This window comes from Micromys minutus (assembly GCF_963924665.1).
Source record: "Micromys minutus genome assembly, chromosome: 4".
NCBI lineage: Eukaryota > Metazoa > Chordata > Mammalia > Rodentia > Muridae > Micromys > Micromys minutus.
This window is the reverse complement of record NC_137973.1, coordinates 63,100,523-63,172,611: the sequence shown is the minus strand read 5'-3', so window position 1 is coordinate 63,172,611 and position 72,089 is coordinate 63,100,523. Positions and strand designations below refer to the sequence as shown.

The following is a 72,089-nucleotide window of genomic DNA, read 5'->3' as shown; positions in this document are numbered from 1 at the left end:
TTATTTTTAAAAAAGAGGGATACATGTACAGATTTTAAAAGGCATTTTGGCATAACACTATATGAATATATTTTTGCCACAAGGCTATATTCTTAGCTCTCGGATTATGATTTAAGGTCCAGGTGTACCACACTCTGAGAGGGTGCGATACATTTATTGTTTTTAAATATGGAAGGCTTCACGAATGTGCATGTCATCCTTGCGCAGGGGCCATGCTAATCTTCTCTGTATCGTTCTGATTTTAGTATGTGTGCTGCCGAAGCGAGCACTATGGAGCCATTTTATCTATTTAGGTGCCCTCCTCTCAGAAGACTTACTCTAGTTTTTGTCAAGTTGACATAAAACGAGTCAGGACAGGCAGGTATTCTACCACTGTGCTATACGCCTGGTTCCTATAAATGAATGTTTACATTGAGGTCCCATCCCTAAAGTATCTCCTTCTATTTGCAAATATAGAAGATGAGGGAATCTTGGTCAGGGAGATGGCTCAACAAGTGAAGTGCTGTTGCACAAGCACGGGTGGGAGCTGGAGGAAGATGCACACCTAGCCTTGTGCCAGGGAGGCAGAGACAGGCTGATCCTGGGGCTCACAGGCCAGCCAGCGCTGTTGCATGTGCACTCACACACAAACGTGTGTACATGGTCCCAGGCATGTGGATACGGATTTCAGCCTGCATGAAGAAAACCCAAAAAGCCTTGACAGGAAAGAAGTGCTCTCCCATAAGATGGGAGAAAGGATTGCGTTTTGTTTTGTTTTGTTTTTGAGACAGAGTTTCTCTGTGTATCCCGTCTGTCCTAAAACTTGCTCTGTAGATCAGGCTGGCCTTGAACTCACAGGGATCTGCCTTCCTCTGCCTTCTGACTGTTGGATCAAAGGTGTGGGTCTGGCTTGGATTGTGTTTTTTGTTGTTTTTTTAACCTATTCATCTACTTATTTATTTAACATCCTCTGCTCCAGTTTTTAGAGGACCCACAGGAAGATCAAGCTGCACATCTGCTACAAATGTGTAGGGTGCCTAGGTCCAGCCTCTGCATGGTTGTCTGGATTGTGTGGTTGTCTGGATTGCGTGGTTGTCTGGATTACGTGGTTGTCTGGATTGAGTGGTTGTCTGGATTGCGTGGTTGTCTGGATTACGTGGTTGTCTGGATTGAGTGGTTGTCTGGATTGCGTGGTTGTCTGGATTGAGTGGTTGTCTGGATTGCGTGGTTGTCTGGATTGTGTGGTTGTCTGGATTGCGTGGTTGTCTGGATTACGTGGTTGTCTGGATTGAGTGGTTGTCTGGATTGCGTGGTTGTCTGGATTACGTGGTTGTCTGGATTGAGTGGTTGTCTGGATTGCGTGGTTGTCTGTCTGGATTGTGTGGTTGTCTGTCTGGATTGTGTGGTTGTCTGGATTACGTGGTTGTCTGGATTGAGTGGTTGTCTGGATTGCGTGGTTGTCTGGATTGTGTGGTTGTCTGGATTGTGTGGTTGTCTGGATTGCGTGGTTGTCTGGATTGCGTGGTTGTCTGGATTGCATGGTTGATTTTTTTTAAGGTTTATTTATTCATTTCATGTACATTAGTACACTGTAGCTATCTTCAGACACACCAGAATAGGGCATCAGATCCTATTACAGATGGTTGTGAGCCACCATGTGGTTGCTGGGAATTGAACTCAGCACCTCTGCAAGGGCAGTCAGTGCTCTTAAGCACTATGACATCTCTCCAGTTCAGATTGTATGTTTTAATGTAATATTATTTAAAGATTTCTTTTCCTTTTTATTGAAAAGAGATTATTTTCTCACATACTAGATTATTGGAATTCACAAAATTTTAAGTGGCATTTCCAGTTGCTCATTCTGCTTTGTGTCTGTAGTTCAAGATCTGTCTGCTTCCCGCCCCAGCCACATGCCTGACCATCATGGTGTTTAACTCTGGACCTAAGCCGGCCATTGTGGTTTATATAGCAATAGAGCAAGAACTAATACAGATGTGTAATGTAGTTCTTTAAAAATAGATTACTAAGTTAATCTTTGTGTTTGGCCTGCCAGAGGTAAAATCAGAATATATGAAAAATTCTATCACCTTCAAATTAAGCCAGAACTACTTGTTTCTTTAGCAAACATTTCTAAATTTCAAATTAGTAACCTCATAGGAATTTCTACAAACCAATTTCTAAAAACTTTTAAAATTGTGAGAAAATGGGGGGCATGTGCCATGCATGGCGCACGTGTAGGTCAGAGGCTAGAGGGAATTGGTTCTCCCCTGCTGTCATGTTGGCCCCGGTACTGAGCTCAGGAGATCATTTGGGCAGCAAGCAGTCTGTACTGTTTAATTGCTTTCTTGTTTTGTTTTTTTTGTTTGAATGCATCAAACCTTATGATAGTGAATGTCTGTAGGGTCTTCTGAGTCTGTGTGTGTACATACTCAGGGCTCTTTTCTGTGTTATTCAGCCTGAGCATGTATGGGGAGGGCAGCTTGAGGAAGGTGGAAGTTCTCAGCAGATTGTCTGGGTAGATACTGCAAGAGGAAAGAGTGAAGTGTGGGCAGTTTGCATTGGCTGCGCATTGATTTAGAGTCATTAAGGGTCTAGAAGCTGGAAAGGAGGAAAATAAAACCGCAAGTGTCGGTTGAGTGCCACTGTAAGTCTCAATAAAATCCAATTCCTACTATACAGGTGAAAAGGCTCGACACACTAGATGCTACTAGCCTGTTACTAGAAATAACATGCTATGTAAAAACATTCTGAAAGAATCCTCATGGAGTAATTTTTATAGTTGAGAAAACTGAGTGAGGTTTGTCCAGACTAACCCAGTGAATAGTAAGGGCGCATCACAGAGGGGACAGTCTGGGGGCCTCAGTGATGCAGGTGTGTTCAGTCATTTGGGAGTAAGGGTAGCAGTACAGCATTTTTCAGTTTTGTTCTGATCCTGCACATCCCTCCTTGGTGTTAGATCTCAGGTGCTATTGCAGAAGGGAGGCTTCAGATCTGAGTACCACATTCAGTTCCTTAAGGGGGCTTTGGGGCCTGCTACACCTTTAGTGAGAGTAGCTTGAACTTTGGTGTCATCTGTGGGCACAGCTGAAGTCTGCAGTTGCTTTCTGGATCCATCCAACAGAGGCACTTTGCAGTTCCAGGCATGATATTCCTGGCTTTCCCAGTGCCTCTAGTGTGACGAGGGGCTTTGGAATTTAAACTAGTTTCTATAAAAATGGCGAAGAGTCGTCGCTCCGATTTCATGGACTTTGGGGGGTTGATGGTGGTTATTTTAAGGTTGTTTTTTATAAGGAATTTAGAAATGGTCATAATTTAACAGGGAGGAATTAGCCAGGTTGGTTTCTCCAGCCTTAATCTTGTTTGGTTACTAAGCTAAAGTCATGTCTTTACATTGGTATTGAACCTATTTGTTACAAAATGTTTAAAAGTACAAGGTTTAGACCCAGTGCTTCTATTGATGTCTTTGTAAACTTCTGAGTTGATTAAACATAGGAATTAGAGGCCAAATAACAAATTCATGGCTCCTTGTTAACAGTTACAGTGTTTTAAAAATATTCTTATCAGAAATAGCTAAGAACAGTTAACAGACAACAGTCTAGGTTACCTTTTATAGTTAGATGGTTTTTCAAAAATGTCAGAAATCCATAAATTATGACATTTAATGTTATTTATCTTTTGTTGAGACCTATCTGCTCCTTACTGTTCCCCTTTGGTGAGATTAATGAAGATATTGAATATCTCTACTTCCAGGTGAGGTATACTTTGTGGCTAGGCAGCCACTGGGCAGAAACTGCCTAATTCACCTCTAGACAAATACTGTCAGAAAGGGGCACATTATGCAGAATAGTCGACTGATAATCTTTGCTGAGTCAAAATTATCAGCCCTTTAAGATTTCTGCATTTTAAAAGTCTGTCAGTGATCCTCGGCCAGAAGGCTGAGGACTTGCTCTCACATGTTGCTAATAGGGGACTGCTAGTGGAGACTTGTCTCTATAACCTCTCAGTTCTGGAAGCCATGTTAGGCTTCTTATGTTTATAAATATTTGGCCATTCTCAGATTTCTGACAGAGTTCAAGACTAATTTAACTATATAAGGTAATCTTATTTAATATTTATTGCAACAAAAAGATTTAATTTTTGTTATAATTTTGCGAGCCCAGAGATTTATTCTGACTGTTAACTTTAGCTTTATAGTCTTCATTTTTCTGCCCTCATGTCTAACTGTATGTTAGTTTGCATACTGCTTTGTGATGTTTTGAGAGGGAAGAGAACAGGAAGCCTGGTTATGTATTAGCATGAGCCAAGGGTGGTGATGAGGATTGTCATCAGATCCGTAGTAGGCAGCAACTTTTGAATGGTTGCTCCTGATCACCTTTGTGTGTTTATGAATTCTGTTTCTACAGGGGCTACCTGATGGGCTAGTACCTTTTGAGAAGGAATCAGTGAATCCCGGATTTGCTCCTGTTAATAAAGTTTTCAAGGCTGAACCACTCCCTGTGCAATGTGGAAAAGAATGAAGCGTAAACATTGCATTGAGTGACACCCTAGCACGCACAGCAAAGCTTGGACTGGAAGCCACGGCATCAGAGACAAGTTCATTACAGTATTTTTCTGATGACCTGTCCCAGTGTACCAGCTATGTTAAATGGCATTTCTTCTTAGTTTTTTATTTCTTAAAGAAAATATACTCCTCCTAAAACTTTGGTATTGAACAAAGTGATTATTTTTTACAAACCCGTCATCAGTTTTTGGACATGGTATTTCTGACTTTCAGAAATTAATGCAAATCGAGAAGTATATGGTGAGAACTGAGACGTCTGGACGACTGGCCAGTCTCTGCGGTGGTGCTTTGCCTTTAGACGGAGTGTATGGTGCTCTGCCGTTTCAGACGCATATGGGAGACTTGTTTCCTGGACAACGTGATGTATGAAAGGAGCAGAAATAAATGATTTTTCTAATTAACATTTTGGAGAGTATACTTTTTATTGTTTTGTTTCTGAGACAGGATCTCACTAACCCTGTCTGGCCTAGAATTTGCTATGCAGATCACCAGGCTGGCCCTGAATTCTCAAGAGATCTACCTGCCTCTGCTTCCTGAGTGCTGGGATCAACGGTGTGTACCATCAGACCAGCCTAACTGAATTAAGGTTTTGGTCTGTAAGTTTCTTCTTGTGTTGTTCCTCAGGCACAACTAAAATCTCCAGCTATATTGTTAGGTGTCAGGTCTACAAGTACCCTCTATTCCCCATCAAATGGGCAGACTCAACCTAGACTGTTAGGAGGGTTTCTGCAGTTAGATAAAAGCTAGCAATCCTGTGAAATTTGTTTCCATCTGCCAAAAGAAGCCACTTCCCTTCGCTCTTACTACCATGTGCCTCCATTGACATACCTGGTGCTGCATATCCAAGCCATGTCGTCTCCAGGCTCCCTCCGTCCCTGTTCATAAGTGCTGTTCCACAGTCCTGTGCCCCGCCCCCTTCTCACTCTTCTCTATCTCTGTCTCTGTTGTCTTCACTACTTTCCCCCACTCTATGGCTGCCCTATCCCTGACCGTGTCCAGTTTGTTTTCTTTTTCTCTCTGCTCTGGATTCCTCCAGATGCCTCTGGATGTTTCTCTTCTTCACAATCAAAACTTTAACCATACCATGGAATGGTCACGCCAGCAATTCCTTTACTGTGTCCCCTCGAATAGAGTGTTAGGGCGCTTTCTGAGAAAATGGTTCCACAGTTTCGTAATCCAAGCACAATGCATGCTGTCATCGGACCGGTAGATGACAGTTCCTTTCTCACTGGCCGTCAGTAACACGTTCTGGACACATCTACACTAGTCTGGTATAGTTTACCTGGCCAGGTATTTTAGTTCTCTGATAGGCCATGTCCTTAACTTTTTTTTACAGTTCAATTCATTCTAATCCTAGACTTTATAAGCTTACAATAAGATTCTCCCTCCTATGTTAATCAACAAATTGAGTCTCCTATGTCTTCCAGTTCTAAGGGAGATCGTTGGCAACTCATTAATGAAGATTCATTTACTCAGAGGGCTTTGAGCACAGGATGAAGAAGATGAACAGGATGAAGAAGGCTCTGTCCTTCATTAGTAGATCAGGTTGTTTATAAGCTGTGAGGTACTCAAATGCAAAGGGCCAGTGTGGACCAATGATGTGCAGAGGAGAAGGGGTGGCTCTGCTTTAAGCTCTGAAAAGGGAAGAGGATGCAAAGATAACAGGGTTCAAGGCCTGATTCAGTATGAATACAGTTTCTGTTTGTTTGACTATCAGAACATCTTTTAAAACCTTATCTTAGGTGGACAAACGCAGCTGTAATACAGCAAGGTCCCCCTTTTCTCTATCCCATGGAGTAGTAACTGTTCCTTCCATGTACCACTAGGTGGTACTACACTAACAGTGTGTTCTGTTTCGAAAACCCTTGGAAACTATAGAAGCATTTTTGGGTAATCATTTCTTTACCCAGTCCAGCGAAGTATTAATTTAATTAACATTTAAATCAATATTTGAAGCATATAATTATATGAAATATTTTGTTGGTAAAATGTGCCATGTTTATGTGAGAAAAAAAATGACCAATACTAGGCATTGAATATTTTAGGGCGGCATGAGTCATTACGGTGCATAGGACAACTGCTAAGAATCACTAGGCAGGTGAGTGTGGAGTAAGTTTGCCTGCTGCGGTGGAGACAAACTCATCTTTGATTATTGGCTTTTCTGGGAGAGGATGCTGAAAAGTATCAAGTGCTTTTGTGGTGTGTAAGTCCTCAGAGAGGAAAAGGAAGGGAGTGGAATTATACAGGATAACCTGGCAGGTGATGTCAAAACTTCATTGGCTAGCAGAGCAAAACTTGCCTGTCAGGACAGTATGGCAGAAGTGGCTAGTCACTGCTGTTGTGACATCATGTGTTGACCACCTCAAGATGGGCACAATTTGACTGGGAAGTTGGGGTGAGCCAATAAAGGATCTGAGGTTATCATCTTGCTACACTGTACACTGAGTTCTTCCTTCAAGGGAGAGCTGAACAGCACTCACAGGTTTATGAATGGTTCGTCAGATTTCACTTCTGTTGATTGGGAAGATTCTCTGACAAAAGCCCTTAGAGGAGAAAGGATTTATTTCTGTTCACGGCTTGGTAGTGCACTGTGGTGTGAAAATCATGCCAGTGGAACTTGAAGCAGCTCACATCACAGCAACAACACAGAGAGTGGTGAGCGATTGCTGCTGTGGCCACTCAGCCAGCTTTCCTCTTACATAGTTCAGGACCCACCCCACAGAGCTGTGCCACACAACGGAAGCTCCTCCAGCCCTGGTTACCTAATCAAGATAGTCTCACCTAGACGCACCCAGGCGATGTGAGATCTCACCAAAGCCACAACTGAGGTCAACGATTTCAGATTGATAAGGAGGATAGCATATTTGTAGGCATTATAAACGAGCCAGGTGTGGCATGTGCTTGTTATTTCAGTGGCCGTGACATGGAGGCAGAAGGACTGAAGCAAGTTCAAGACCAGGCTGGCCTACATAGCAAGACCTTGTCTCAATGAGGAAAACAAAAAGCAAAAAGGAACATTGTGTTGCGATCGCTGTTAATGTTTATTTGAGTTATAAAATGTGAAGTAACTCAGGTGTTCTATTAACTGCTCATGACTGAAGAGCAAGGTTGGAAGAATTTTGGATCGGAATGGAGCAGAAGATCAGTCTGCACATAGAAATAAGAACTATATATTTACGGAGTCAAAACAAGCGAGTGCCAGATAATGAGTGATAGCTCCTGCCCAGGTAGCGCTTTAGTCCAGAGAATGCACAGGTTGATGTCAAGGTGATTGGACAGTAGAGAGTGGGGCGGGGACAAAGTTTTGGTAAGGCAGGAGAAAAGGAGGAAAGGATTCTGAGATAAAGGTACCCCACAGTGCCATGTGGCCCTACTGGTGCCAGCACTAGCTTGGGATAAAACATTACCATTTTATTTACCACAACACTGGAGCAAAGCAAAGCCTGCTCTGTAATGCTCCATGGCACCTAACTTAAAGTTTGTGGGTGCTGGGAATTGAACCTGGGTCCTCTGGAAGAGCAGTCAATGCTCTTAACTGTCATCTTTCCAGCCTCAAAGTTCAGAGTATTAAAAGAAGGAACATCAGGGGGCAGATGTACATGTTTCAGCTTATCACTTTCCCTTGGTGGGATAAAGGTTGTTATAAATATTTTGTAAGAGATGGAATTGTACAGAATGATTTGACTTATCTAGGCGGACAAATTATATCATACCACTTGGATCAGAGTATTTTGGTGTGTTCTTTGATGTGGCAACTTAGTTGAGTTCAAAAGAGGGTGTAGTGGTGGGACACACAAAGCCTGCCACAGAATTGGGATGTGTGTGTGCAAGGCTTGGCAACAACCCACCAAGGGAAAGTGAGTGAAAACAACATGCTGGACCACCTGGGTCAAAAACAGCCAGGGCAGATAAAGCAGACCGCCTGGGTCAAAGGAAGCCAGGTCTGTGAGTATTTGGAAGCTGTGTGGAGCTGCTGAGATAAAGGTACCCCACAGTGCCATGTGGCCCTACTGGTGCCAGCACTAGCTTGGGATAAAACATTACCATTTTATTTACCACAACACTGGAGCAAAGCAAAGCCTGCTCTGTAATGCTCCATGGCACCTAACTTAAAGTTTGTGGGTGCTGGGAATTGAACCTGGGTCCTCTGGAAGAGCAGTCAATGCTCTTAACTGTCATCTTTCCAGCCTCAAAGTTCAGAGTATTAAAACACTTGCCAAATACTACTTGTTTTTCTTATATACTTAGACTCTTCATTCTAATACTATGAATTCTTAGTGGACTTGTACTTCAGCTTTTCAAATGACCATGTGTGCAACCTTCAGCAAAATCCTCAGGTTCTCTGAGCCTCAGTTTCTCATAAGACTGAAGCAATGCCTACTTCTTGGGTGCTCTAAGAATTAGATAAAGTGGTGTACAGCTTCCTGATATTACAACTCACAACTAGCAAAAATTACAGCCACTAAGCAGCAACAAGAATAATTTTCTAGTTTGGGGTCATTCCAACATGAGGAACTGTATCAAAGGGTCATAGCACTAGGAAGGTTGGGAACCACTGCATCAGATGCTCTTTAACTATGGCTTCTGAACTTTCTTGGAGTCAGGCTCCCCGAATTGTTGTCCTTTTATTTAGTATATGGATGTATTGTCTCCTCTGGGGATGGAGAGATGGGCATACACAGTGATGCGTGACAAATGCAATTGACCATGGAATGGCTTCTCTTATTTTCACACCCACTTATCTATGCTTTTGAGATGGATGCAAGGTGGAAAGAGTTTCTAAGCAGTGTGACACCTCTTGACTGAAGGTCAAGGAGCAGCCTGGTGTAATGGTTGGCTCTTCCAAGTCTGTCTTCGGAGCCCTCTGAGAAGGATGAAGTTGCAGCAAATGCCAGTAAGTGCTTGTGTTGGCCACTGGTCCACCTCAGAATGTGGTCTGAAAGCAGAGGGGGAGAGCCAGTCTAAATGGTTCTCAGAATAGGACCACATCAGTGCACTGGGGATGCTGTTGTCCACTTTTATTTTAACTGGGACGATCACTGTTTCCAAATCACTGTAACGGTAGCTCTTACCCACTTATTTTCTACAAAGCAATGGTCCTGCTCACCACCAAGAAATGGTCATTATTTCCCTAGCTAGTGACATGTCCTTACCCTGTGACTGTTTTGATCAGAAGATGGCACAAGTGTCACTGGGCCAGTCCTGGATAGTTTAGCGGGCCTGGCAGCTTCTGCTTCCTGCCTCTTAGAAGGCCTGGGATGTGCCCTCTAAAAACCCAGCTTCAAGATCATAAGAATCCCAAACCACATGAGAAGCTGTTTGTAGCTGTTCCTGTCAACAGCAGCTGAACTTGGAGCTGACTGCTGTATCAGCTGCTGGTCTGGGCACTGGACCCAGCCGCCCTCTGACTGTGAGAATATCCGAGGGAGGGCTGCCCAGTGGAGCCCAGCTGGCTCTTGGTACTTGGGAGCTAGGGCTAAGCTTGTTTTCTACGACTGCTAGGTTTGGGCGTGGCTTTTATGTACCGAGAGATAACAGATGGAAACTCTGCTGAGGGATCAAGGAAAGGAGCAGGATCTTGAGATAGAGAGGAAAAGCGACTGGGAAGGGTCTCCAGAAGACCAGCAGGGACCTGGAAAAAATGTTTGGGAACTCAAGGCCCAAAGACAGGAAAATGACCTAGGAGGCTAGAACCAGGGGCCCTTGTGTAAGGGTGAATGTTTTGTTGAGGCTGTCTGCCTTTGCCAGTGTAGAGAACAGTTCAGAATGAACTCACAGACCCAGTAGAGGAGCCTCTCTGACAGAATGCATGTTGGAACTGGAGGAGAAAGATGAGTTAAAGAAGGGCTTGCCCAATTCCCAAATGAGGAAATGGAGAAAGCATTCTTTTCAGGAGAATAAATTCATGCTATTAAAAAAAAATGTTTATTATGTATACAGCATCCTGCCTGCATGTATGCCTGCAGCCCAGAAGAGGGCGCCAGATCCCATTACAGATGGTTGTGAGCCACCATGTGGTTGCTGGGAATTGAACGCAGTACCCTTGGAAGAGCAGCCAGTGCTTTTAACCTCAGAGCCTTCTCTCCAGCCCCTTGTGCCACTTTTTAAAGTTAGAGTATCAGAGAAGATTTCCTTATTCTCTTAAAAAAGACTTTCTTGTTAACGTTTGTTGTAACCGTTGGTTTGCTGCGATTTCTGTGTCTAGCTCAAGATGGCTTAGCAAGTGCTGGTCTCAGCCTTTTTCAGCTTCTAAAGAACCTTGCTATATGTTGTTTCACGTTGTGTCACCATTCTGCTACAGTAAGAGAGACATGGTTGGGGCTGGAGAGATTGCTCAGTGGTTAAGAGCACTGAGTGCTCTTCCAGAGGTCCTGAGTTCACAACCATCTGTAATGGGATCTGATGCCCTCTGCTGGTTAGTCTGAAGACAGCGACAGTGTACTCATATATAATAAATAAATACATCTTGAGAGAGGGGGGGGGGGAGGGATGGTTCTCCCAATGCTGAGAACGGCCACACCATCTTCCTTTGTCTCCAGTTGCAGGGTACCTGGCTTGATACTCTCAGTAGGTTCTCTCCCCTCTGTGTGACGTATCACTACTCACTGTAAGGAAGGAGCCCGTTGAGTCAGAGGCACAAACATTAGGCGCCGTGAAAACACCACAGGATCCTTCCTGTCACTCCTTGTCCACATCACCATTTGCTTTGAGGGGATAGCTAGCAATCTGAAACCTGAAAGAATCTTCAATAGGCAGATACTTTCTTTCATCTTACAAAGTTGCCAAGTCACTATCTGAATTACGGTCAATATTTTCTGTGCTACCAGGCCGGTGTGTAACTTTCGATTAGTACAAGGTAACAGAAGTGGGACCGCAGGTGCTGGGGACTTCTTATTATATATGTACACATATATGCATATATAATACAATATATGTACAGTAAATATATATGGTATCTTCTGCCTCCTGTCTTTTGATAGACTTTCTACATTCTTTGGGCTGGGAATATGTAAGTATTGTAATGTGTCTGTTCACTTGTAAAATCAGTGTATTGGCTTGGCCAGTCTCACATGTCCCAATGCAGTTTGCTAGTCCTTTCCTACTCTTCGGATGCATCTGTTTTTCTAGCCGTCTGCAGGCTGTGACTCAGTTCCGTTGGACCAGCAGATGGCGCTCTTGACATCCTAATAATACCAGTGGGCACATTAATGGCTTGTCAAAAGAGGTGGTGGTTACTGATTGCTCATTGTTCGTGTTAGACTTTGGTCTGGGCATGAACCTTCAGCGGGTTCATATTTATGTAATTATGTTCTCAAGCCCACGTTAAATGATTGATTTTGTGTGTGGGGAGGATTTCAGCAACACTATTAACAGAAATGTCTCCCTGTGGGGAACAACACTGACAGAGATGGAGATATGTCCCAGGGCTAATTAGTAGCCCTTGCCTTCCAAGACATCTCAAGAGGAGGAACTCATTTTTCTGATCTGTAGAACTTAGGGACTGGAAAATACATCTTATTAAGGCTATAATGGTCATAAACAGGACACAGGAGCCGTGGAAATCCAATACATTGTAAAATCACATGTGAAGTTATAATTCTTACAGATTTTATCTTGAATGAATACTAATCACCCACTCCAGAGGTACATTACATAATACTTCCAAACAGGGATTTAGTAATCATCAAACTCCATTTTCTCTGCTTTCCTCAATGTCCCCTGTGGCTCTCCAGTAGTTATGATTATTCTTTATGTTCAGTGACATTTAATTACAAGGTGTGAGCTATATTTCTGTTTAGGATTTCCAGTAAATGTCCCAAGAGCTCTGATGACACTTCCAGGACCATTTCACAATGTTTCATCAGTGAAACGAAAGGCAAGCCAAACCCTTAGGGTCCCTCAAAGTGAGGGCAAGACTGACCATGAGTCCCTTTTTAAAAAAGATTTATTTGTTTTTATTTCTATGAATACACTGTAGATATCTTCAGACAGACCAGAAGAGGGCATCAGATCCCATTACTGATGGTTGTGAGCAGTCGGCGCTTTTAGCCACCAAACCATCTCTCCAGCCCCAGTATATACACATAAAATAAATAAATAAATCTTTAAAATTTTTTTATTCTTGTAGATAGAAAAAAAAAATCAGCACCATACAGGAAGCGGTGGTGCACACCTTTTTAATCCCAGTACTTGGGAGGCAGAAGCAGGCAGGCCAGGACCACAGAGATTCAGGACAGCTAGGGCTACACAAAGAAACCCTGTCTTAAAAAACCTAGACAGGCAGACAGACAGACAGACATCAGTACTGAAGCCAGCATGGCTGCACACACCTTTAATCCCAGCCCTTGGGAGGCAAAGCCAAGTGGATCTCTGAGTTCAAGGCTAACTTGGGCTACACTGCAAGTTCCAGGGCAGCCATGACTATATAAAGAGACCCTATTACAACACAAACAAGCAAACAAACAAAAAAAAACCCACCAATAAATAAAAATAAGAATCAGTACTGAAAGATTCCCAGCCCTTTGAAGCCACATGAAAGCCACCACCATGATGGGTAAGAGCAGAGACACTGGATTCAGACTGTGGCTGGCTACTTGGTACCACGAAGCCTGTCTGAGCCTCATTTCCTCATCTGTGAAGTGGGCTAAGAGCACTGTTCAGAATGGTTCTGAGGGACTGATTGAATTGATACACGAGAAGCGCCTGCAGCAACAGCCAGTGTACACCTTATGCTCTCAGTGAACCTGAGCTGTCCTATTGCCAGAACTGCCTTGGACACTGAAGTGACTTGTTATGTCAACAAGCTAAAGTGATCAGAGAGTGGGGGGAACCTCAATTAAAGATGCCTCCTGGTTCTGGAGAGATGCTCAGTGGTTAAGAGCACTGACTGCTCACAACCATCTGTAATGGGATCTGATGCCCTCTGCTGGTGTGTGTGAAGATATCTACAGTGTACTCATAGACATTAAATAAATAAATAATTCCTTAAAAATAATTCTGTTTTTCACTTAAAATTTTACAACATTTCTCTATATCTTAATGCATGATTGGGCATTTAAGTAGAAGACCTAATGCTGACAAAGTGTGTGCCCATCCGTCCTCACTACAAGTTATGGTTAAAATGGCCTTTAGTTCATTGAGATTTAATGTTCTCATACAGTTTTCTTCTGAAAGCATGTTTGTTTGACTCTACCTACATTGTATATAGATGGTGACATTTACACGTGGATTACTTTGCATAATGTGGCATCTCTTGATTTTAAATAAACTGAGGCACAAATAAAATGGTATGTTCATGAAGGTGGCTCATGTCTTCAGCCGTGAAGTCACTGTGAACTTAAACCGGACCCTCTTTTAAACAGTGAGAGCCTAGCAGGTGTGATCAGCCACTTGAGATGACAAGTTGAGACTCTCAGGAGACGTTTGGGCACAGCCAGCTCCAATCCAGGTGGCCTGGGTGTGAACTCAGGAGGTGTGTTTACAGCGGATGGTCCACAGAGGACCAGAACCTAGATGGGATGGGTCTGCTTGGAATGTAAGGAAAAAAAGTTTCTCCCAAGACAAAGTTCCCACCCTGGCAGGACAGGTAACTGGAAGATCTACTTGGCAAGATGATGTCAAGAATGGACAAATGTACCTCAAACTCTTAGATACTCATAGGATCATTTAATTCCCAGCCTTTGAGCGCCACTCACCAATGGTATTTCATTTGACTAGTTATGACTGTGTACCTCAGGTTAAAAACCCTTTCTGATAAAATCCACAGGACACAAGTCCAGGTCCTCGAGGTGGTCCCAAAAGGAACCTATGTGGCCCTTCTTAAAAGCCCCTCTGCCCCCTTTAGTATTGACCTCACCTCCTAGTCTACTGGTTTGCTTCATTCAGCTGCTCGCCTCTGGTCATGACATTCATAATCTAGGGCCATTGCTTTCATTTTACCTGAATGGCTCACTCCTTTTCCTCTTCCAAGTATATGTTCAAAATCACAGTTTTACAATGAAGCCTTCCTTTCTCTCCCACTGAAAAATCAAGCCTCCTCAGTTTCTCTCCACAGCACTTGACGCTCTTTAATATGCTATATAACTGACTTATTTATTGCGTTTATCCTAGACATAAACTATATGAAGTCAGGTGCAGCCCAGTGTGTAGGACACGATACCTGCTCAATGTTTCTTCAGTTCCTGGCTGCATACAACTCTGCAGGAAAATACACTCAAGAATGGGTTAATGGCTCAGTAGCCCGAGCTAGTTGGAATCATTTCAACTTTTTCTGTTTGATGGATTTTTTTTATTCAGATTAGCCCCACCTCATTTAAGACTGTCAGTTGAACCTGGGACCCCCACGTGCCGGGGGAGTGGTACTTTGCCAACTTGTTCAGACATACTTGAACTGACTCTGGGTACCAGCATCTTCAGTTTGACTCACACATGCCATCCCTCTGACTTCCTGTAGTTACTCCCATGGGTTTTCACTGTTTGCTTTATTTAGGTGAGTGCAATTGGCAGAGGGGTCATGACTGTGGAGGCGCCATGGAAAATCAAGCTCACGGCACACACGTTGCTAGGAAGGAGCTTCTCTCTTCATCCAAAAATCCTGTATCATGTAAGGTTTTATTTGACAGTAAACAAGTTGCCAACTAATTGATCGTCATTTATGTCACTTGAGTTCCATGAACTTTTAGTGAATTGATAGTCACAGTGATTTTTTTTTTGACACCACTTGTGTTTTGTTCTATTTTGTAACCTGGGTCACTTCTAAAACGAACAGTGCCAGGCTCTGGAACGTCACCGTGTTTGTCAGTTAATAAGCCGGGTCTGTTACTGTTTCATGGATATTGGCAGAAAACTTGAGACTTCTGGGTCAAAGACAAAGGACTTTGTTACAGCGGAGGAGGGAACAGCATGCTTCTTGGAAACAACACTCTCCTAACCCCACAGGGGAGCCATAGATGCTGTGCACATAGGTGGGTGGTTTCCAGATGCAGAAGAGTGAATCTAGTGATGTGCTGTTTTATAGTGTGTGGAGGGGTACAGATGCCTTTGTCTATGAGGGGCACATCTCTCATTCCATCAGTGTGGTGGGCTGCAAGCACAGCCCCAGGAAACGGCCTTGGGGAAGAACAGTCATGGCTTCTCACCTGGCAAGAAAGTGCAGGGTTACTCAGAGCCACAGCTTTTGTCTTTCCCTATTGTATTCAGATACTTAGCGTTGGCTCTGGTTCACTCTTAGAAGCCAGCCCAGACCGGCTCAAGTCCCTGCTGTGTCCCTTTCAGTGTGGGAATGGAAACAAATCTTTTCCATTCCCTTCTGTCTTCTCTTTACAGTGAGTGGTGCCACCCATCCCATTGATTGGCATAGGATGAAGGAGTAACTGCAGTGGGTATAGAGGTTGTCCAGAGTCTTAATGTGCCCATCACTGCTGACTTGCTCTGTTTACTGGGCAGTTTACTTGAGTGCTCATGTTGTTTCTGTCCACAGAATGAGGGATACTTTGTAGGGCATGTGTCAGATGCTCAGGGGACTAAGTTTATCTCTTCCAAAGGATTCTGTTAATTGTGACATACTCTTTCAAATGCATGCGATGGGGGCAGAAAAGATATAAGTCCTTCCTTTTGTGGAGATTATATTTGGAAAGGGGAGATGTATCCCAAATTGGTACATAGTGGGATGTAGAAGAGCATTATGAAGAAAAAGAATTGTGCTAAGGATATGGAGATCAGATGTTCATATGGGTAAAGCTTTTGTCAAACACTGTGTATTATTGTGGTTTGTCTGAGTCCAAGTTGTGGCCATCAGTGGCTTAACTTAGAAGGAGCTTCTGCACGGGAAAGCTTAGTATGAATGGTTGGTTCTATATTTCATAGGAAATGAAGACACATCCATGTCAAGTTGTTAATTGATGTCACACCTAAGTGGATCACTTTGAAATCCTACAAAGGACTCTTCAAGATGATTATTTTAAACCCATGTAAGAAGAGGTACCGAAAAGAGGGGAGCTTTGAGTACCTGTCCCTAACACTTATTCTCCATGTGACGTTTCCCAGGGATGCTGTTCTTCATGGAAAGATTCAAAGAGACCAAAGAGCTTGAAGCTGTGAAGTAAATGAACCATTTGGGCTTCCATTGACAAGCTTCTTGCCTGAGAGAAGTGATTACAGCCAAGTCTCAGCATCTGGGGCTTCATGCTCTGAATTCTGTAGCTCAGCTGCTTTGTTCTGAATCCATCCACAGAGGCTAAGCCTAGGGCATCTCTACAGGGGCTCACAGGCAGCTTTTATCAAGACTATCAGAAACAGAACACAGTCAGCTGTGAAAAACGATTCTCTCTCTCTCTCTCTCTCTCTCTCTCTCTCTCTCTCTCTCTCTTTGTGTGTGTGTGTGTGTATGTGTGTGTGCGTGTGTGTGTGTGTGTGTGTGTGCATGCATGTGGTGGCAAGACTGGCAGAGATAATGTTCATAAAAGCCACAGGTACTAGAAGGACTGACAGACAATAGGGGTGATAGCAGAGATGACCAGATAACCAGTCTTCCATGACCATCCTGAGCAATTGCACAGGGCTGATGAGTTGGCTGCTAAGAACACGTCCTCCTCTGTCCTTGGTAGAGTAATCCAGGCAACTTGACCATGAAGGCTGAAAGCCCAATCATCCAGTCTGGATGATGCTGTTCTATACCTGACTGAGCTTGCCCTCTACAGGTTAACGACAAGAACAGAAGGGAGAAGGAGTCATGTTCTTTGTTCTGGGTCAGGACAGACACTTGAACCTGGTTCAGAGAGGACTAACCTGAAGGACTGTAGTAAACCTCCAGTGCTGAGAGGTTACTACAATTGAGCATTCCAGCAGACTTAGGTTTGGGATTTGATTCACAGCCCTGGAAGCTGCTCTGGAGCCGCTATAAAGGAAAAGGCTGCCCCCAAGATTTAGACAAGAGAGAGCGTCCAGCCCAGGCTCCTGGCACTGGCTTCTCCTGGCTGCATAGACCCTTTGTAATTGAGCTCACAGGGGAGGAGGGAACAGGATTGAGCTGTGCTGCTAGCCCTAGTTTGGAGAAAAGTACGGCTGGCTTGTGTTACATAGGGAATAAACTGTAGAAATTGATGTATTTGCTTGATGTGTCTTCAAATTAGGTCCTGTTGAAAGACAGTGACCTAAGTCAGCAGGCACACTTGGGAAGGGCAGGGTGACCTAAGTCAGCAGGCATACTTGGGAAGGGCAGGGTGACCTAAGTCAGCAGGCATACTTGGGAAGGGCAGGGTGACCTAAGTCAGCAGGCACACTTGGGAAGGGTAGGGTGACCCTAAGTCAGCAGGCACACTTGGGAAGGGCAGGGTGACCTAAGTTAGCAGGCACACTTGGGAAGGGCGGCCACCTTCCCAGGCCTTTGGCTTCTTCAGCAGTTAGAGGCTCAAGTGTAGCCTCTGAAGTCCCAGTGACAACAGTCTTGGGGTCAAACAGGAAAACCTGACAAGTGCCCTGGTTACTTCATCCCAGCCAGGGACTACCACAGGGGAGAGTTCCTCAAGATAGATCAAATGCCACGAGTATAGAACGTTATATAAAGTTTATTAAAATATCAAGTTTTCACCTGAGCTTTGGAACATTGTTCAGGTTCAAGGTCCACGAGCAGCTCTTGCTTTGAGTTTGTTGGTGACGAAGGCCCTGGAAGCAGGGGCAGCTATGCAGAAGTTTTGAGAATTTCAGAAAGAAGTTTGTTATTCTTTTTTTTTAATGCATTGAGCTCTAGTAAAGTTTCTTTTATGAGTCTGGGTGCCCTTGCAGTTGGAGCATAGATGTTCAGAACTGAGAGTTCATCTTGGTAGATTTTTGCTTTGATGAGTATGAAGTGTCCTTCCTTATCTTTTTTGATAACTTTTGGCTGAAAGTCCATTTTGTTCAATATTAGAATGGCTATTCCAGATTTTTTCTTGGGACCATTTGTTGGGAAAATTTTTTTCCAGCCTTTTACTCTGAGGTAGTTTCTGTCTGTCTTTGTCACTGAGCTGCATTTCCTGTATACAGCACAATGTTGGGTCCTGTTTATGTATCCAGTCTGATAGTCTATGTCTTCTTATTGGGAAACTGAGTCCATAGATGTTAGGAGATATTAAGGAATACTGGTTGTTGTTTCCTGTTATTCTTGTTAGAGGTGGAATTATGTTTGTGTGGCTGTCTTCTTTTGGGTTTTCTTGCTTTTGCTAGGGTGTAGTTTCCCTCCGTTTCTTCCTGTCCATTTCCTCACTCCCTGCTCGGCGTTCTCTTTACTGCGTGTCCATCACTGGGCTTGCAATATTGTACTGAGTCAATCTGCAATCTGTCTACCCTTCTAGATTTGATGTCTTCAGATACAAAGCCCGGGCCATGTACTGTATGTGCACCCATCACACTGTGCTTGGACCCAAGGAGTTTTCTAAATGTTCAATGAGTGTTGAATGCTATACAACTTAAATGTTTATGTTCATGCTGACCCTAAGAGACAAACTATGAGAACAGAGATTCACAAAACAGCCAGTTTCTTTAAGAATTTCCTGAATGACCAGTTGTTGACCATACTGGATTTAGGGGCAAAATCCAATCAAACTGGCCATCTAGTAATGTTGTTGAGTATCAAAAAAGGGACAAAAATCATATTTGTGGCTGTCAGTTAGTTAACAGTGAAATTGGCTCACAACTGGTGGAGAGCCAGGCTTCCCTGAGTACATCCTCATCTTCTGCAGGATAAGAGATTGTCAGCACATGATGCTGAAAAGCTGGACAGAGGGACATTTCAAGGGGTGATTCAGCAACATTGTAAACCTGTGAGCTGTGGAGGTGCCCTAACCCCAGCAAAGACAGACTTCAATACCAACGTGTATATTTCTATGGTTTTATTAACATAACAATTTAATGTGATCATTTCATGTATTCACTCACATTGAGCAGATATGCATACTGGCATTTATTGTCATAGGCCTGGAGAGATAGCTCAGCTGATAATGTGCTTATGTTGCAAACACAGGGACGTGGAGTTCAACCTTCAGAGACCAGGGATAAATGCCAGGTGTGGTTTACACTTGTCCCAGTGCTGGGGAGACAGACAGAAGGTCCCCAAGGCTCCCTGGTCAGTCAGACTAGCCTAATTGCTGATATCTAGGCCAATGGGAGATTCTGTTTCAAAGGAAGTAGATGACATTCTTGAGGATGATACCTGGTTTCCTCTGGGTCCTCCACATACATGTACACACATGTATATGCAGACATGTGCACCTGCACACACATAGACACACAGAAAAATTTGCTGTTTTCATGAAACTTCCATTCTAGTGTAGAGACAAACAACAAAAGAATTAAGGTTGAGCAGATATGTAAGTGTTATGGAGTAAAGAAGAAAAGGAAGACCTGACTTGAGGGTAGGCGTGTGATGATGTCCACCACAGCTTTACTGAGAAGGGACCTCCTGTGATAGGGAGTGAATAAGAAAGGGAGTTTGTCTTGGCAGTCTTTGGGACTCAAGTCCGAGGAGGTACGAAGTTTCTGGAATCAGTGTGGCTTGGTGAGCGCAAGCCAAGGAGCAGGGAGGAACCAGCATGGCTGGGGACGGTGGTAACAGAAGAGCGAACCCAGGACCTGTCGCAGTGGCCTGGCAGGATATAGCAATGACTGGGTTTTGCTTCAGATGTGAGGGGAGCCCTTGGAATGTTTTGAGCAGAACATCTTGACTTGCACTCCAACAGCACTGATATGACCGTTGTGGTGAGAAAGTTGTGGTGAGAGCGAATACCCCATAAGAATGGTGTCAGGAGGCTAGCTGCAGTAATAGAGGTGAATGCCGATAGGAGCCGAGACAAGGCTGGGGATTTGGGAGGCAAAACAGTGATCTATTGCAGAGAAGGATCAGTAGAAGAGGCTGAGATTAAATAGTAGAACCTCTGGGGGAAATCTAGGCGATTGGGATGTTCTGGGAGCCTAGGGAAGAAAGTATCTAGGGAGGAGCAAACCAGCCACTGTGTCACCTCCCTGCCAGGTGGCATATCGTACGGACTAAGACGTTATGAAGGTTATCAGAGTTGCAATCAAGACTGACCTTAAGAAGGGCAGTTCCAGAGAACAGTGGAGGCTTGGGTGTGGGATGCTCGAGTGATGGGACTGGAGGAGAGACTGGACCAGGGCTTTCAAAATGATGATGTCAAGGACTTCTGCAAAAGGGATGCAGAGCAGTGAGTGTCAGTTTGAGGGACAGGTGGGGTTTGAAGGATTGTTTCCAGGTGGAAAAACAAGCAGCACCCATGTTTGAGGGGATGATTGGATGGCACAGGTGACAATAGGCTGTGCTAGTGTCTTAAGGCAGGTGACAGAAAGCATAAGTGGCTCATCTGTCCACAGGGGGAGGAACAGACAGAGCTCACGGTGGTGAGAGGTCACGGAAGTCCCCTTGATCGCTTACATCTTCTCAGCAAAGCAGGAAGCAAAAAAGGAGGCAGGAAGAGCTGAAATTACAGACGGAAGGAGACAACATCCCAGAGCCTTTTCCTACTAATAGCAAGAATCTTTCACTTTATAGAGTTTAAGGATGGAACAAGAGGAAATGTAGGTAGAAATGGAATAACAGTTGTTGAGGATATTTTAGTTGGCACCCAACTACCAGAATGAGGGTAGGAGTCTGTCTAAGGTCTCTCTGAAATTTTCTGGAAGCTTTTGTCTAGAAGGCATCTTTCAAAATAAATGTAGAATCCTTGTTGTGGTAAATAAAATAACTCTTTATACGTAAATAAATAGAACTAGTTGCATTTACCTATTCTAATTTATGAGTCTTTCAGAATTCCATTCATCAAAGTTAACAAAATGCTCATCAAAATGGTGAAGGCAAAGGAAACTACATTAAAAATTTTTGACCTTAAAAAAAAATCGAAATTAAGAATTCTTATGTAATGGACTAAGGGAAGTGTCTGCTATTTTATAAGCACTGAATGTCCTCAGTAATCACGCAATAACGGTATTCATATAACCCTCAGCACTCCAGGAACTGCCGGGAAATTGCCTCATTAACCTTTCTATTACCCTTGTGGGGTCCACAAGAATTTGATGAGATTTCCATTCTCTACAGTAGGCAAATGGAGACAGGGAGATTTGAAGAAAATTGTAACTCAAATAACCCAAATATAAATAAATCTTGTGTTGAATCCTCTGAGAGTATGAGAATGCATTCAAGTCTATTAATCACCTCAGGATGAACCCACCATTTTGAACCTGTATCATAGACCTCAAGACAAGAAAGTCATGTTAGAAGAGAGGGTGAGAGGAGGGAAAGGAAAATAAAATCTAGTGAGCCCTTAGTGTCGTGGCTTTTAAAATTGCTGGAGCGTAGGTACTGGAGAAGCCAGGACTCCGTTCTTGTGGTGATGGCAAAAGTCTGGATAACAGTGTGCAGATTAGGAAGCGAAGTTGGAATTCTTCCAGAGCTAAAATAAAAGGAGTGAAAATCAAGCAAGGGGAGGATCTTACGTGAGGTACACAGGAAAGGAAGGAACTCAGATAGGCTGACTCTGGGAAAGCATGAACTGAAATCATGTGGTCTCGAATTGGAGCGGGTTTGTTTTGGGCAGAGGAGGTTTGGAGAGCAATGATAGCCTTCTACAAACCCACTCATAGTTCATCACACAAATGAGCACCCATTAAAAGCAGCAGCTAGCATTTACTGAGAACTTACTGTCTTCCCGGCACTCTCAGCTCTTTACATGTGGTCATTCTGTCTTGCTGCCTATGAGGTAAGAAAGGTGACTCTTCGGTGCCAATTACTGAATGAAGGCATGGATGAAGGTGGCCTGCTCAAAGTTGGTCTATGCAGCTCAGTTATTTAGATAGTAACAGGAAGGCACACAATGGATGCACAATCTCTGTTGAATCAGTGAATGAACAAACCAATAACTAAGCAGCTAGACATGGTATACTGCAGAGGCAACACCTAGGCAACGTCCAAAGAACTCATTATGGTTTGAGTTGGAAACATTCACCCCTAGGTTCATGTGTTTGAGTTTGTGTTCCCCTGATGGCGGCATGGTTTTGGTTTTGGGCAGTTGTGGGATCTTAGTGACTGTGGCTTGGCTAACAGAAGTCAGTTTGACGGTGACACTGGTTTCTGGTTCTGGCTGATGCTCTCTACTTTCTAATCTACCAAGATGTGGGGAGCTGTCTGTGCATACTTCCGAATCTAGAGATGGAGCTGCCTCAGTTCTCATGACTTCTGGGACATGAATGGATGGGATCCTCTGAAACCAGAATCCATAATAAACTCTTCCTTCTTTAAGTTGTGTGGTCAAGTATTTGGTTACAGTGGTGAGAAAGCTGTTGACTCAGTGCTCCAGGACCTGATGATGCTCTACCTTCTCTTTCTTCTGGGCTCCCCTTAGCCACATCAACATTGCTTTTCCCTATGACGTGGACTCTTAAGAAATATTCTCCAATCAAAAAACATCTTCAAGTTTGTCCCTCAACCCACCAGCTCTCAACCTTTTTATTCTCTCTTTACCTAAAGAATGAAAACTTTATTTTATTCATAAATCCTATGAAACTTTATTACAATAGAAGATCAGTAGTAGCACGACTCACTAAAAGAAACTAGCCCAACACATATATATATATATGATAGATAGATAGATAGATCTTATTTTTCACAGTAAAGCCACCAGTGTATATGTATATGCTCAGTCCAGGGAGTGGCACTATTAGAAGGTGTGGCCCTGTTTGAATAGGTGTGACCTTGTAGGAGTAGGTGTGGCCTTGTTGGAGTAGGTGTGTCACTGTGGGTGTGGCCTTTAAGACCCTCATCCTTGATACCTGGAAGCCAGTATATGCTAGTAGCTTTCAGATAAAGATGTAGAGCTCTCAGCTCCTCCTGCACCATGCCTGTCTGGATGCTGCCATGCTCCTGCCTTGATGATAATAGGTTGAATCTCTGAACTTGTAAGCCAGACCCAATTAAATGTTGTTTTTATAAGAGTTGCCTTGGTCATGGTGTCTGTTCACAGCAGTACACCCTCACTAAGACACCACTATAAGTGTATTAAGGGTACTTATATACACTACCACCACCACCAAGAATAATAGCAGTAGCTCAGAATAAATGCAATATCAAATATCATGAATAAAAAAGAAAGTTCCTTAAAATACAGATATACTCAATAATGAGAAATCTCTTTATTTATTATGGGTTAATAAAGAGTAAGAATGTGTTTATACCCACAGGTTTGAAAAAATATATGTAATAAGGCTCACCTTCTACTAGAAATTTATTTTAAAAAACTATAATAAAATGTGAAAATTCTGTAACATACATACCAAAATGCCAACACACACACACACACACACACACACACACACACATACACACACACACACCACATTCAAACTAGCATCAAGTTTAAAGATGAAAGATATGACAAGTATTTATTGAAATGAAGACAGACATGAAACTCATGTCTGTAAAAGAACAAATTAATACATTCAAACTGAAAATATAAACTTTGCCCCACTGGTACCTGACAAGACTCCCATGATATTTAATCTCTTATCTTACAGGACTCATCTAGTTCTGAGAACCTTTCATCCTGATGAAGAACATCTCACAGCTGTTCAGTTAGTATCATAAGTCAGTTAAGGATCAAAATGATTCATGATCTGTTATTTAGACCCCCTTTCCCAACCTGACCTGCATATCAGAACAGGGTTTAGGTAAAAACAAAAACCAAAACAAAAACCCCAAAAGGCCAGGCATCCCTTTGTCTGCTACAATAAACAAGTGGAGAAGGGGAGATGCTGATGATTCCCCCACAAACCCAAACCCCGTGCCTTTTGCATTCCACCCAGGAGACATTCACTCTCTTCTGGTGAGAAAGATGGAGGACCCCGACCCCAGACTTCCACAGCAGATGCAGTTCTGACTGCCCGCCCACTGCAGTAATTACATATATTTCCAGGAAAGTCCTCAGCAAATTGAGTCCCGTAGGTCCTGGGGCAAGGCATAGTTCAATGGAGGTCAGGAGGGGAAGCATTCTGCCCCCTCAATACTTCCACAAGCTGACCCTTACGCAAACCTGGGGCTCTTCCCTTCAGTCCACTCCTCCAGCCCACTCCCAGTGCTGGGATGGAAACAGGCCCAGCTCACATCCCAGTGCAGCTCTCCTTTCTCATCATCACACCGTGGCCACCTGCTTCATGAAGGGAGGGCTCTTTTGGGAGTTATTTTCCCAGCAATTATCTTTCAAATTTTCCTAGGTCAAGTCCCAGGGGACAGAGACATTGACTTTCCCGGTTTTCCTGGATGTCTTGCATCCAACTATGTGACTTAATACAGAGTGAGTTAGAAAGAAGCTCATTATCTGTTGAGAGAAAGAATAGATCAGAGGTCATCAAACAGGAAGAATAGAAAAGGGCCTACCATAACCTTGGCTCTGTGGTATTTGGACACACACATACGCACACACACTTTGTTTATGTCAGAGATTCAGGGGGTGAGTTGGCTAGTTTTATGTTAACTGGATACAAGCTAGACTCACTGGAGAGAAGGGAACCTCAGCTGAGGAAATGTCTTAAGATTGGATGTAGGCAAGCATGTAGGACATTTTCTTAATTAGTGATCCAGCCTATTGTGGGTGGGGCTACTCTGGGCAGGTGGTTCTGAGTTCTATAAGAAAACAGGCTGAGCAAGCCACAAGGAGCAAGCTAGTAAGCGGCACCTGCCTCCAGGTTCCTGGCCTTGTTTGAGTTCCTGCCCTGACTTCCCTCGGTGATGGCATACGACATGGAAGTGTAATAAACCCTCTTCCTCCGCAGTGTTTTGGTCACAGTGTTTCATCATAGCAATGCTAACCCTAACTGGAACTGAAACTGGTACCAGGATAGATGGTTCTTGCTGTGACAGACCTGAGCATGCTGTGTTTTGGGGGAGGATGGTGGAAGGACTTTGGAATGTTGGGCTAGAAAAGTCATTGAGGGTTCCGAGCTCCATGGGCTGTTCTGTAGGCGCTTGGAAAATAATGTTGAGGGCAGTGCAGAAGATGGAGGCCTGGCTTGTAAGTTTCAGAGAAAAGCAAAATCTCTACTGGGCCATTGGTGTGAAAACTCTGGAGTCTGGTCACCTGCAGCTGAAGAATCAACTGTGATTAACAAGAGACCAGAGTTACTCAGTTAAACCCGTCTCTTTGCTGGACAATGGATGGTGGTCAGTTGGGGCTGAAGAATCAGCTGTGATTAAGAAGAAACCAGACTCATTAAGGTGAAGCCTTCTGGAAAGCGTTCCCTCAAGGTCAGCGTACACAAGCTCTGGTCTAGAGGTGGCCAAGGTTGTCTCTTGTGATGGCAGCTGAACTTGGCAGTGTCACCCTGGTGGTTCTGGTTTTAAGGCATGAAGGCATCATGGATAGCAGCGGAGAGACGCAGTGTGGCAAGAATAAAGCCCAGGTCAGGCAGCTGAGCTGCCGCAGGAGATCCCAGAGTTTTTGAGATGGCAATATGATGGGACGGCCACCAAGGACGATGGCAGATGTGTTGTGGAGATGGCCGGAGCCTAGGAGAAAATCTGTGTGCAGCAGAGGGAAGAGCCATAGAAGTGACCCAGATCCTTTGGAGAAGCCCAGGAGCATGTGAGTGGATCCCAGATGTTGGATACTGAATTACAGTTTAGAATTTGGTTTTAATTTGATTTGATTGTAGCTGTACCCTGATTCTTCACTCTTGAAGTAAGACACTATTTAGCTTATTTTTGATAGGAACTCATAGTTAAAGAGACACTACATTTTAGAAGACTTTTAATTTTATTTAAAATTTAATGTTTTAAAAATGTATATGGGTATTTTATCTGCATGTAAATCTATATGTCAGAAGAATTGGATCCCACGGGACTAGTTATAGATGGATATGAGTCACCATGTGGGTGCTGGGAATTAAACTCAGGACCTGTGGAAGAGCGGCAAGTGTTCTTAATCAATGAATCATATCTGTAGCTCAAAGACTTTGTATTTTAAAAGAATGGATATTTTAAATTATTTAAATGAATTTTTGTGTTTGAGTTTTTAAAGACTGGGACTTTTCAGAGTTAGAATGTTTATAATGTAATGTTGATATTAATGTGTGACCATGGGGTTGAACAAGAAAGGAAAGGCTGTGGCCTACCAATGATGTGTTTGTGTGTCAAGTTGACAAGGTTAAGTCATACTGGTTAGTTTTAGGTTAACCAGACACAAGCTTGAATCAACTGAGAGAAAGGAGCCTCAATTGAGAAGATGCCTCCTTAAGACAGGGTTGTAGGCAAGCATGGAGGATATTTCTTAGTGGTCCATGGGGAAAGCCCAGTCTATTGTGAGTGGTCCCATCCCTGGGTTGGTGGTCCTGGGTTCCTGCTGAGCAAGACACGGGGAGCAAACTAGCAGAAAGCAGCATCCCTCCAGGGTTTCAGCATCATCCCCAAGGTTCCTGCCCTGTCTGAGTCCTTGTCCTGACTTCAGTGATGAAGAATGATGTGGACACATAATCCAGGTACACCCTTTTCTCCTCAACTTGTTCTTGGTCGCAAGTATTTCATAACAGCAATGGTATCCCTACCTAGGAGAGGGGGATTTTTTTTTTTAATGTCAGTGGAACTTGAAGGACCCGAAGCCTCATGTTTTCAGCTCACCACCTGGCAAAGGGAAACCAGAAGGCAGGAGCTGGTTAAAAAAAAAAAAAAAAAAAAGGCTTTACTCTCAAGTTCTCACCAAAACTGGGGAGAGAAAGATTCTTATTTTCTCTGTAGCTCTATTACAATTACAGAAAATCCAGTATCAACTGGGAAGTGTGTTCTTGTGGATTTAGCAGAGAGGTATTCAGCTCTGGGGCAGGGAGGGGACTGTGCTGAGGTGCCAATGTCTCAGCTGTTGATCTAAGCATGAGAGCTCTGTTTCGGGGCCAAAAGAACTCCAGACGTTTCTGATTGGGGGGAGATCTTGGAAATGAGGCCCTGGGGGTTGGAATGAATCCACTCCAGCACATCCTCCTGCTGGTTGGCCGTCTTTTATTGAGCAACTACTGAAGGATTTCTGAGTTGATGCCAAGCAATTATCCCTCCCGCGGCCCTCTGTGTAGTTTCCAGGATATCTTTAGGTCAATGCCTCTCTCATTTTCAAATTTATTTGTTTGCTCATCCACTCAACAAACAGCTATTAAACAGTTATGATGGGCCAGTTGATGTAGGTAGGGTTTTGGCTGTCTGAGGGAACTTTCGCTGCAATTATAGTGCTGGATTGGGGGGTCAGCTGTTTCACTCAGCAAGACAAGGAGTTTATGCTGATGGTCGAGAACTGGGGAGGAAGGAGAAGCAGGAAGAGGTGAGCCTTGGCCCCTTGGAGAGGGTACCAGTCTGCTCTTAGCAGCGAGCAGAGACTCAGGGACTGTCCGCATCCATTACTGGCCATACATGCAGCTGGCTGAAGTATGGTGTCTGGTACTGGGACTTAGAACTTACTGCTGTTTCAAGCATTCCTCTTGTTCTTTGTTTCATTGTTTCTATCTTTATTTTTTTTTGGTTGGGGATGGGTGGTGGGGAAGTTGGGAGGGGTGAGGTAGTGTCACAGTTTGTGTAGGAACTTGAAATGGGGCCATCATCAAAGACCCATGCCCTTGAAGGCTGTTTTGGGAATGAAGTGACTTCATCACTCTCACCTTTTGCTTCCCAGTCACTCGATACCCAAGGGCAGCCGGGCCAAGGAACGGTTGGAACCCCACCAAAGCAGGGCTCCCCTCTTCAGTCTGATTTCTGTGGTGTTGTCTCAGTGACTCAAAGGTGGGCACCAGAAGGAAAATCCGATTTTCAGTGCTTGCCTGCTTGCGTAAGGGGACTCCTCGCATCTTCAGAACTCATTTGCTTTTGCCACCATGCTTTGCCTCGGCATGTGGACACCCTGGTGCAGTAAATATTAAAAAATATTATGTTTATCTCTTTATAGGTCCTGAGGTCTCACTCCTCAGGCCCGACCCTGATACGGAGCCGTGAATACCTGGTCCAAGCCGCCACCTGGATCTCACTCCGTTCGCACAACTGCCTTCCCTTGGTGGTTTACTACCACCTGTTCTCTGCCTCTGTCCCGGGGTATTTCTCTACCCCAAAATCCCACATAAACACAGCTCTACAGCCTGACAGCTTTTCACTCAGGTTTACGTATTCAACTTTCAATCCCTAAATCCTCTACACAACAAGATTACATCAAATAGACGAAGATACAAATTGCCCCTCTATATGAGATACTAGACCTGAAAATTCTTAATGTTCATAGCTATTTAACGCCAATTAATATCACCTGGATCTAGCTGGTCCTTGGGAACCTCCATGTTGCCACGAACTCTCCTCATCCATCTTCTGAGCTCTTGTCCTCTCACCTCTGAAACCTCCCTTCTCTCCACCTTCCTCGCCCCGCCCAATCACTGGCTTCCTTTTATTTTACTAATTAAAACGGAAAGGTTCAGATAGTCATCTCTTGAGTTTGTGACTGGGCAGCCCTTCTTGGGGAAGTGGAATTAACATTAAAATATAAACAACTCCAGGACAATCTACAGGACCCTTCTTGTTGGATTGTGCCATTATTAACCTCAGTTGAAATGTTAGCTAATAGTGGGCTTGACCCTCTGATTTTGTGTGGGTGATAGTTAATCTTCATCATGAACACATCAGGAGACACATTCTCTAGGAGACACACCCTTTGAGTGTGTCTCTGAGACTTTGCAGAGGAGATTAGCTGAGGAAGGAAGTCCTACCATGAGCACTCCTTTTCCGTTTTGCTCTGTCTGCGTATATGTAATAGCATTGCTAAGTATCTACGTTTTTTCCCTCAAGAGCAGAAAGCACGTAGCATCTCTAGCCGTTCCAAATGTTGTCTTTGCTTTTGTGTATTTGTTGTCGTTGTTGTTAAGACACAGTCTTTTAGTGTAGTTCTGGCTGGCCTGCTACTCCCTGGGTGCATCCCAGGCTTCTGTTCAACTCAAAACAATCCTCCTGCCTCAGCTTCCTGAGTGCTGGAATCATACCACCACACTTGGTTGTCCTTCCTGTTGACTATAAAACAGACACAGTGCACCTGCACACGAGGCCCCTGTGGTGAGACCTGAGATTGAGCAGTATTTGGTAAAGATGGAGGGTCAGGGGAGGTCTACCCAGGGCAGGGCTCATGCACCATTGCTGGAGGAAACTTTGCTGGAGGACTGGCAACCAAATGCTGAATTTCCACTGGGAAGGGAGGAGGATAGCCTTTTACTCCCCCATTTATACTATAGTTTAAGAATGGGACAGAGATTCCGGGGCTGGTGTAGTGACTTCCTAGGAGGTAAACAAAGCCTCATAGCTCTTCTCCTAGCCTGGGCTAGCTGGTCTCCTGTCCTGGGCCAGCTCTTCTCCTAGCCTGGGCTTCCCACTTCACTCCTTTGCCTTTCCTTGCTAAACAGGCTGTCTTCATGACAGCCATTCATGACAGAGCTATAAGGCATGAGATACAGCACACACACCTGTGTGTCATGAACACATTTATTCACAGTTTTTGTTTGTTTTGTTTTCTAAGGCAGGGTTTTGTTATGTAGCTCTGGCTGTGAAACTCGGTCTGTAGGCCAGGGTAGCATTGAACTCAAGAGATCCCCCTGCCTCTGCTTCCTGAGTGCACCACAACTGTGTCTATTCACATTTTGTGTTCATACCTTGGGCAGATACAAGATTAGATACTTAGTAAATGTTTTTGTGGTTTACTAATTCCAACAAAATAGGGATAACACAATACTGTTTTTAACACAATACTTCTTATCAGGTAAGTAGAACAGAGAAATAGACTTGACATGCTCAGAAAGATGCCAGGGAGATTTCATAAACTCTCAAGACATCCTCACTCTCTTCTGTTTTAGTTTCGTTACTAAGGGACCTGACTTGGTCCCCAGTGTTAGCATCTACAAAGGCTCCTTTTTAAATGGCCGTATTATAAATGAGGATGAATTCTTTTTCCAAAGAATTGTTTCTTGATTTGTTGCCATCTGGCAGAGCTTTACCAGACCCACAGCCTAGGGGTTCACTTTCTTTAGACTCAAGGACAGGAGAAGAGAGAAAATCATTTGCTGTTGTGTAACTATGGCAGCAGGCTGGTAAGAGATAAACCTTGAAAAAAACGTCACTTTGCCCTACACCCGAGGTGATGAAATTAACAGATGGCGGGACATGACCCCTCTGGTGGTCAATATTGCTTTTGTACAGGACAGAGTGTGAGCACACAACCAACTATCCTAGACATTATCCCCCCACCCCCCCAGGAAAGTGGGAAAGAAATCAGTATTTTCTGATTATCTATCATAGGCAAACACTAAATTATGTGTTGTTTGCCAAGTTGTGTGGGAGACAGCTCTGTGCCGTTAATGTAGATATTAGTGCCAATTACACATGGGAAAGCTGAAACTTGGCTCAGGGAGAGACAGACTAACGTAACACGTACACGCAAACATTAGATAAGGGGCCAGGGAGATAGCTCAGCGGATAAAGTGCTTACCATGCAAAGCCAGAGACTACAGCTCAGACCTACAGAACCAACTTAAGAGCCAGGTAGGCACAGTGGCAACAGGGTAGGCATGGTGGCAGTCTGTCCTCTCAGTACTCAAAAGACAGAAATGGGGTCCCTAGAACAGGGTAGTCAGCTAGAATTGCTGATGGCTGAGCTCCAGGTTCAACTTAATGACTTTAAGTAGAGAGTGGTTGACAAAGACACCCAATTCGCATTTGGGGCCTCTACATTCCTGTGCATGCACACACACATGTAAACACTCACGCACACATACACAAACACTCATGCACAAAAAAATCATTGAATTCGCATAAAACATTAATATACATCTTCATAAGCAATTCCTAGCAGACAACCAGACAAAGAAATTAAGCAGAAACTCTCTCATTTATAGTTCTCTAAAATCAGGATTTCTTACCTCCCTTTAGAGCCAACCACTCCTCTGTCCTTTAGCAACCAATTCCTTATGGCATTAAGATTTATCAGCCCCTGAGGGGAGCCAAGGAAGCTGTGAGTGAAAGTGTAAGGAGTGAAATCCTGGGGGAATGCACACTGTTGACGTGGTCCAAGTATGAATGTTTACAAAGAATTGTTGACCAGTGTATGCAAAACCAAACCAAACCAAACCAAACCAAACAAAAAAAATCCAAGCAGCTGCAGCTCCTTCCTCACAGATAACTGCAGCCCAAACTTACATCAAAGCCAGGCGGGCCATGGTATCAGCAGAATTAAGAGGCAAAGATGCAGTTCCCTAACTAAGACCTACCAAGACTAACTTACTCCTTCTGTGTTGTCTTTAGTAAACACATGGAGGCTCTGCATCTGAGTGAGCTTTTCTGTGTCCATGTGTCTGTCCTGGCCTTATTCCTCTGCCACACAAGTCAGAATGATGCAGTGAACCCCTACGTGTTCATAGGTTCGTTTTCTTTGTTACTTTATGTAAATAGAATCATACTGTGTATGAGCACACATTCGCACACTTTTGCAGTTTCTCTGAAAGCAGATTTATACAAAGTAAAAAATCCTGATGATGGGTATTATGACAAGGGAATTGTAAAATGTTTACAGAAGTGCAAAGGGCAGAGATTTGGTGAGATGGGGTAGAAAATCACCAGCCTTACTAAGATAGCGTGGTATTGTCTTGGGGCCATGCAAATAGCCTAACGAAACAGAACAGGGTATAAACCAGAATATAATATTCATATTCGATGAGACTCTACAGGCCACTAGAGAGAAGATGCTTTGTTATAAACATTATTTGGACTACTCACATGGAAAACAACCCCCAACATACAAAAGTCAGATTTAAATGTGATATGTGTCTAAATGTGAAATGTTGTAAAGTATTTAGAAAATATAACAATAAGGTTGGGGGTGTAGCTCTGTGACAGTACACCTGCCTAGCACACACAGTCTTTGAGTTTGGTCTCAGACTCCAAAATACACAGATATACTTGTGTGTATGTGTTCATGACACCAAAATGCACAGGTATATTTGTGTATATGTGTTCATGCACCTAGGTGCTATGTCCTTGTAGGCCTTGAGTACTAGACCTCCTTTCCTCCATATACACACACCTTAGAACTGGGCTCAGTGGTCTAGGCTCTTTAATGGAGAAGCCATAGCACTCTGGATGGAAGCTTAGCATGCTTATTACGTACCGCTGAACAGAGAGATGGGATGATTGCATATACCTGGACAAGGGGGTGTGGTTATGACATACAGATAAACAAGGAGCCAGGGTTATTATTCAAAGATATACAAGGAGGCAGATTTAGCTAATCTCTGTAGGAGCAGTCTCTATAGGAGTGGGTGGTCTTCAGGCCATAAACATCTGGGGAAAGAAAGCTTCAGTGGACATTTTTTTTTTTTTTTGCACATACTGTTAATATTTGCACATGGATCAGAGAAAGGCTTTGCCATTTCCCTTAACATGGCTGTGCCCATGTCAAACAATACATATTCACTCAAGAGTTCCTTGGCTCCTTACATCTAGCTATGTGTGTATGGGTAGCCCGCCAGGTTCCACATCAGTAAATTCAACATATAGATGAAACATAATTCAGAAGAGATATCATCCCTCTGTTGTATGTAGTTAGTGAAAATCTTTTCCCAATCTGTGTCCTTTGCCTTACAGAAGCTTTTCATTTTTATGAGATCCCATTTATCATTTTTCTTGGTCTTTGAGCCTGTGCCATTGGTGTTTTGTTCAGGAAAGTTTATCTTATGTTAATGTGTTCAAGACTATTTGCACTTTCTCTTTTATTACATTCAGTATATCTGATTTTATGTTGAGGTTCTTGTTCTAATTGGACTGGAGCTCTGTGTAGGGTGATAAATATGGATCAATTTACATTCTTCTACATGCAGACCACCAGTTAAACCAGCACCATTTATTAAAAATGCTATCTTTTTCCACTGTATGGTTTTTAACTTCTTTGTCAAAAGCAGGTATCTGTAGGTGTGTGGGTTCATTTCTGGGTCTTCGACTCTATTCCATTAATCCACCTGTCTGTTTCTGTATCAATACCATGTGGTTTTTATCACCATTTCTCTGTAGTACATCTTGAGGTCAGGAATGGAGATTCTTCCCAAGATTTTTTTTTTTTTTTTTTTTTTTTTATTGCTCAGGATTGTTTTGGCTCTTCTGTGTGTTTTGTTTTTCCATATGAAGTTGAGAATTGCTCTATCTATGTCTGTGAAGGATTATGTTGAAATTTTTGGGATTGCATTGAATTTGTAGATTGCTTTTGGTAAAATGACCATTTTTATTATGTTAATCCTACCAATCCATGAATATTGGAGATCTTTCCATCTTCTGAAGTCGCCTTTAAGTTTTTACTTCAGGGACAAGAAGTCCTTGTCATATAGAACTTTCAGTTGCTTGGTTAGTTACACCAAGATATTTTATAGTATGTGTGGCTATTGTGAAGAGTGTTGTTTCTGTATCAGCTCATTTATCATTTGTATAAAGAAGGGCTACTGATTTCTTTGATAATTTATATCCAGCTACTTTGCTGAAGTTGTTTATCAGCTGTAGGAGTTCTCTGTGGGTCACTTATGTATACTATCGTATATCTGTGACTAGTGATTCCTTGACTTCTTTCTTTCCAACTTTTATCCCCTTGATTTCTTTTTGTTGTCTTCTTGCTCTAGCTAGAACTTCAAATACCATATTGAACAGATAGGAAGAGAGATGAGGAAGGACACTTCATACTCATCAAAGAAAAACATTAAACAAGATGAAGTCAAAATTATGAACATCTATGCACAAAATGCAAGGACACCCACATTTGTAAAAGAAACTTTACTAAAGTTCAAAACATACATTGAACCTACACAATAGTAGTGGGAGATTTCAACACCTCACTCTCACCAATGGTCAGGTCACTGAAACAGAAACTAAGCAGAGACACAATAAAACTAACAGAAGTTATGAACGAAGTAGATTTAACAGATATCTACAAAACATTTTACCCCCAAATAAGAGAATATATCTTGTCCTCAGCACCTCGTAGAACCTTCTCCAAAACTGACCACATAATTGGACATAAAACAAGCTTCAACAGATACAAGATTTAAATAACCCCTTGCATTCTATCAGATCACCATGGACTAAGGCTGGACTTCAACAACAACAGAAACAATAGAAAGCCCACATACTTATGGAAACTAAATAACTCTCTACTCAATGATAACTTGGTCAAGGAAGAAATAAAGAAATCAGATTTTCTATAATTCAATGAAAATGAAGGCACAATTTATGCAAACTTATGGGACACAATGAAAGCAGTGCTAAGAGGAAAATTCACAGCACTAAGTGCCTTCATATAGAAACTGGAGAGATCCTATACTACTAATTTAAAAGCAACACCTGAAAGTTCTAGAACAAAAAGAAGCAAATACACACAAGATGAATAGATGGCATGAAATAGTCAAACTCTTGGCTGAAATCAAGCAATTAGAAACAAAGAACAGCCTTTCTCATTCCCCAGCCATCTTGGCAGCTAATCTTGGTTGGGGGTTGTCCTGCACATAAGGCAAGAAAATGGTAGCCACAAGAAGATGAGAAAGTCTCTGGAGTCAATCAACTCTAGGCTCCAGCTTGTTATAAAAAGTGGAAAATACATTCTGGGTGCAAACAGACTCTGAAGATGACCAGACAAGGCAAAACTGTTGGTTATCCTCGCCAACAACTGCCCAGCTTTGAGGAAATCTGAAATAGAATACTATACCATGTTGGTTAAAACTGGCTTCCATCACTACAGTGGCAATAATATTGAACTGGGCACAGTGTGTGGAAAATACTACAGAGTGTGCACATGGATCCCTTTTACATATCAAGTCTGTGAACCTGTGTCTTTTTATTGGGGAATTGAGTCCATTGATGTTGAGAGAATATTAATGACCAGTGATTGTTAGCTCCCATTATTTTGTTGGAGGCAGTACAATGCTTGTGTGATTCTTTTCTTTTGCAGTTTATTGTGAGATGATTAATTTCTTGTGTTTTTTTGGGCATAGTTACTTTCTTTGTATTGGAGTTTTCCTTCTAGTGTCCTCTGTAGGGCTGGATTGGTAGAAAGATATTGTTTAAATTTTATTTTGTCATGTAATATCTTGGTTTTTTTCATCTATGGTGATTAAGATTTTTACTGGGTATTATAGTCTGGGCTGGCATCTGTGGTCCCTTGGGGTCTGCAGGACATGTGTCCAGGATCTTCTGGCTTTTAAAGTCTCTTTTGAAAAGTTACATGTAATTCTGACAGGTCTGCCTTTATATGTCACTTGACCTTTTTCCCTTACAACTTTTAATATTATTTCTTTTTACTGTACATTTAGTGTTTTGATCATGATGTGAAGATAGAACTTTCTTTTCTAGCCCAATCTATTTTGTGTTCTATATATAGGCTTCTTGTACATTTATGGCTGTTTCTTTCTTTAGGCTAGGGAAGTTTTCTCCTATGACTTTGTTGAAGATGTTTTCTAGTTCTTTCAACTGGGAATCTTCATTCTCTTCTATCCCTATTACTCTTAGGTTTGTTTGTTTTTTTCATTGTGTCCCAAATTTTCTGGATGTTTTGGGTTAGGAACTTTTTCACCTGGCAGTTTCTCACCATCTGGTTGTCTCTGGCCTGGACGTACCAGATTGAAGCAGGCCTCCTAGAAGGCAGACAGTGCTGTGTGCCTGGTTAGAGCAGACCTCTGGGAGACAGGCAGGGCTGTGGGGTGAGGGGGTAGGCCATGGGTGCAGATGGAGGTTGCCTATTTCTTAAAAAGAAGCCCCCTCAGCATTATGAATCCTATTCTCTGACTGTGAAGACATTCAGTTTTGTCTGCTGAAGCTGGGCATGTGCGCTCAGCCTTTGTCACAGCTCTGGAGCTTGCCACTGTTGGATGCAGGGCTAAAGATTGGCTGTTAGTGTGTTGAGGATTCACCAAGTGATATAACCTTCAGAGGAGAGCCTATGGCTTTGAGTCTCTATTTGTTTTCCTATGTCTCAACAATGGTAGGACTAAATGCTTCTTTTTGCAGCAAAGTTCAACTGCAGTTTGAACCTTTCTGAACCCAGCGGTCTTCCTTTTTACATCCGATGGCATTTGTAGAGCCCAGCACCACCTCTGATCAGTACTGGGGATGGGGATAACTTACATCCACATGTTTTCAGGGCTCTTCCCTCTCCAGTTGACTTGGCTCTTATCAGTTCTGGAAAACAGGTACTGTCTAGGAAACTATAGAGGTGGCACAGAGGCCATGCAGGGAGCCCAGTTTGAGCCACTGTATCTCTTTCAACTTTCACACACAGGAGAAATTGCAGAAGTCCTGTAATGGGGAGGCACACAGCCTGAGAAGAATGGACCTGTGTCCCTGTCTGGCTGTGTACACACTTTACCTTCCAGTCAAATAGAAATAGATGGCTCATTTCCTTCAGTGATGAACTTTACCCTTGACAAAAGAAACAGGTAGAGGATGAATAAATAACCTTTTTTATCAGTTACACTCTGAGTTCCACCCATAGCCCACTTTCATGTCCTAGTGTGCCTTAGGTTGTTGTGGCATACTGGTCAAGGTCACATTCTGTCTGGGGCTACTCACACACCTTAGCTTTGTCAAGGAATGAGTAGGAGACTGGAGATGAACCCCTCAATCTAGACGGGTCCAACTTCTCGGGGCTCTGGGGTCACTTCCAACATCTCCCACTACTACCAAAGAATTTTTTTTAAAGAAGGACACACTGCTATTGGCCTTTGACATCAGAAAGTCAAGCATTGCAGTATCCCAGTATTATCCCAAGATCCCCTGAGAGACAGAGAATCTATCTTGACATGAAAGGACAAAGGCACACTTTATAAGCCCTGCATGATAGTAATTGTTAAGAATAAAACGCCATACTCTCAGAGCGCTTCCTGTTTTTACAACTGTTTCTTCTCATCTTCTCTCACTATCAGAGGCAGTGGGCCTTTGTGTATGAAGACCTTTATCTGAGGACTCATGAAGAATGGTTAGGCTACAGACAGGCTGTCTGTTCTCTAGCTTCCCAAGCCAAAGAGCTTTCACCTGACTCTCTTATTATGGGTCAGCCCCTTAGGGTGCCCTTCTATTCGTTCAGCTTCCTCCCATTGTTCTTGCATAGTGTAGGAAGGGAGTGAGCTTTTTCAGAAGGTGAGGGTGCAAATAGAGGTATAGCTGCAGAAAGACATGAGTTGTTCTGCATCTACCTCACCTTCCCTGATCCATATACAAATACATAAAATAGTTAATGTGTAAATGATGTCACAACAATCATAGCACCTATTCAGAAGAATATCTAAAAGGATTTTCACAAATGAATTTTCTCATTGTAGATTTCTCAAACTTTCCCTTTTTGGCTTCTAAATCACCTAAATCATCATATTTGGGAAGAACTTTCAGATGGGATATGGCTTAGTATCAGATTATTTGCTTGTCACACACAAGACCCAAGTTTCAATCTCTAGCACTGACAACACACAATGCATCTGTCTGTCTGTCTGCCTATCTATCTATCTATCTATCATCTATCTATCATCTATCTATCTATCTATCTATCTATATATATCATTTATTCCTTTCTTTTTCTCCTCCCTCTTTTTTCTTTTCTCTCCCCTGAACATTGATTTTTTTTTTTTAACATAAGAGAGTTTAACCAGGTATAAGTTGTGGCCTACAGATCCTACTTTATTATTTTTTCCCCAGGAGATTTTGAAATTCTTTCAACACCATTTGGAAATAATACAATTCTGAGCAGTTTAAAAACTAGATGACCAAGTTCTATTTGTATTTTTTGCATATATTTTATATTCACTAATGTTTTATGGGTATAGGTGTTTTGCCTTCATGTATAACTTTGTATCACATGCATGCTTGGTACCTGTGGAATGAGAAGAGAGCATCAGATCCTTAGGAAACAGAGTTACAGATGGTTGTGAACTGCCATGTGGGTGCTGGGAATGCATCCCAGGTCCTCTGTATGAGCACCCAGTGCTCTTAACTGCTGATCCATCCCTTTCACTCCCATCTCTCCAGCCCCCACATTTGTTCTTTTTAAATAAGAATCTCTTACATGCATACAATGTGCTTTGATCAAATCCACCTCTCATTCCCCTCTCTGTAATACCTCCCCTATGATCCCTCTTCACCTTTCCATCCCAAATTTTTGTTTTATTTTTAAACCCATTGACTTCATTTCATGATGCCCACATGTGCAATGCCATAGGTCTATCTCCCCATCATGGGTAGTTTCTTATTCACCATGTCTCTATAGAAAACTTGAGTCCCTTTCTCAGAAACCATCAGTTGCTAAAATGCCTCAACTAAGCGTGGGACCTTGGCCATGCTGGGATTTTGAATGCCAGCTCTATTTTAAATTATCCCAACAAATATCAGAGCCAGGTTTATGTGCATAGTATATGAACTATTTGGGAAGAAGCTTTCTAATATGTTTGGTATATTTATAGTTATGAAATTATGCCTCTGATGAGGAAAGTCGAGGGGGGGAACTAAGACTAAAATTAGCATTTAATTTAAATATTCAGGACTTACATGAAAAGACCAAGGAAATGTTAATAAAGAGCTGTGATTGCACTTTCTTGTGAAGTCAGTGGAGTGACACAGATTGACAGGTTTTCTGGGGAAGAGTTTATTCTGAAAGAAGCAATTTCCTAGGAACTTTTCTTAGGTCATTGCACAGGTGGCTTAGCCTATAGCTGTTACTTTGCAGATCAAAAGTGCTCAGTGGACTCTGCCCTTAGAAGTTGGTAGAGGGTCTGGAGAGATGACTCAGTGGTTAAGAGCACTGTCTACTCTTCCAAAGGTCATGAGTTCAATTCCCAGCAACCACATGGTAGCTCACAACCATCTGTAATGGGAGATGATGCCCTCTTCTGGTGTGTCTGAAAACAATTATAGTGTACTCACATAAAATAAATAAATCTTTATTAAAAAAGCAGTTGATAGAGATGAACTCTCACTGGCTTGGTGCTGTGAGGGGATGTTGGGTCCAGCAATTGGCAGACATTTTCTTTCCTTAAGATACCTCCCTTGACCACTAACAGAATTATTAAGTGAAACATGGACTTTTCGATTCCGTGCTTGATCCTAACACTCTCCATTTACTTATGCTGAGTGGTTTTGAATCAATTTGTGAACCAAGGAAGATTCTGAGAGTGGCCTTTGCCTCCTCTTTCTCAGTACCCTGAAAGCCAATTCTCAAACATATAAAGGTTAGGTGAAACAAGAGGCTTACTTTTCTAAAGGGGCCAGAAACTTAGACCCTACTCTTAGTCTGATAGGGAGAGTCCTGTTCTGTGAGCCTTCCGTGTAAGAAATCACTTCCCCAACATCTCTATTTGATATTGATAACCTTAAGATTGCTACCAGATTGTTCTAATATATGCCAAAGCTCAGCAAAAGAAAGCAGATACTTTGGTAAGGTCAACTTAAAAATGTTAGTTCAAGAATGTTCCAAGTAGCATTGTGAAAAATGTTATGATCTCATTCATTTCTTCACTTACACTCACACAGGGAAAGGTAAGCGGGCACCTGTTCGGAAATAATGTTTTGCAGAAGTAGAGAGTCTACTTCCTACTGGGTTAACAGATACAAAATTTACTGGCTCATTTAACTGGAGAGTAGAGGCAAAAGGCAGGTTTTAGGGTTGGATTTTTTTCAGGGACTCAACAGTGAATGTCTCTTCACAGAAGCATTATCTGTGTCTTTTTGTTCTCTGTCTACGGAAGCCACGGATACCCCATATTCTCTTCCCGTCACGGAAGCTCTCCCTGCGCCTTCTCTCTTGGCTTGGACCAGGTGAGGTCTGTGGCCTGTGCATTATGCTTCAGGGAATGGCAGGTGTGGAGTGAGGAGGGGGAGGGATAGAGGAAAAAGGGTGGGAGATTGTGATGGAAAGATCTAAGACTTTTAGGATGTGGGAAGGAGGAAGGCATACTGGGTCAGCAGACAGCAAATGGCCCTGTAGAATGTGTCTTCCGCTGTGTGGGAGATAAAAATGTGACTCGAGGCACCTACTGTTTCGAAAGCCTCAAACAGAAGGTATGAGATTCTCTGGGTGCCTGTACACCAGCGCACCTCCCTCCAGCATTACCTAAGTTTGATGCTGTAATCAAAACCTCATGAAAGAGAGCATTGTGGTGCTCTTCGGAACTCCATGGCCACTGCAACCTTGGACTGACCGCACTTACATAAGGGAAAGCAAAAGAACACAATAAATGCCCCAAAGCACTGGGGAAGCAGACAAAACCCAAAGGCATCTGGAATACTAATGCCTTTCACCGGAGAGTCTCTTTGTTAATTTCATTCTCAACAAGCTTCTCATCCTGTGTGTGGGGAAAAAAATATTATATTCTCCTTTCCTAGGGTTCTCTTATTTCAAGTTAGTTATTTCTGGTTTTTATTTGGGGGCAGAGGGGCATTCAGTTGAGTTGGCTGTTGTTTGGACAATATCACTATGGTGTTCTGAATAATGGCTCCCCAGAGATAGCCTCGTTTGGAATCCCCTAAATTGTGAATATTACATTATAAGGCAAAGGTTCTTTGCAGATGTGACTCAATCAAGGATCTTGAGATTATCTTGGATTAACCACCTGGGTCTGGTGTAGTCATGGAAGTCCTATAAGGTCAGGCAGGAAAGCCAAAGAAGGAGGAACTGGAATAAGGGATGGGTGAACCGAAGCAATGGCCTTTGGAGATGGGGGCAGTGGACCATGAGCCAAGCTACTCAGGTGGTCTCTCAATGCTGGAAAAAACCAGGAAACCAATTCTCCCTTGGGGCCACTACAAGTCAGCAGCCCTGGCAGTTCCGTGTTTTCTTAACCCCTTAGGATTCACGGCAGACTTCTGACCCCCTGAACACTCAGAGAGTGAGTTAGTGTTGTTTTTAAGCTACCAGGTTTATGATCATTTGTGACAGGAGCAAAGGAAATGAACAGAATCACTGTACCATTTCCAGTCTCAGGGTTTTGCTCTATGCTCTACAGCGGCAGTAGAGAAATCCATACGAAATGCAGATCTGTCTACTCAAAGCTTCCCACAAGTTCCTAACCTGTCCAAAGGCCATCTCTCTAACTCTTACTCTTGCTCCATTTTCTTTCTTCCTCTTCTCCTTCCTTTGATTCATAGTCAATACCCTGAGCTTTCTGCACCCTGTCTAGAATGGATGCCTACTCCTCCCTGCTTGGTAAATTATCATTTTCCCAACATCTTTTGAACCCTTCAGAGTTCAGGACTGTCTTGAATGGAGTTATTTGCTCCTTTTTCAAAGTTCCCACAAAGTCTTGATGATGCATAGCGTGTGCCACTTTGTGCCACCACCATACTGTTTCCATCTGTTCCTCCTGGCAGGAGCTGAGACTCTGCAAGGGTCCAATCAGTATTTGCTGAAGGCTTGGATGATCGTACCATGTCACCCCATATTGTCTCCAGGTTTCTAGTTAAGCCACACCATTCTTCCTCTCTTCCTCTGACATCATGTAGATGGGCTTTGAAATGGTTTCCCAAGGTTGCCTTTCACTAAACGGGCCTCTGGCTCAGTCTCACATTTCCACCCAGAGAATATGCTCCAGGGGTCTCTCATAGGAGATGTGGGACATTAGATTGCTAGTTTGAGTACAACCTTCTTCCTTCTGTATACAAGCATATCATCATCGTCATCATCATCATCATCATCGTCATCATCATCATCATCATCATCATCATCATCATCATCATCATCAGCAGCAGCAGCAGCAGCAGCAGCAGCAGCAGCAGCAGATAGCTTACTTGGTCATAGTTTTAACCATGAAGATTTCATGTATGAAACCACAAGCATTTCAAAGTATGAAAAGTAGAAGCAAACATTTAGCTATCACCACCACTGTCCTGGAACTCATTCTGTAGACCAGGCTGGCTTTGAACTCTGAGATCCTTCTGCCTCTACCTACTGAATGCTGGGATTAAAGCTGTGTGTCTCCACCGCCATAAACATCTAGCTCCTAAGTAATGATCTCAGAGTACTTTTCAAAGTAAGACATAGAAGTGAGGGAGGGGAATGCACTTGATTTGGCCCCAGTACCTTGTTGGTTGGCAATTGATTGACTTAATCCCATTTTTCTTTAGTCTGGCCACAGCTGTTATCTTTGTTATTACTTTTTTTTTTTTTTTGTCTCAGCCTTCTTCAGCCCCAGTACATCACCACAGGGGAGAAGTCTGCGTTGAGATACAGCTCAGTTGGTTGAGTCCCTGCCTAGCTTGTGTGAGGTTCTGGGTTTGATCCCTGGCACCACAGCAAACTAGGTGTTTGGGGGCGTGTCTAATTCTAAGAGTGGGGGATGGAGCCAGGAAGACCAGAAGTCAAAGTCATTCACACCTAAAGAGGGAGTTGAGGAAATCTTGGACCAGACAACTTGTCTAACAACAACAGGGAAAATTATTAACTGAAAGGTCAAATTATTATCATGATAGGCTTCCAAATCATATGAGCAGCTACCTAGTTACACATTTTGGTTTGTGAATCTTAACTTCCACAGTCTATGGGGAAAAACGAATTATAAAAGACTTTTACAGAAACAAATGACCTGGATTGGGCAACAGGTTCTAAGGCTTAAGCTTTATATCACGGTACTTCTTGTGCACCGTCCAGAATGACCACACACAGCTCTCTCTACCTTCCCCCTTTCTTTAGCCCTAGCCCCCCCCCGGGGGGGGAGCCCAAATGGGTTTCTAATATTGACAGTGTCCACGGTGCTCTTAGGATCTTGGAGGTTAAGGACGCTGCAAAACCATGTGTTCTGTAAACATTACACATTTGGTTGAGTCTCAGGATTCAAAGCAGCCCAGCTGTGACTATAGCGACAGTCTCACCCACCGAAGCCGACTTCGTTTTATCAAAGACATTTCTTTTTAGCTTGTTGGCAATTACATATGTCTTCCTAGACAGGGCTCTGGGTGAAATCTCCATGTCTTCAGTGTGTCGAGACATTTGACCCCTGAGGCCCCCAAGACTGCACATTTGGACCATGGGAGCCTGCATCAATGAAAGCAGACCCAGTGAGGAAGTGTAGGGGTCTTGACATCCTCAAGGCGACTTTCAACCAGTGAGAGGAGTGAGGGAATTGGGACAGAGAGTAGAAATGTGGGGGTTGGAGAGTAGACAAGTTCTCTGCTTTCCCTCTCCCACAGTGGCGCAACTGCACAAAAATTTGTTTGACAGCCTCAGTGTCTCCATCACATTCTCCCCACTACGGACCCCTTCCTTTCCAGCCCCACTCTCTTTCCTTCCATACTCCTGTTTCCTGGGATTATATCCAAAGCAAATCCTCTGTCCCAGGTCTTGGCTTCATGATATGTTTTTGGGTTAGCCTAGACTGTTTAAAAAGTGTTCATTAAAGAAAATCAATACCTTTGCAACTTGATTATGGGACACAGAGAAGAAAGGTTTCTGCTCTACCATTGCTTGGAGCCTCACAGTCTGCCTTAATTACCTGGATACTCTTGCTTCTTTCCCCCTGACTGGCAGCCTCTCCCTCTCCAGGGATTATTTCCATTGTCTCCAGCTATAGCCCAGAGACTCAAGATCAGACAGAACAGTTGTGGGGTGATGTGAGACAAGCATGCTGTCGGGGGTGGAAAGGACTATTTTATTCTTCTCTTGGATCCACGGGTGAAGCTTTTGAAAGACACATGGAAACAATTGAAAAGAGAAAGACTTTATGTCTTTTTGGAGCAATGCATATTTATTCAAATTATAGTTGGATCCTGTTATGATAGAGGATTTTAAGAGAAAAAAATCTTGGGTTTCATTTTCAAAGCTATAGATTTCTTATATTGTATAGTTTTGGAAAGAAACAGAATGACCTAGCTTGAGGGTTCAGTTGGAATTTTGTATTTTTCACAGAACATTTTTCCTACTGAAAACACAGATTAATTCTTTTGTCCAAGGATCTCCACAGCAGTTCTTGTTAACAATGGTGAGCTTTCACATTTTTCTGCCAAGACAGCCCTTCAGTACGTCACCCACTACTATTGTTTTAGCCTTTTTTAAAATCTACCAACATGTTTGTTTTGTTTTGTTGATGTTTTTAACTTTGAATATCAGAGAAAATTCATTAACCTGACTCTCCTTTCAAACCAGCTTTGCCAACACCTTACTGAAAAGAATAAAGAGATTAAATTAATCTTGAATTGTCAGGCAGATTATGAACTTCAAAAGCTGGGAAGGCCTGTCTTCCTTGGAGGATAGAACTTTTGACTCATGGAGGATGAGACTGGAAGAGCACTTGGAACCTCCAATGGCTGCGGTCTTAGACCTGACAGGATGTAAGAAAACACCTGGCTCTCATTGCCCAGAGTGTCTCCAATGAGGACTGAGTATGAACAGAGCACCCGAATGCTTCTATACAAATGGAAAATCCACTGTCTCAACTCTTCATAACCTACACAGAGTTCTGAAGCTTTGAGGAAGAATATACTTTATGAATATAATATGGACTGAATTAATCATCGCTTTTCATTTTATATAGAGCCCCAATTTCTAAGGTGATATTTATTTGTGAGGACACTAGAAAATAGGCTGGTCTAGGTAGACCCAGGAATGTGGGGCCCCTGTGAAGGGATCAATGCCCTCATAGAAGAGCTTGTGTCACGGAGTGAGCACAGAGCAAGAACACAGTCACCAGTAAGCCAAGGGGAGGGCTTCCATCAGAACCACATCCTGGAGGCACACCCATCTTAAATCTTCGAGCCATCCAGAATTGCTGCTAACTGTGCTCCCAGACTATGGTATTTTGGAAGCTGAAACCAACAACACACCACAAGAGTAGGAAATGGGTTCTTCACTTTTTCCTTGGAGCTTTTTGACTTACAGTTTTCATGACAGCTATAGTTCCTGGAATCAAACCTATAGGGACAACAGACCAGCATGAAAGGGTTTGAGTTGCTTCCCAAATTTTTATATATGTTTGTTATGAACTATATTATCAGTCTGTAAAAAAAAAAAAACCTCAAAGACAGTGGATTTTTTTCTAAATAATTTATGTTTCAATAGGCCTGAATAAAAGAAAAAAAATCAAGATGATTGGGAAATAATTTTTATGGGAAAAGCCTGAAATTGTTGGGCTTATCTAGTTTAGAAATGAGAAATTTCAAAGTAGCTTTAATGCTTTAAATCCAAATGTCTCCATTTCACACCCCACCTTTATAGTCATTTTATATGCTTATATTTGGTGAAAAGAAAAAAAAAAACAACTTTGAGGCATTCATTTGGGTGTGGGTTGGTTAGTGATGAGCTCATAATTCCCTAAGGATGTTGTCTATCTGTCCAAACCACCAGACTGACTTTTGCAGCAGTATGTGTTTATTCTTCTAAGCGTAGTAGATGCACACTAGAAAATAAGCACACAGCTCTAAGCATACTCCTATCCCCGAGGTAAATATAAATTCTTGGAAGTAATATAGACTAAATATACCCAATGACTCATAATTTTAAGGTTTACTCTGGCCAGAATCGAACTGGGCAATAAATCCACCCCTTTGTCAAGCTACTGCCTGTTACTAGCAGCTTCCTTCAATACACAATCTTTTCTTCTCCAAGTGTTTAACCTGGCAGTTATAAAAATATTAAGCAAGCTATATAGGATGATGGTTAAAGGTCTAGATGCTTGAAATAAATGTCTAAAGAGAACCTAAGAGATGCCCAGGAATTCAGTTGTTTTCATTACTGCTTTGGAAAAATATGCCATCTACACTCACCAAATCCTCATTTCTCACAGGATCAATGACTGACATGTACTTGGATCTACTTTTGAACTCTATCCCATCCTACTGGTGAACCAGTCTACCCCTGTGCTTGGGCAACACTCTGTTAGTGGCTTGGACTAAGTCTCAGTTTCTACCTAGGCATTATCTTTCTTTTTTTTTTTTAACTTCTGAAATGCTGAGTAAGAATCTTGATAGATTAGTTAATTTTCTTGTTGTTTCAGACACTTAATAAGTTAGTTGTTTTTCCAGTAACTGTGACAAAATGCTCAATGAAAGCTACTTACAGAAAAAGTAAGTATTTGATTGGCTTATGGCTTAGAAGGACACATTCTGTCATGGTGGTAAAGTCATGGCAGCAGATGGTGAGGCAGCTGATCACAGGATTCAGAAAGTGATGATTTCTGTCATACATTTGGCTCTCCAATGTCTCTCTGTTTTTAATTCTGTCTGAGAGCTCAATTCATAGGATTGTTCTACCCACAGTCAGGGTAGATCTTTCTCCCCAGTTAAACCTCTCTAGCAATACTTCTCTAGATATGCCAATTAATATGTCTCTTAGGTAATTCTAAACACAGTCAAGTTAAAATGAAGATTCAGCACCCAAAGACAGCACTTTAAATGATAGTATTCCACACTTGGCTCCTAAAACCTCATATCCACTCATAAAGCAATACATATTTACCTCATCTCTAAAAACACTTCAATCCTTAATAGCTCCAATATTGTTCAAAGCACAGAATGAACATTTCTTCTGAGCTTCAGAACAGTCTCCTAGCTATGAGCCCTAGTAAAATGAAACCAATTAGTTACATTTTATTTATGTGCAGTAAGGAGCTCAAAGTGAACATTCTAGTTCTGAAAGGTAGGGTTATGGGAATAGCAAGGAAATTAACAACTCTTTACCTGTTGATGGAGCAGCTGAAAGAGCCCTCGGTGACTACCTCACAGTCTCAACTTTTAGTTCATTAGAACCCTTGTTGTGCCCCCACTGCCCAGCGGTAGGTCTATATTAGTAGAGTCCAAAGTTGTAGTGATAGAACACAGATGCTTTTCTAGATGATCACTGGGGTTAAGAGTGAGAAGAGCCATTGTATTCTCACCTCCTGGTACCCACTCCCATGAATTGTGGTGATGGGAGAAACCGATATCATCATATACTGGTTACTGACTTAGGTCACACTCTCCATCCTAGATGGTGTTTCCCCTGGTTTGAGAGTTTTGCCCTCTAGCTGACACCATAAGGGAGTCTTTGAAAGCCCATTTTACTGCACTGGTAAGACAGTTATTTCTAGGTAACGGAGAACAAGGGAGAACAATGGGATTGAGCACAGGCTCTTTCTGTTCTTCACTTGTGACCAAGTAACTCCTTAGGAATAAATAGTGCAGATATATCATGCTAATGATATCCACAAATGGTTGTTTTAGTGAAAGAATTGCAGGCAGGAAAAGAAGGTCATAGCCAGAGCAACTGTCTCCTTCAATAAAGCAAAGCACTACTCTTGGTACGATTGGAGGAATGAACCCACTAAATCAATCTGCTACTAGGGGTCTGTCTGGCGCTCTGGGGAACTATAGCACACGGGGTCTTAACATTAAACTCAGTATTGCTAGCTATAGCCAGATTGATATCACTGAGTGGAAAGCCATAATGCTTAGCCTACACTTAGCTAATCACCCTTCATGATCCTATTGGGCAATGATGAGGGTGTCCAAACAATTGGCTTGGAACACTAGAAAATTGGTGCTTCTAGAAAAGCAATCTGTATGGTGGAAATTCTTTTAAAATATGTCTTAAGTAAAGTTATTTTACAATATATTTTGTTGGTGTTTTCCCCTCTTCCAACTCCTCCCAGATCCTTCTTATCATCCCTACTCACACAACTTTATGTTCTCTCGTTTCTTTCACAAAATAAACACAAACAAAAACAAAGAATAAACACCTCCCCTCCCCACAAAAATGAAACAACAAACAGACAAGCAAGCAAAAGACCAACTGGGGGATAAGAAGCCAAAACAAAGCAAAATGAATCAAAGGGCCTGAAATCCTACTGAGTTCATTTTGTGTTGATCCTGAGTTTGGGCCTACCCTTCATTGGGATACTGTGACTACTATTCCCAATGGCACTCTACAGGAGAAAACTGATGTTCATTTTGTTGTTGGGTATCAACTATAGATAGCTTTTTGTTTAGGGATGTGGTCCTGTGTTCATTGCCCTGTCTGGTTAGTGGATCCTTTCTGTTGTGAAACTGTGCAGGTCTTGTGCAAGCTGCCACAATCTTTATGAGCTCATGGGTGCATCATTCTGTTGTATCTGGAAGATGTTGTTCCTTAGAGACATCCACTGCCTCTTACTTTTATAGGCTTTTTACTGCCTCTTCCACAGATTCCTGAGCCTTTAGGGGAATTTGATGAAGATACCCATTTAGGACCGAGTGCTCCAAAGTTTCTCACTCTCTGTATCTTGTTCAGTTGTGGGTCTCTGTTAGTTTCCATCTACTGCAAGAAGAAGCTTCTCTGATGTGGGTTGAGTAAGGCACTGAGCTATGTATGGTTGGGTACAGCAGTATGTCATTAGGGTCATTTGTTATAGTCCTTCAGAAGAATAATAGCATTAAGTTTGAAAATTCTTTGTTTTTCAAGACAGGGTTTTTCTGTGTAGCCCTGGCTGTCCTGGAATATATGCTGTACACCAGACTGGCCTTGAACTCACAAGACTTCTGCTTGCCTCAGCCTCCTTAGTGCTGGGATTAAAGGCATGCATCTCCACTGCTTGGCAAAAATTCTTTTAAAAAAGAAGTTGAATAAGATAGTGGCTCAGATAGTATAAAAAAGAGAAGAAATATTGGGAATTTCAAGAAATATTAGGTTAAGAATCTTAGGAATACCACAGAATACCAAGGGGCCATGAAAGAAAAGAAACAAATGATCATGTTCTTGAAAAGAACATCTGAGTGTCTTTTACTCCTCAGTCTCCTCTCTCTTTCTTTAAAAAATTTCTAACATACTAAAAACACATGTCATTTTAGTGAGGCATATAAGAGTCCCTTCAGGGTTAAAGGCCTATAGCTGTCTATAAACCATTCTTGCTTGCTTCTATAAACCTATACTGATATTGTTACTTTTTTCTCCTAAGTATGAAAAATGCCCTGAATTTCTACTTGGGTAGCTATTTATTTCAGGCCACAGTTGATAATCTTGTTGATAGAAAAAGAACCAAGGAGGCATAAGTCAGAAGTTGGTGACCATGCTTCATATAATCAGGTCAACATTACCTAAATTGTTACTATTTCATTTCAATTTTTAAATTAATAGTTTAGTGCTGGTTGCTGATTTTGGGTTTTGCTTGTTTGTGGTTAAAAGTTAGTTAATCAAAGTAACTGTGTTTACACCATGTCTTTGGTAGTTTTGATGACCCATGTTAATTGGTCATTCTTTGATGCTTCTATTTCTGACATTTTAAGGCTATGGGAAAAAAAAGGCATTGGACAGAAGTCTCAGTTACTAGGTAATAGTCATTGCCTTGTTTTTGAGGATATGGAATACACCATTTAGCCTTTTAATATTTATATTTACCAGCTTACCCCTCTGTCTTATAAGAGGTTAGACAGGGACCTATACTGAAGAAATACTAAAGGACATTCTTCAAGATAAAACGAGAGTAATTACAGATGGAAGGAAGAAATGAAGAACATGAAAGCAAACAAAAAAGTAATTATAATATATTTAAATATAATGTAACAATGATGATATAAACTAGCTATCAGATATAAATGCATATAGCAATGGCATTCTAAATGTGACGTGATAAAGAAAACAAACTGTTTTGAAGTTCTTGCACTGACCAGGAAAAAGATGCTGCAATTTTACTGGGAAGCTTCTGAAAGAGTACCAGATGTCATGTGAAAAAAGTTTATGTGTTTGAAGTGAGCATATGGCATAATAAAATACCACTCAAATGTATTTGAAAGAAAGCAAGAATAGAGAAAAGAAGAAAATAGTCATTAATACAACATATATTTAAAGCACCTATTAGAGTTACATTAACTATAAGTGCTCTAATTAAAAGGCAAAGACTTCCAGACTGAATAAAATGCACAGCTCTCCGAGTTTATAAGAGGAACTTCTAAAACATATAAGCTGCAAATAAGACAAAGACTATTTCCCAGGAATATTTTATACTTATAAATTTGTTCACATTTCACTGTGTACCTTGATTTATGGAAAGTAAACCAATAGAATTATAAAGAAATAGAAAACCCACATGCACTGTGTGAGAATTTTATTCACATCTTTCAATAACATGATCAAGACATTCACTACACACTTGACAACACTACAAACTTGACTCTAAAAGTTGGCTTCTGTGTCACATTTAGAGCATCTCAGAATTTATATCCCTTCAAAATGTATGTAATAATTTTTAAAAGAAAACTGATCATGGGCCATATAACATGTCTCAAAATCTTCTAAGAGTGAAGATGTGCAGAAAATACCACAGTAAGAAACCAGGTGAGTTTCTAACATAAGACCTTGTTACAGAGGACGTAAAAGTGGCCATGTAGTAAATTATACTTGATGTCTAAGGAATGAATACTGTGAAGTTTGGTTGACCATAGTTTCCTTGGCTTGTGGAATACTCGTTTCTAAAGTGCAGAAGGCAGGCTGGGAGCCCCCGAAGCTCTCCCTCCACACACATTTTTCTATACTCAGCCTACATAAAGAAAAAGACATGTCTATTCTAGGACGTATTGGTAAAGATGCAGGTGGGCATCTACCTTGCGTGGAAGAAATGATGGGTGTGCATAAGTAGCTGAAAATGGTCTAGTTAGCTGTCCAGTAACATTGGAAGTACTAGAACAAAAGAGATATGGGTCACAGGCATACAAATAGCCATATTGCACGAATATTCCATGCTATGATTTTTTTTTTAGTATCACCAGAAGCATCCACCACAGAAGTAACACTGGCCATTCAAGCAAGTAAATGATGATGGAGTCAGGAGCAGCATCAGGCCCATGCTGGTAGAGATGAAGGCAACAAGTGGGCCAGCAGCCTAGGCTCCTCCTTATTAAGACCAATTTCACAATGCCCTTACTGATACCCAGGTTGAGTGAAACACACTGCTCCTTGAATAGACAACCAACCACCTGTGGGAAGCCGACTACAGAGGCGCCTTCTTTCCCACAGTGTATTTTTTCCACTAGGAATTGACCCCTCATGGTTGTTCAGTTTGCCTTGTCTTTGTTTCTAAACAGACTCCCAGCACAATCCAAGGCCTTCCACATGTGGTACCCACAGACAAAGAGTTCCCTAAAATCCCATTATCCAAAGAATAGGCTCATACTCCCCAAAAGACATCTCACTCAGCTGACATAGAAAAATTACTTCTTTATGGAATAAAACCAAACCAGCACATTTAATAACTAGTAGGAAGGCAGTGGAAAGATACGGGTCAGGCAAAGGTAATTTAGGATATGTGGGATGCAGGTGATAATAAGCTTGGAGAAGGGAAGATGGTTGGGGAAGACACCATTTTACCTGCTAGGTAAGCAACTACAGGTGGCATGGCCTGTGAGTAGCCAGAACTAAAGTTCCCAACTTGGAATGCTGGGTTTTGGCTGCTTCTGCTGTTCTAGAACATCTTGATGCAAGTGTTTCTGTGTGTGTGTGTTCCCTTTGGGTTCCCACAGGATGGAAACTAACCAAACTTCTTACCAAACACCACTGCTCTTTGCCATTTTTCTCTCTGCTCTGTGATTTCCTTTCAAAGTGACTTAGATTTCACCGCTATAACCCACAACGCTCTCCATAGTTTTCATTTTTGTTTACGTCATCTTTTTATTAAAACCTATAAGTAAGTCTATATATTAACCATTTTAGAGATTTTCTTTCGTGATTAAGAACACGTTAGGGTACTAACTCTGCGAAGTAAAGGCACAGACTTCACGTGTGTCTCAAACATCACGGTGAGAGAAGCAAGGCAGCCCAGCTTGGTCTTGCAATAGAAGACTCAGTTTCAGTCAAATAAATAACTCAGAATTGCAGGCAATGAATTAGCAGGCAAGAGGCTCCTCTAATAAGGTTGAGATAGTTTATCACTTTAATTATTGATATTACGAATCTATCTTTTAGTGTACAAGTTAGCTAGGTTGAAAATTGCAATTTAAAGGGTTCCTAAGAGGTGAGGTGCATCCACTTGCTCACTGTATTGTGGATGTGTATCCACTCTTTCACATTCAGCCCTTATGTCTTGAGTCTTTTGCTGAGCAGGGCATGCTGGTCTGAGCATACGCCATTTCTCTTTCCGCTGGGGATTTCTCTGCCTTTGGTGGCACTATGGTTGGGCAGTTCCACATGTACTTCCTTAGGCATCTGCAAAGACAGGGCCACAAAACTCCCATGGATGTCCACCTCTTCAAACACCCAACCTCTTTAGATACCAGACATTTGAAAGGTGATGTCAGTGGCAATTCTGAGACTCCAGGACAAAGTTTTATACCTGCGCCGTGACTCAACTCACCTCAGGGTATGAGGCCCTGCAGCCAACTCTTGGTTTTGCAAGATCCTGGTCAGTGCTGTGCAAAGCCATTTTTTTTAAGCTGGGATTCTGACCTAGATTTGATAAACTCTTTCTGCCCTTTTGATAATAACGGGTCCCTATGACTGCTTTGTGTTGTGTGAAGAGACAGAGGGTGTCTTGTTAGGAATCATCTGCTTCCATTCAAACACCCCCTTCCCCCTTTTTTAAACCATGAAAAAAAGGACTTTGCTGACTGTGCTGGGTGCACAGGCGGGCTCTGGGCACTGAATGTTCCCTTGCCATCGAAGCTATAAACAAACAACAAATTATGCAACAGAGCCTCTCAGGGTTTTGCTTGTCTGTTTCCGGGCCTGGGTGCTCTTTCTCACAGCACAGGCAGCTCAGGGGGCGAATGGAAAAGCCCTCTGCTGGAAGCGCATCAAGAGTGGAAACTAGGCCACTCACTGTCTGTGGTCCCACAGCCTGCTGTGGACGCTTCCACGTCAGCTCACTTCAGAAGCCATTTTTGGTGTTTCACAGCCATGCTGCCAAGGCTCCTGTAGATGGTGGAGGGCATTGTGGGAACCAGAGGTGACGTCAGGTGGCTTTCTCAGCCAATATGAGACAGCTCAAGCCATTGATTTGTGTCTCCCCGTATTTGGAAGCTGTCTTTATAGGCCAGAAGAGAGAGGCCTATGAAGTTGTTTTTATTGATATCTTTATATGGGAATAAACCTGTGAGCATGGTGATTTGGTTTTATTTCTTGCAGATAATATGCCACTGGCTCTGTGAACTTAACTGTATACTCAGTTGCAATGATAATTGGGTCACAGCACAAGCTGCCTTTGTTCTAATGGTCACTGCCCATTCAAAAAAGTAACCCTCAATGTGTTAGGCTCCCCTACACACAAAGCAGCCACCTCTTACCTTTGTTCTGCAAGCTGTGTTCTCAGAGACCATACTCCCACCCTTGGAGTCCATGACTTCTTCTAAAACTACACCAAAGAAGATACAGAGAAGTTAGACCAATATAAAAAAAATAGTGTCTAGGAATATAAGAACTTAATAAGGACTAGAGAAGAGGCATGTAATTCATGTCTGTAAAAATATTACTATTGGAATTGCTGTCTTTCATTTTTAAAAATTATTTTATTGCTATTTATGTGTATGGGTGTTTTGTTTACATGTATGTCTGTGCACCATGTGCACGCCCTGTCCCCTCGGAAGCCAGAGGGTGAGGGTGAATCCCTTGGGCCTGGAGTTAACTGCTGATTGTAAGCTACTACATGCATTCTGGGAATTGAACCCTTATCCTTTGGAAGAACAGCTGGTGCCACTTCTCCCGCTCTAGTTTATGTTTTGATTTTTGTTTTTCACTGCTAATTTGTTCATGGCACTGAGTCTATTTTGCCTGTGTTTGGTTCACATAGTCCAGTTCTTCTGGGCTGTTTTCAATATCCAGTTTGGTCTGAGTGGGACCAGCCTGGGGACAGCAATCCACCCTTGTACCTGCTGTTGCAGGGCACACCAGCCTGGAGAGTGACAGGTTTGGGTGTGAGCATGTTCTCTGAGTCCAAAGAGAGGCCCTACTGTGAACAACAGGTTACATTAATAATCTATAATGTGTTGACTTGTGGCTTCTCACTGTATCTTAACCATAGTTGAAAGAACCAAGCAGAGAGGTTGAATACATTCCTATATAATATGAATAAAACCAAGTAATAAAAAGGGCTAATATTTCAACAGTTGCATGATTCCAACACCATTTTACAGTGTTCATTTACTTTCCAATGCAATTTATGTCCATAGCATAAAAATAAATTAATTCGGTTGTATAATCTGAATGAACAGAAGATAAAATACCTGCAATGGGCCAGAGTTCTGACTGGCAAATAAAAGTTCTCAAAGTAAACATACACAGATTAAAAAACTCTTTAATATGCGAAGCATTCTTGAAACTGAAGAAAAAAAACTTTCAAAGTGAAATGATTCAGCAGATGGTCAAAATCTGTTCATCTGTGCCTCGCCCTTTTATTAAAAACGTCTCGGCTATCTTCTGCCTCCTTGGTTTTGAGTTGAGGCCTTGCTGTTCAGTGCATTGAATCTATGTATGGTTCTTGTGCTTTATCACCTGAAAAATGGCTACAGTCAGGGATGTGCACTGCTGGCAAAGGCTGACACATTATCCAAGTGGTTCAGTGCTGGGCCTGTGTACTGCTGGTAGTGAGAGGCACAGTGCAGACACACAGCTTAAAAACCCTGGTTATTGTCTAAAAAAAAGAGAAATATGCAAAACAGGGTAAACTAGACATGATGGGGTACACTGTAACCTCAGCATTCACAAGGCTTAGATCATGAATCTAAGGCTAGCCTGGGCTATACAGCAAGACCTTGTGTAAAAAGCAAAATAAACAAACACCCCTCCCCAACTAACCGAACAATAACAGAAATGTGCTAATTTACTAAAAGCCTATATTTTGGAGTTGTATGACTGGAAATAAACAATTTGATTTCACTAAGAGTACACGTTGTTTATATTTGCAGCTGATTCCAGTTTGAAGGGAAAGTTACCTATTTGTTTTTTTTAACTTGCCCCATGTCCCTTGTGAATAGAAGGCCAGAAAAATGCATTGGGAGCTTGGGAAGAAAGGCAGATCATGGACCAACCTGTTAAAATGCCATCAAGGTGGTCCACCAGGAACTTTGCATCTTCTTCTGTGAAGCACATGGGTGGTTTTATTTTCAGCACGTTCCTATGAGGGCCGTCAGCACTGAGGAGTATTCCCTTTCCTTTCATCCTAATCCATGCAGGAAATGAAGACTCATGAGCACATGCAGTGGGGATCAAGGGTCATGGGCACATGCAGTGGGGATCAAGGGTCATGAGCACATGCAGTGGGGATCAAGGGTCATGGGCACATGCAGTGGGGATTAAGGCTTATGGGCACATGCAGTGGGATCAAGGGTCATGGGCACATGCAGTGGGGATCAAGGGTCATGGGCACATGCAGTGGGGATCAAGGGTCATGGGCACATGCAGTGGGATCAAGGATCATGAGCACATGCAGTGGGGATCAAGGGTCATGGGCACATGCAGTGGGGATCAAGGGTCATGGGCACATGCAGTGGGGATCAAGGATCATGAGCACATGCAGTGGGGATCAAGGATCATGAGCACATGCAGTGGGGATCAAGGGTCATGGGCACATGCAGTGGGGATCAAGGATCATGAGCACATGCAGTGGGGATGAAGGCTCATGGGCACATATACTGGGGGATGAAGTGTCATGTGTATACAGTATGCTCACATGTGTGCACCTGAAAAGCCCATGTTTAACGGTGTGTCTTAGAGTCCCCCTTTTCAGAGAGATGAGAGGTGGGAATCCGTGCTCCAGGGGCTGAGACAGTGCAGGGATGTGAGGTGAACTTACTCGTAGATGATGTGCTGAGCTTCAGCTGTTGCGGGCGTCCTTTCCTCAGGGTCCTTCACCAAATCGATGCCAAGGAAAAGGCCAGTACCTCTGAGGAAGAGGGAAAATCCATGGATACTCATAGACCCTGGCACTGTCACCAAGTGACATTTAATGTGAAGCCAAGTGTCACGTCGCTAGAGTAGAAATGCTATTGATTTTAAACTGACTCGAGGCCAAGCCATTTGCCCTTAGTGTTCGAAGCAGCTTTGTCACCAACATTTTCCCTCCACTCAGTTTTATAAGAGAGTAGTACTTTCAAACCTGTTGGTGTTTGTATGCATGCATGTGTGCATAGGAAACATATATGTGTGTAGGCACATATGTGCATGTGCCCATGGTGGGCAGAGGCCAAATTCAGTGGTATCAGTCAGGTACTATTCCTGTTGTTGACAAAGGCCCTCTCCCTGGCCTGAAACCAGCTGGTTAGGATAGCCTGCCAGGTTAGGATTGCAAGTGAGCTCTACTACTCTTGGTTTTATAATGCAGGTTCTGGGGACAAATTCAGTTCCCTGACCTTATACAGCAAACTATCCACTGAGCAATCTCCCCATCTCTCCAAACTACTCTTGACACCTTTACTTTCTCAGGCTATTCATGATTGCACAGTTTTATAACTGTCGATGAAAAATACCCAGTAATTGAGTAATTTTCCACATTATCCACAGGTGATTTAGAATCAACTTATCTTCCTTCCTTTCATCTCTTAGGCTTAAAAGCATCCTAACTACAGAAAAAGAAAACCTATAAATGTGACTGAACGTGTACACAAATGCTACCAGGGTGGTTCCTGAGTCTTGGCTTAACAGTCATCTTTGCCCTCTCTGTCTCTCAGTGTCTTATGCATTTTTGGTTAAAAATTGCAAGGTAAAGCATAACCTATACTGGTATGGAAAAGCAAATGAGTCCATGATACTTGGTCAACACACCTGATGTCCCCTATCGAAGGATGCTTAGCCTTCTGCTCACGCAGTAGCTCTATGAGATACTTCCCCACTCTGACAGCATTTGCTTGAAGGTTTTCCTTTTCAATTACATCCAGCACAGCCAAGCCAACTGCACAAGACACTGGGTTCCCTCCATACTATAGACAAAGATGGGAAAACAACAACAGAATTACTGGTATTGCTTCACTCATGAGGAATTTGTCACTCAACATATATCTGAAAAACAAAAACATTCTTTAAGCCTTCAACAGTCCCCACAAAGGTATACACAGTCAAAGACACACATGCTTAATATATATATGTATGTATGTATGTAAAAACAGAATTTTAACTAAACTTTTTTTGTAATAAAAATCCTTTAGACTTAAATGATTGAGGATTTTATTTATTGGGATTTGGTGAAAATCCACCTCTGGTTATGTTCTCCAGGATGTGTTACTAGTGTGAGTGATCATAAGAAACTTATTGATTCATCTAAACAAGGTATTGTCTTTAAGTTAAAGATCCAAAAGTGTGGTTCAGTAAGGGAAAATAGTGTTTCTGTCCTTATAAAGCTGAGTGAAAACAGCTAAGCCATAGTTTTTCTGGAAAAAAAGAAAACCTTCTAAGGTTTTATTTTTGCTTTTGTCTCTAACAGTGCTGCTGTGTTAACTACAGTGACTCTTCTAAGCCTAACACTTATTACTTTGGGGAGTAAAGCCAAAGAAATAAAACTCTCTAAAGATAAACATTTAGTATATGAGAGTTGACGTAACATTCATGGTACCAAATCCTCTAAACGCTTTAAAATTGTTTGGGGAATTTCAATATGATTCAAAACAAATAAGATCACATTGTCTGTTAATGAAATAATGACCTCTAAAGTTTAGCAGAATAGCTAAATAATAGCTGTCTGTTATTAGAAAACCTAACAAGACTGCTTTGGGAAAAAGCAAAGAAAAGCAGAAGGAAAAAAATACAAAGAGAATTACATCTGGTTTAATCGATGTTTGACAAGAATATTAGAGTGCTTTATGGCTAATACTTTTCTTTCCTAGGCTGAAAAAAAAAGTCTAAGAACATGCATTGTTTCCCCCTTCAAATTAAATTTGTGAACCAAAGTTTACCGTATTGAAGTATTCCATGCCTGAGCTGCTGAAAGCTTCTGCAATTTCTTTGGTTGTCACCACACAAGATATTGGGTGACCATTGCCCATAGGTTTGCCCATGGTGACGATGTCTGGAACAAAGTCTTCACCATTCATCTGGAAGCTCCAGAAATGCTTCCCAACTCTGCCAAAGCCTACTTGAACTTCATCAGCAATGAACACGCCCCCTGCGTTGTGAACATATCTGAAAAGTAACAATATATGTTGATGCCCTCGACCACTCAGTGTCCCCAGAAGTACCCGAAAAGACTACTGAAGTCAGAAAGGTGTTAACCTGAAGCATCCTATCCATCTGTGTTAAAAATATTTTAGGACTCAAAACCTTGTTGAGATGTTACAAGGTAATCACATAGTTTCTAGATGAGATCTACCCCGTATGCTGCGTAGAGAACACTGTATCCCAACATTTCACTTGGGACAAAAGCTGGACAAGAGGATCTTACCAAGGTTATTAATCTTCACGTGTTTACTAACTGACAAAGTGTAGGGATAAGCAATGAGACAGGATGCCCGGCAGAAGCTGGAGCATAGTTCTAGAGGTTGGATCATGCTAAATTTATTATTATTATTATTATTATTATTATTATTATTATTAGTAGTAGTATCTCCGGAAAGAACAGGGGATGTCCTAGAGTCCTGAAGTAGCAAGGAGTCAGGAGCAGATTTTTTACCAGCTAATCTGGAAATAGAGATCGTATAGACTTGTCACAGTGCCCTCAGCTTGACCAAGGAGGCCCAAGTCAAGTACATACTCAGCCACTTTCTGGAAGTAGCCTGCTGGAGGGATAATTTGTCCACCACAACTCTGCATGGATTCAGCAATAAAGGCAGCAATCTATACAAGAAAAGATGGGGTCAAAAAATCTATACAAGATAGGCTCCCCTCCTACCCATAAAATTAGGAGAACTTCCTATGCGGCAGGTTTTGATTTTAAAGATTTATTTTTATTCAATATTATGGGTGTTTTGCATGCATGTCTGTCTGTGCACCAGGAATGCAGTATCCAAAGGGGCCAGAAGAGGGCACTGGATCCTCTGCAACTAGATTTCTATATAGTTCTCAGCTGCTGTGTAGGTGCTGGGAACCACCCCAGAGAATCCGTGCACTTAACAGCTATCAGGAGCATACCATTTTAAAGGAGATTAAAAGAGACATTTCTCTTTATTTTTAATTTTTCGAGGGTACACGCCTCCCTCTGTGCAAATGTATACTTGTGTGCTGGTGTTCAAGGCAGTCACAAGGCATGGATCCCCTGGAGCTGGAGTTATAAGTGGTTGTGAGCCACCTGCCGTTGGTGCTGGGAACCAAACTCGTGCCTCTGCAAGAGCAGTATTGTGTTTCAGCCCTCAGATGAGGTTTTAAATGGCTAGAAACAGACCCATTGTATGTGCTAAATAGGCTGTTAATTATAAATAAAAGCTATCTGTGCCAGAGAAGCACTTATCTAAATGATGTCCTAGGACACCAGTATAGCCACCAAAGAAAATGAAGATCACGAGAGGAGGACTCATAATTAAAGGGCAATATTTTTGTCAGGTTGTGTCCAGTAAAACTAACAATATGGGTGTTTGCGATATGAACCTTGGAAAACTTATCTAGGTTCAAAAGGTATAACCTTGGTGCCCATTCCCAAGTTAGCAAAGTTGGACTGCTTGAGGCTAGAGTCAGCACCAAGGAAGTAGGTGGGCAGCCTGTGGCTACACACAAGGGACACATTGCTATTCTTCTAGATCTGGGATTACACTAAGCTTCACTCAAAAGCTAGACATCTCGACAGTAAGCATAGGGAAAGCATGTCAGAGGCTGCGGGAGGACAGGCAAAAATGGCAGTCACTGAAGGAAGAAGAGAAAGCTCAAGAAAGGCATGAGATAAGAGATCTAGAGAATCAAGCCTGTGCCCAGACTCCTTACTAGTGGCATTAACGTGGGTTGAGTTCTTCACCTCATAGTTATTTAGGATCTTAGCTATAAAACAGAGCTTCTGGACTCCAGAATTTTCTGCTTTAACCTTCAATGACTTTGTAAGCACAGCTGACATTTAGAAGCACATGCCCTATATTTACTTCTCCTTAGTGTTCAGCATTGGTAACATGGTTACATCAGCTCTCAAGATGTTAATTATTAAAAAAGATCACTTGGACCCTCCTTTAGTGGCAGAGTCCATATGATCTTGTTAGGTGAAACATATTTTCTAAAAGCATTATTTACCATCTGAAACTCCAAAGCTCTTTCAGTAGGTAGAGATTTAGGCTCAGCTGCCCAGAGACGTTACAGAGGGCATGGAAGTGTAGGGAGGGCTGTGGGTGGGAGAGACACTCCAGAAAGAAGAATGGCTCTTCTGTCATGAAGATGAACATATTGCAACTCACTGGAAAAGGCAAATTATTTCTTATTTAACGAAGCATTCGTATTATCATGTCTGTGCCATAAGCCAGTTTAAAGGCCAAGTGTTGTCAAGTTTCATTTAATCTGCACCTAAGTAACCCCATGATGGGTGGGGAATGAACATGAATCTGAGCACAGTAGGGTGACAACTGAAGACACCACCCCCTTTCCTGTTCTCAAGGACTCTGGTGCTGTCCTGGAAGCCTGGGCTCAGGTAGAAAGACCGTGCTTCTGCCCTGGCTCGGTGATAAGCCATGCCTCGGCTCTGTGGTTCCTGGGGGTCCACTAGCTCCTGGCAGTACCATGGCTCCTCTGAGGATCTGAGAGCTTAAACTGGTGCTGACACTGGAGCCTCTTGGCCTCTTTGCTTCCCCCATGATCCTCAAAGTTGGGAGAAATCTGACCCTCAGATCAGACCGTGTATAGTACCTGAAAGTTCAGTGTTAGGCTGTCAGCACTGGAGAAGTGTAGTAATTTTATTTCTATGATAAATAAAATTTCGCTATGACAAAGTACTTTTGAAACAAAAACCAAGTGAAAATGTAATCAACAAAGAACAAAGAAAATTTAGATTTAATCCCTTTTCTTCTCTGTAGAGAATTCTAACTGTTGAAACTATTTCCATAAAAGACTTTAAAAGTGGTTTCCATAATGCCAACCTTTCTTCCGCTGCTATGCGCCTCTTCAATGATTTTCTTCACCTCGTCTGCATATGCGGTGGATGGATCTTTGTGGTCCTCTCTGTATTTTCCTCTGTACGTATCTGGAGCTGGTGCCTAAAACATCATATAATACTGTTTCTCATGATTTGCATCTTGACCAAATTTAAAGACTGAAGGACCATCTATTTCCCCACCAGCACACGTTGGAGGGCGGTCCTAGTGGCCCAAACACCACCAATGCCTTTATTTTCCTGTGCATTGCTGCATTATGAAGAAGTTACCTCTGAATTGTGACCTGGTGCTTATAGATGCCAGCCCCTATAAATCAAAGCTTTATTCGTTTTCACATAGGAAACAAATTCAAATTGGCAAGTGCAATTACATAATATAAAAATAACACCAAGTGGAGACTGTACTAATGACTGTAAAACAAACTCGCACTGTTAATTACATCATAAACCATGATCACTTAGGAAACTCAAGGGTCTTAGTGCTTAAACTCTTGAAATAAAGCAGTGCTGACTCTAACTGACCCTCAGTTAACACAATGATATGAAATGGATTTCACTGTTTCGACAACTTGGCTGGCCTCTCTGTTGGTTGTAACATACCTTTTTCACAATTCACTTTCTTTATTTCTGTAACTTTGCTTTATGTAAATTGTCTTTATAACAGCCAGAGAAGCTCATTTAGCTCTGAGTGTTGACCTTGTACTACCGATTGGGACTATGTGGCTGAAGATGAGCGGACACAAGTGTTGACCACAGCTGTTAAAAATCTGATCGACCACAGCCCTGAGATTCCACCTCACACCAGTCAGAATGGCTAAGATCAAAAACTCAGGTGACAGAAGATGCTGGTGAGGACATGGAGAAAAAGGAACACTCCTCCACTGTTGGTGGGGTTATAAGTTGGTACAACCACTCTGGAAATCAGTCTGGCGATTCCTCAGAAAATTGGACACAGTACTACCTGAGGACTCAGCTATACCACTCCTGGGCATATACCCAAAAGGAGCTCCAACATCTAACAAGGATGCATGCTCCACCATGTTCATAGCAGCCTTATTTATAAAAGCCAGAAGCTGGAAAGAACCCAGATGTCCTTCAACAGAGGAATGGATGCAGAAAATGTGGTACATTTACACAATGGAGTACTACTCAGCTATTAGAAACAATGACTTCATGAAATTCCTAGGCCAATGAATGGAGCTTGAAGCTATCAACCCACGTGAGGTAACCCAGTCACAACAGAACACTCATGATATGTACTTACTGATAAGTGGATACTAGTCCAAAAGGCTCAGAATACTCATGGAACAATTCACAGAAATTATGAAGCTCAAAGAGAAGGAAGACCAGAAGGTAGATGCTTCAGTTTTTCTTAGAAGGGAGAACAAAACACTCATGGGAGGAAATAATGGGACAAATAGAGGAGCATGGATTCGAGAAAAGATCATCCAGAAACTGCCTCACCTGGGGATGAATCCCATATGCAGCTATTATACCCACGCACTATTGCTGATGTCAAGTAGTACTTACTGGCAGGAATCTGATATGGATTCCTCCTCAGAGGCTCTGCCAGAGCAATACTGATACAGAGGAGGATGCTTACAGCTAACCATTGGACTGAACATGGGGACCCCAATGAAGGAATTAAAGAAAGGACTGAAGGAGCTGAAAGGGTCTGCAACCCCATGGGAAGAACAACATGATCAATCAACCAAACCCACCACATCTCCCAAGGACTAAAACACCAACCAATGAGTTCACATGGAGAGACCCATGGCTCTAGGTGCATATGCAGAAGAGGATAGCATTGTCTGGCATCAATGGAAGGAGAGGCCTTTGGTCCAGCAAAGGCTCATTTTTCCAGTGTAAGGGAATGCCAAGGTGCTGAGGTGGGAGAGGATGGCTGGGAGAGGGAGCACCTTCATGGATGCAATATGAGGGAGAGGGGGGATGGGGACGAGGGAAAGGGGATAACATTTGAAATGTAAGTACAGAGAATATCCAATTAAAAAAATTGATCTACCATGTCTGCTACTGAACTCTCCTACAGCGATTCTCACTCTGAGTTGCATGCAGCCCTCTGAGTTCAGCATATCACACAACTGCTCTCAGTCTTAGTTTATTTCCCATGGCTCCACTCTGCCTGGAAGGTTGAGCTGGATGACCATAGATGTTCTTCTAGCCCCAGTATTCCAGATAGTACTCTCTGGATATATATAAAATACTCCAGGGATATTTACCACATGTACAGATTCCTTCTTGACATCTTCACCCTTCTGAAACTTGTAAGGACTGATCTCAATTAATGACGACAGGTGGCCGTGGTATGCACTGAAATGAAAAGAAAAGTCACCCAGAGCTCTAAGAAAGTCACACAGAGCTCTAAGAAATTCACACAGAGCTCTAAGAAAGTCACACAGAGCTCTAAGAAAGTCACAGAGAGCGCTAAGAAAATCCCACAGAGCTCTAAGAAAATCACACAGAGCTCTAAGAAAATCACACAGAGCTCTAAGAAAGATGTTTTCATAGTATGGGAACACCAGTTCTGCCTACAACTCAGTGTCATCCAGCTGGGGGAGAGTTTAATTGCAAAACTAGATCTAGTATTAATGAAAGTACTGGTATTGATTTGTCTATTACCCCCATACATGTTAGAAAGTACTTGAAAAGTCTGGGATATCTCCTCATAGTCAATTGCTTTTATTACAGTAGGAAACAAACGAACATTATTTATTTGGGTAATATTACTAAATTCTCTAAATGTGAACACTTTTACATCTTTGTGCAATCTTGTGAGTTGAGTTTTCTATATCCTCTAATGTTTTTTACATTTATTTACTTATTGTATTTATTGGTTATTATTTATTTATTGAATCCAGGGGATCAGACTCAGGCTGCCAGGCTTGGGAAACAAGTGCCTTACCATCTTACCATCTCAGTCATCTTACCAGCCTAAATTTTTTAAAAATAGGCCTCACAGACTGTTCTGCCTGGCCTTTAAACTCCTGGCCTCAAGTGATTCTTCTGGGCCTCAGCTGGGACGGTAGGCATGTGCCACTGTGCCTGGTTAGTAAGTTCGAAAAACAATTTTATAGGCATGGGTTTCTGATTGGAGTTCTATCTAAAGGATGCTCAGTTGGAAATATTAAGCAAATACTGAGGGATTATGGAGGAAAAACTCAAACTGCAACAAAATTCTTGTCACTCACTTAGCACATAAGTGGTGAAGGAATTCTTCTTTCTGTTCCTTGTCCAGAAGTGTAATCAGCAGATGTGGAGAGAAAAGTCTAAAAGGCCCATCCACAGATGACTCTAAATAGACATTCTCTGGCTTAGCTTGTGCAGGAAACTACAAACCAGCAGCAGAAGAATGAGAATCCCAAAGAACACGAAGAGGTACCCCCAAGAGAAAATAAAAGCAAAACATTTATGTGAGAAGATCCTCACATCAACATTGTCAATTAAACAATGCAAATCAGGATATGTTCTACCCAACAAATTAACAGCAATTAGAAAAAAAGCAGAAAGCTGGTTAGTACTGAGGTTGGTTAGAATAGGGAGGGGGGCCTTTCCTGTGTGTGTCTTGTGTTGCAATCACATTGGAGATAAATATGGCAAAATTCAGTTAAATTAGCAGCACCTTGCTGCCCAGCCATTTTGTTTTTGGAATTTATCTCCAAGGAATTCTCAGGATGTCCTGTGGAAGACTGTGTAGAAGGATCTCTGTGTGTGTAGGGAATGATGCAGTCAGTGTCCATCACTGGGGAAAGGGATGCTGTAAAGTGAGAACAATACTGTAATCCAATATGGCAGCAATTCCCCACTTGGAGCTTTAGGTCCTTGAACATCTTTAGTCTAACCTGACAACATCCATGCAGCCATTGGACTTCTGAAGCCCAGTGAGTAAAAAAAAAAAAAGAATGTAAGATGTCACCATACCTTATGTTGACTAAATATTGAAATGACCACACACTCACAGGCTACCCCAAACTACTAGAACATTTAAAATCCTGTATACGGCTCACATTATGTTTCTATTGATCAGAATTGAATTAGAGGAAAGGGACAAATTTCAAGAATTCTAAGTGGGATGAAGTATGAAAACAAAGATCTACAATAACTTTGGTAAAGTGGATACACATAAGATAACGCACATTTTATGTGATATAGAAAATTAAGTGAAAGTAAACACAGGAAGAAAGGGATTGCAGAAGTGGGAGGGAAGGTGAGTGGAACAGCAGTACAATCAGAAAACATTATAAACATGTATGAAAATGTCATAATAAAATCAGTGATCATATGCAACTAATATATACAAATGAAACATTTCAAATAGCATAAATAGATACATTAAACATATTAACTTGACCATAGGTCCATAAAAATATATAGTAAATAAATTATTAGAGTTGTCTGTAAGTGATAGGGAATTAAAAAAGAAAAAAGAAAAAGAAATGCTCCACCCCGAGTACATTTATCTTCGAATATTCAGAACCCAAGAATATGTTTCATGGCAAAGATGATTTTTCAGGGATAGTAAATTAAGGACCACTCAATGAGGGGGTCATTCTGGATTATTTGGGGGGATCTAACATAGTTGGGAATGTTTTATAAGTGGAACAGCAGGCAGAAGCATGGTAAGCAAAGATGATGGTGTGAGGGGAGAAGTCAAGGCTTAGAAAAGTGCTGGCTGACTTTGTAGAGAAAGCCTGGGTGCCTGTGGTCTTAGTTGAGACGAATTTGGTGCACTTCCAGCTCAGAAGGGGCTTCTTCCTTTTCAGAAGCCTGTGCTTAAGACTTACTGGTCAAGAGTGATCACATCCTGGTGGCCTCGGAACTGCCGTGCCAGGCGTAAGGCTAAGTCATTGGCTTCGGATCTATTGAGATAACACATAGAGGGAACAAAGTGACAAACTCTTTTTAAAATGGCTCAGCATGAGTTACAGAAATTATAAGGTGACATTTATTCAGAAATGCATAATGGAAGGCTTCTTTCCCACTCCATCCTGCCCCACCTAAGTTCTCATTTTAACTTTGTAACGCATGTGTCATGGCTATTAAGGAATAAGATACATAGAACAAACCCTTTGCCCAGCCGAATCAGGAGTGACTAGCTTTAAGCTTACTAAGAATCCCACCTAAAGCCCTATCTCAGGAGGGATGGACCAACCTCCAGCCTGGATGCCAAACCATGGTGCATTGACTTAATATTTGATTAGTTTCTGTATCTGTAAGATTAAGATGGTATGTTTTTCTACCTAGTTCAGAGAGTCGTCTAAACAAATTCTCCTTAAGTGGAAAAATGACAGTCATCCAAAGGATGCTTGCCCTGTTTGCTTCCATTTAGTCTCCTGCCAGGCAATGATTTCTCCTTCCCTAAGGATGAGGCAACATATTTCTTATCAATCAGAGGAGTAGCCAGCATTTAGACAAGACACCCGAATGACTTAGGTACTATTATTTTTTGCAATGGGCATGCAACATCTCATACATTCTCTAAGGTCAGCGCTGTTGGGAATTAATCCTTCTCTGGAAGTCTAGGATTCTCTAGAAATAAAAGTGAGATATTATATTCCATTTATAAAAGGCAGGAATGATTTTTAACGACACAGGGGACCCTTAAATACCTCCTTAGTTCGTTATAAGACAAAATGATGATGCTCTTGTTACAGAACACCCTGTGGCAAAGAGTCACAGAAAACCATAGCAAGCAGACATCACAGCTTTCTAAATATCAAATCCAAAACTATATATCGCTTCAAAATCAGGAAAGCCGCGTGCAGCTTCTCCCAAATCATCACACTCTCCACACATTCTCAGGCATGCATTTGCAAATCACACCTTTGGATATCTGTAGAGTTGTCCACAGAACGGATGCATTACCATTTATGCTTGCAGAACTTAAAAGTTGGAATGTATCTTCACTTGGATTTTCTTGTGTTTGCATTGGGAAAGCATGCTCAGTTTTTGTAGACCAGAAAGTCAGTAAAAAAAAAAAAATCTTGTGAAATTACAGCTTTAGTATTTGCTGAAATCTGTATTTATTGGTAATGTGGGCTCCCTGTTTTCGTTACACTACTGTGTGACAAGATAACATCACTAGACCCCCGTTAGGCTCGGAGTCATGAAATAGAGGAAAAGATTCAGAAAGGTCCACTCCTGATGAAAGTCACTTAGTCTAGATGCATCAAATGGAAAAGGTGTGCCTATGAAAAGGGGGCCATGGGGATGGCAGAGAGCAGACTCCTACCCGGAGTTTGTGAAGTAGCAGACAGAGAGCGGCTGAGGCAGGGTGGCTGTAAGGCGCTTGGCAAACTCAATGATGTTGTCATGGAGGAAGCGAGAATTTGTATTTAGTAATTCCATCTGTTTCTCGGCAGCTTTGACCACCTCTGGGTGACAGTGTCCCACTAAAACGCAGGAGGTAAAAGAATAAGTTACAATTCTAAGATCTTTGGAGGAGAGAAACATTCTGAAGGAAAGAAAAGGATTTGGGTTCCTTTCTCCCTCTGTCCCTTTTAGGGTGACACAGCAGAGGAGAGAGACATTTGCCACGGAATTTCCAAAATGAACTGGGCTCCGCAGTAATTTCCCCCAATGGGCCGTGTACAGGATGCTTACCGTGCGCCACATTGTTGATGCAGTCTAAGTACCGTCGGCCTTTCTCATCAAACATGTACTGCCCCCGGGCTCGCATTATTTTGATGGGATCCGCTGCAAAGAAAATTTTGCACGAGGGCCTAGAAATAGGTAAAGGAAATACTTTTACTTTGGTCAGACAACTCAGTATCGTTCTTTCTCACTGGAGGTCAGCTGTCTGTGGAAAATGACAATTACATAAAGGAAAAACATAGGCCATGTGACCACATTATGTTTTCATTTTATATTAGCTTGGAATCCTTCATCCTGATCCACTGTGGGTGTCACTGGTCACATTTCTATGTTAGAGTCTCATGAGTCAGCTTAAGTAAAACTCATTTTTCCTTTGGGAAGTTTATTCTATTGGAATAAAAATGGCCACCCCCCACATAGGCTTTCTGGTAAGTCAGAACTGCTACATAACATAATAAATATTATCTCATGTAATACCTATAGCCATTCCCCCCCTCTTTCCAAAATACTTTATAAGAACATTAATAGGTAACTATAAATAACTTAAGAGTTAATACTCCAAAGGGGGTTTTCATGTGTTTTGAGTATCTCTTGTCCTATATCAAATAAATGGCTTCCCACCTTAAATATTTAATTTGTTCTGGAATGCTACTGTGAGCAAAATAAATTCCTGTTAGTTTGGATATTTCTATGAACACTTACGGCATAAAAATTAGGAACACACAAATATTACTGAGGTTTCTAATCTTGGCTTAATGGACTTTTAAGACCAAAAACTAAAACTATTGTGAATATTTGTTTGTTTGGTTTTTTGAGACTAGTCTTCTGTGTAGCCCTGGCTGTCCTGGAATTTATTTTGTAGACCAGGGTGGCTTCAAACTTGTAGTGATCAGCTTTCCTCGAGTACTGGGATTAAAAGATTAAAGGTAAACACCACCCCTGTGTGGCTAAAAATATGTTTTTATTTCGGTGTGTTTGCCTCCTAAAGAACTCTGTATACATTCTAGAACGGTGTTCTCAACTTGTGAGTCACAACTCTTTCAGCTGTCAAACAACCCTCTCCCAGAGGTCGCAATCGGACATTTACATTAAAATTCACAACATAACAAAAGAGCAGTTATGGAGTAGCCATAAAATAATTTTATGCTTGGGGAATCATCACAACATAACCATTTGAAAAGGTTTGGCCTTAGGAAATTGAGAACCACTGCTCTTAGGGGGTTTGTGGAGATTTTGTAATATTTATTTATTACAGCGATATGTAACTGTTTAGAAATGTTTTGATTATTGAGAGAGGTGGGTAACCTCAAATTTTAAAGGGACACGTGGCTATGGTATAGGTTGATGTAGTTTTATATGAAGTATTGAGAACTGGATCCCATGACTGTTAGACAAGCAGCCCTCCAGAGAGCTATGCCCAACTCCCTCACTTAGTTTTAAAGCATCCTCTACAATTTAAAAAAGAATCTATAGGTGACCGTCTTGTTGGTTGAACCTCAACAGTTAGTTTGTAGCTTTAAGAGCCACACAGAAAGCCTTAAGTCTGACTGACAGGCTGCAGAGCGCTCCCTGACTTTTAAGCATCCCTCCCTCCCACAATAGCCATCAGACTTTATGTAAAGTTCTAGCTTATAGCCCGCCCGACAGCGACTGTCCATGTTACAGTCTTCCTTCCACAGACTTCGCCATTTTCTCTCAGAAATTGGTGTTTCTGAAGGAATCTAGTTAGCAATCAGTGAGTCGAGGGAGGAATTTGGGTCATTGTGAAAGTGAGGAACTTCGGTACTGGGACCGGTTGGCCTTTCTCTGGACCACACTCCTTCTTCCCCTTTTGCTAAGCAGGCACACACTCTGTGGACCTTGGTCTGTACATCCTTTGGCAGCACCACAAGTGTATGCACACGCTGTACGCAGCTGCTTCGACAGGGTTAGCACACCGTCATCTTATGTACCACGTTTGTTTTGTCTTTAAAACACCCGGACGCAAAATATTAACCGGCTGATTGTCATTTGCTCCTAGGATGTTGTTAATATGATTTGGCAGGCGTAGCATAGGTAACATGATGCCTAACTAGGGGCAGAGTTCAGGCCAGTCTTTTATTCACAGTGTTATGCTAAGGCATAAACACGGACAAACACCAGGAGAACACAAATCGACGGGAGGACATAGTTTGGGAGACCAGGGGGGAGGAAGTTGTGAAGTGCTCCCTGAAAACCCCGTTTTTTTTTTTTTTTTTTTTTTTTTTTTTGTGATTTAAGTTTTTCTATTAGCTGCTCAAACCCTGTTGCCTTCCCAAACATACAGGGGAAAAGTTCACCTGAAACAAAAGTTGTCAGAAGGAGTTTGTTTTAGGGGCCACCAATCAAATAATTTTTGGGTTCATCTGTATAGTGGATGGGCGTGGGGGAAGCTCCCCATCTCGCTCGAGTGCTCATTTCCCTTGGCTGGATACCGTTTTACAGACACTGAGAGGCATCTCCCCCAGCCACCTGCTGCCCTGTCTCCCCGGAGCTGCTGGCAGGGCTTCAGGGCGCTTGTCAGTTCCTACAGGCAGCAGGGGTGGCTGGCGCTCCATCTCTCCCACCCAGTTCCGACTGTTTTGCCCTCCACCCCTTTTCTGCCTGCAACTGGCACTTACCCGATGTGTTTCTCCCGCAGTGCCAGGGTGTCCTGCTTGCTATAGAGCTCACACATGGTGGTCAGTGAATGTTCCTCCCCCGTAGCCTCCTTCTGAAGCCGGGACGCTGCAAAAGATTTCTCGCCTCCTGATACCTCCTGCCCTGGGTGTCGGAGGTCACTGGTGGCATTAACCATCTAAGGTCATTCCCTTTTTAAGTGTTGCCTGCCTCTGCCCTTCTCCAAGTCCCTCCCTCCTGCTCCCCTCCTCCACCTGGTGCCAGCTTAGCAAGTCAGCAGCCCGCCCGCCTCCACCCCCAGTCTGACTGGCTCTTGTCCCTTCTTCAGATGTCCTCTGCCCCTCCCCATCCTGTAACTGCATTCAGCACACCTTTTGCTTTCCTAACTTTGCCTGGGCTCTGCCTTGCTTCCACCTCCCTGCTAATTCCTTCCTCCCCAATTTCTCCTTTTGTTTTACGGCACGTCTATGTCATCTTGTACATCAAGCCTGCCATTTACTGCACACAGGCAAAAATCCCGTGTCTCAGGACTAGACCTGTGTCTCAGAGCAGGAGTGGTAGAGCTGATATTCCCAACATCTGCTCTTAATTGGTCCAGGTAGAAACCTCCAATTTCTAAAGCAAGCCAGAGGAAGAAGCCAGACTATTTCTTATCTCACAGTCCCTAGCTTCCCAATGGCAAACATGGAACTCCCAGTGTGTGTGTGTGTGTGTGTGTGTGTGTGTGTGTGTGTGTATGTGTAAACCTCCTATAGGATAGCCTTTTCATAGAAATTGAAGTTAAATACAGAGATGGCTTGGACCTTATTTAATGATAGCAATTGAAGTATAAATTACTTTCAGAGCTAAAGGGTCACCTTGTGGGTGCTGGTGATAAGAACTAAGAGGAGTCGGAGAAAGAACAGGCTCAGTCAAGGTCACACAACTACTTAGCCGGAGTCTACGATTTCTGTTAAATCTGTGTCCGCAGAGAAAGCCCAGTTTGGCCGCAATCAATCCATCTAATAAATATTTGGATAAATATATTGATTTATGTTAAGGTACTTCTAGAACTTTATTTTCTAAGACATGGGAAGAAAATGGAACCCTACATTACAAAGTAAGGGCAAAGAACACTGGGGGGTTGGATGAAATCCCACCTGCAATCTGGCCTCGTTCTGAACTCTGTTGCCAACTTGTAGGCATCCCCTCATTTCCCACAGGCTGAGAGGAATGGCTTGCACTCTTTCCATGATCCTTAGCAGTCTCCACGCCTTAAAACGTGTTCTTCACATAATCACTAAGAGTTTTGGGTTCTAGACCCAGTTTATCTGTAGTTAGCTGGGTGGCTTCATATTTGGAGATCATATTT

The 72,089-nt window shown here is 42.3% G+C and overlaps 2 protein-coding genes across 2 annotated transcripts in view; one reads left to right on the top strand and one right to left on the bottom strand.

Moving 5' to 3' along the window:
• OSTC (oligosaccharyltransferase complex non-catalytic subunit) overlaps nucleotides 1-4,943 on the top strand; it is a 13,176-nt gene extending 8,233 nt beyond the window's left edge. Inside the window, exon 4 of the mRNA XM_080915537.1 lies at nucleotides 4,383-4,943. Within this exon, the coding sequence (XP_080771663.1) occupies nucleotides 4,383-4,401 (19 nt within the window). The 3' untranslated portion in view covers nucleotides 4,402-4,943. The remainder of the gene's footprint in view (nucleotides 1-4,382) is intronic.
• Nucleotides 4,944-50,710: 45,767 nt separating this feature from the next.
• Nucleotides 50,711-70,890, bottom strand: ETNPPL (ethanolamine-phosphate phospho-lyase). Its single transcript, XM_080915163.1, has 13 exons — nucleotides 70,741-70,890; nucleotides 68,111-68,229; nucleotides 67,740-67,899; nucleotides 66,292-66,366; nucleotides 63,730-63,820; nucleotides 61,476-61,592; nucleotides 59,183-59,265; nucleotides 58,389-58,614; nucleotides 57,265-57,419; nucleotides 56,297-56,386; nucleotides 55,533-55,663; nucleotides 53,793-53,860; nucleotides 50,711-52,716 (listed from the first exon to the last, which is right to left on the bottom strand). Exons 1-13 carry the CDS (start codon nucleotides 70,794-70,796, stop codon nucleotides 52,588-52,590), a joined length of 1,500 nt encoding a protein of 499 aa, XP_080771289.1. The 5' UTR covers nucleotides 70,797-70,890; the 3' UTR covers nucleotides 50,711-52,587.
• Nucleotides 70,891-72,089: the final 1,199 nt, after the last annotated feature.

Bases quoted from the DNA above. Each gene is read 5' to 3' on its own strand.
- ETNPPL (XM_080915163.1), bottom strand. From the start codon at position 70,796: ATGTGTGAGCTCTATAGCAAGCAGGACACCCTGGCACTGCGGGAGAAA. The intron at 56,387-57,264 runs GTGTGTTGACCA...CCTCTTCCTCAG, and splicing joins CCTTCGATAGGGGACATCAG to AGGTACTGGCCTTTTCCTTG. The intron at 52,717-53,792 runs GTAAGAGGTGGC...CTGTCTTTGCAG, and splicing joins ACACAGCTTGCAGAACAAAG to ATGCCTAAGGAAGTACATGT.